Source organism: Marmota flaviventris, chromosome 15 (assembly GCF_047511675.1).
Source record: "Marmota flaviventris isolate mMarFla1 chromosome 15, mMarFla1.hap1, whole genome shotgun sequence".
NCBI classification, from domain to species: Eukaryota; Metazoa; Chordata; class Mammalia; order Rodentia; family Sciuridae; genus Marmota; species Marmota flaviventris.
The window spans coordinates 14429417-14501505 of record NC_092512.1 but is presented as its reverse complement, the minus strand read 5'-3'; positions in this window follow the sequence as shown (position 1 = coordinate 14501505).

The window sequence follows — 72089 nt, the reverse complement described above, 5'->3', positions numbered from 1 at the left end:
AAATTATAGCAATCTATAATTATATCTTATGATTAGAGTCAAGGCAGCAACATGTTGTCAGATACAAAGTAGGTTCTCATTAAATATTAATTGCATTATTTTTCCTTGTTAGAAATGACTCAAGTAGGCAAAGAGGAGTTTGTTACAAGTTTTGCCTTAAAAGGGAGGTTATTCTAGGGGCAGTATAATGGATTGAGGGGAAAGAGATTTGCATCCCATGTATAAATTGGCACACAGTTTTTAATTGGTGTGTGCACTGTGGTTTAGTTTTTGATGTTGAAATGCAGCCTTTTTATGTAGTTACAGCTTTGCTAATTATTAAAATGCCTTATATCTGTGACATACTTTGTTCCCTTCAAAGGTTTTCTGCGTTCACTCTGGCAATAGCCTTGGTCTGGGAAGGATACAGTATATCTTCTAAATTTCACAGATGTAAAGAGTGTGATTGATGACCAGCAAGACCCCTGATTACCCCTGGGCTACGAGGGCTTCATCTTCTGAACGGACCCCTGAATGAGCTAGCCCTAGGGCCCAGGCTGTGGACTGTGCTCAGCTCTCTTCTGCCCACTGGGCAAATCCCAGTGGTGCAGAGCAAGGAGGCAGCGGCCCACCTGGAAAGCTCATGTTCACCAGCTGGTGACCTGAAGGTCCTTGTGCTGAAACAGAGATGCACTCAAGCAGCCAGGAGGCGAAACATCCAAGTCCCAGCCGTGCACTTACTAAGGCTATGACATTCAAGGGAGTCACCAAACTTGCTGTGCCTCAGTTGCCTCATTTGTAGGTCTGGGAGGTGACAACACATAAAGAGTTGTTATAAAGAATGATGTGGGTCTGTCTATGTGTGTCAGCATTGAGAAGAGCACTCAGCACAGTCCACACCAGTCCATACACACACACACACACATGTATCTTCCTCCTAGAGGTGGAAGTGATCAATTCTTCAGAGTCTACTGGGAAACAGGGAAGGATTCAGAGAGGAAGCGGGTGTCTTCTATGATTTAATTGAAAAAAAAATGAGCAAAATATTCCTTGAAAGAAGAGACTAGATCCCACACCTGCTCAGGAGTTCTGAAGTAGGCAATCCCCACACCACGATGATGAGAAGCCCAGGTTATTGGCAAACCTCTTTTGGAAATGCCAATTTTAAGGATGGTTTTCAAAAACACAGAACACACTTCTCTGTGATTTTAAACAAAGAGTACAGAACGCAATATGTCCTTTTCTTCATGACTCAGGGTCAGACTTTTGCTTTTAGTTATCTCTTCTCAAGATAGCTGGGAGCTACGCCAAATAGACTGTCCAAGGTCACACTGAATAGTCAGGTGCAGTCTGAAAGGGACATCGACTGACTACTGAAATGAACAGGTGGTAATACAGGGCTCTACTTCTTGATGGCTTTTTCTACCAACTTCTCTTTCCCTATTTGTAATCAGAAATGTGACCTCCAGAGGAGCGAGAGCAGGGCATGCTGCCTGCCTGTGCCCGCCAGAAGTAGCAAGTACACTTGGCAAGGCTGAGTCCTGGGCCTGCAGGACATAGGATTAATTATTACCACCAAAGGAAAATGCTGCCAAGTGCGCTGAGAGACAATGGCAGCTGTAAAGCAGATGTTAATTTCAGAGATACTGAAATGGGAAAAGGGCATCTTAGCTTCAATGAAACGTGGGACACTAAGTCAGAGATTGACTAAATTGCTGATAGATTGCATCGGATCTGCTTTTTATACTACATTTCTCTTCTCTTATTTAAGTCTACCAATTTGTCACTTGAGCATGCCAGTGCTGTAGGAGTCTTAATTTCTTATATAAATATAGGACACTTATACCACAAAGTCAGAAAACTTTAAACCCTTTGGTTTGGTTCCAGATTTCCTAGGACAGATGAGAAAACTACGACCTAGATAAGTAAAGTAACTTTTTCAAGGTCATACAGTTATATTTAATAATAATAATAATAATAACTCAGTGGTATGAAATCCTGAAACAAACAAACATAAAAAGACATCAATGAGAAAACTGATGAAATTTTCCTGAAGTCTTTAATTTAGTATTCTACTAATGTTAATTGCCCTGTTTTAACAAAATGTACCATGGTTACATATTCCCATGAGGGAAAGCTGAGTGGATATTATACATGAACTTTCTCTGCAAGTTTTGATAAATTCCAAAGTAAAACATTTTAAATATACAACTTTGAACGGTAGCTAACCTTCATGGATAACTTTCTATGTCCCAGGCCCTCTGCGTCACATAGTTTTTCTTATTTAATCTTTTACTCAAATAAGCCAGTGAAATAAGAGATATCCCCATTCACCTAGCCCCAGGTTTATAGAGATTAATGTTTGCAGAGATTAAACAGCAAAGCCCATTTGGCCTCAAAGTCTATTTTCTGGTTAAACACCTAGTTTAAGTGTGGGTTTAGTCTGCTTTATGTTGCTACAACACAATGCTAATTGATTAATAAGAATGGGTTACTTATAAGGAAAATAAATTATTCTTGACAGTTCTGGAGGCTGGGAAGTTCAATATCAAGGTGTGGCATCTGGTGAACTCCTTCTTGAAGCATCAAAACATGGTGGAAGAACAGCAGCTTGTAAGCTCAAGTCTCTTTTCCTGCTTATGAAGCCACTAGCCTGAAGCCCCCCCCCCCTCATTATTTCAGCTAGTTCTGACTAATTACCCAAAGCCCCACCTCCAAACACCATCGACATATGAATCTGGAGATTAAGTTCTTAACTCATGAATTTGAGATGACACGTTCAAACCACAGCAGAACCCCACGTTCTCAATTCTGGATCCTTCGTAATACCAAGTTATCTTCACATGTGGTTGTCTGATGGGAGCAAAGCAAATGAAACAAAATAGAACCAAGTCCTGAGCTGCTCCGCTTCACCAACCACATTGCCAGAAAAACTTTTGAAAAAGTGGAGCAACAGCCGGGTATGTTGTTGCACACCTATAATCCCAGCAATCTGGGAGGCGGAGGCAAGAGGATTGCAAGTTCAAGATCAGTCTCAGCAACTAAGTAACTGAGCAAAATCCTGTCTCTAAATAAAAAATAAATAAATAATAAATAAACAAATAAATAATTTAAAAAAGGTTGAGGATGTGTCTCTGTGATTAAGCACCCCTAGGTTCGATCTCAGTATTAAAAAATAAAATAATAATTTAAAAAAGTGGGACAACAAAACTACAATGCTGTTTATTGGCTGCCTGTGTGGCTGCCATCAATGGTGACAACAGGAACATTTTTTTGCTCCCATGCCCTGTCCTCCAGGAGGCAGGGGACAGATCAGCCTACACTATTTCTGGAAGGCACTGTGACTCCCCAGGATGTGGCAGAAAGAGAATGGTCCTGGTGTGGACATCCCCTTAGCAGAAGCCTTTGTGTTTCTGACTCCCTGCTCTGGCAGGGCGCAGTGTCTCCCTTTCTGGGAACAAGAAGCCGTGCTGTTGGAGTCCTCGTGCCACCCCTCTATGCCCCCGCCCTGGGTTCCCACCTCGTGCCTCTCCAGGTCCTGGTGGAGACAGTGAGGGGAATCTGGAATCTCTTACTCCACTCCAGAAAGCTACCACCTCACCCCTCTCTCCCTAAGAGCCTCCTCCTTCCCTTTCTTCATCTCCTTCTGTCCTTTCTCCTTCCAGTGGAAATTGTGGCTAATATTGTGTTTTGTCACTCTGGCCACGGTCCTGATTTGACTCTTCTCTCCTTGTTGATTTCAGTTTTTCAACAGTCTCCATTTCTGTCTCTTACTGGGTCTTAGCAGAAGGCCTTGGGCTTTCCAAAGCAACCCTCACAAACTCAAAAGGTGAGGATGCTCAGAAGGGAAAACCAATGTCTCTCTGAGAATGTCAGCAATAAATAAATAAATAAACAAACAAACAAACTTCTATCAAGAAGTTGGCCTACGCTCAGAGAACACTTCTGAGAATTATGGGAACTATAGGAAGGAAAGGCAAGAATTACCTTTGGTGCTTGAGAATTACAAACCTTTTCCCTTCCACTGCCTGTAAACGAGAGCCCTTTGAATACCAAGGGGTCTGCCAGGCTCAGAGAATGTTGGGTAGAAGAGCTGGAACCAACCATTCTGAGTAAGTTCTTTTTCTTTCTGGGATACGTATCACCTGTCCAAAACAAAGAATCTGTGGTCTACTCAGTGTTCATGATCCAGGTAGGTACAGAAGGTCTGTGCCCACAGAAGCCTCCATGACACAGCACACTGATAGGATGCTGAGGGAGGCTCTCCTGAACCCGCAGGAGCTCAGAGAAAGGGGTCCCTCCTGATCTGGACTGTCGGAGGCACCTTCCTAGAGGTGGCAGGCCTTTGAGGAAGGTTGAACTGTATCAGGGAAAGGTTGGAAATAAAAAGGAGCACCGTCTCTTTTTCTGGCTCTCCTTTTCTAAATGACTCCTCTTTTCCTTTCTTCCTCCCCCTCTGTCCTTCCCTCTGCTTCCTGTGGAAATTCTGACTGATGTTGTGTCTTTGTTCATTTGTCATTCTAAGAAGTAGGGAAAAGAGAAAAAAGCAGATCAGTGGAGGGAAAGGGACATACTGAGAACGAGCTGACTCTTCCCCCTTAGGTCCCAACTTGTCTTTAAGTAAATCATATGAAATTGACGGCACTCAATTGTAAAAAAAAAAAAAAAAAAAAAAAAATTACCTTTACATACATCAATTTTATATAATTCAACCCAGATATATGAGGAGGTTAATGAAAATATCTCTGTGGCTCAAAGCCCAGTATAATCTGGTTATAGGCTTTGTCAAATCAATCTGGGATCTGGGGCCACCTCCCAGACAGGGTCCAGATCAGGAGGGACCCTCGTGCTGTTGCCCCTCCAGGTGCCATTTTTGGGTCATGGCCCCTTCCCAGGCATCATTGTGGTGGAAGGCACAAATAGCCCAAGAGGTAGGACAGGCTTATCTCCCTTGACTGCAGAGAAATAACAGGTTCCAGTTTGAATCCGGAACTCCCCAGTTCTTGTCCATGTGAAATCTGACAAGTTAACTTACTGTGGAATGAGATTGGGGAGCTTATCCCTTCTCTTCACAGGGTAGCAAGGAGGATGATATAGGCAGTTTAGAGAGAGTCAGTAATTTGGGGGAAAGATGACTAGACCTTAGGAGAACAGAGGATCGCTTGTGACAAAGTTTATCTTAGGTGGTGTTCCGGTCTCTCCCGTGACATGATGAGTTAACCTTCCCTGGTTGATGAAGCTCCAAGGCAGGGCCTTGATGACAGTTCAGTTCCATTTGGAGGCTCTGTCTGCAGGCAGATAAGAGGAGCTCAGAGAAAGCATCTCCTTTGCCTTTGCTGTTTTTTTTTTTTTTTTTAAGTTTCTCAGTTCAAAGAAACATATGGAAGGAGCCTCCTTTGGAATGCATAACCTGAAGTTTTGCAATAGAAAGGACTGAATGCAAAGATTCAAAAACCGAGTTGTCATATGCTCACTGTGCCAGATCCAGGAGCAATAAAGATTCCAGAAGGGGGCTGCTGCATGTGTGTCCAGAGGCAAGTGGTTAAATAGCCATGAGGTGCTTCATTTGGTTGAGTCATGAAGAAGGGTGTCTGGCCCCTCTGCAGGTCAGGGCTGTTGGTCCATCAGGTGCACAGCCCATCTGCCTGCTAGAGAGAAGTGCAGGGAGGTGGAAATAGTAGGAGCAACCTGTTAAAGAGATGGAAGATCTGTAATATTTCTGCCAGTGAACTGGCTACCCTGGTTAACCACCTCCTTTGCACCTAGACAGTCCAGGTGAGACCACCTAGAGCTTTGCTCACAAGCATTCTGCAAGAGATGACTTCAGGTTCAAAAAAAAAAAAAAAAATCAACCTGGGAGGGAGCAGGTGGCTTCATCCTTAGATGTGGGAGGTTTCTTCTCAGGCATGAGGGAAGTAAGTCTAACTGAGCTCTGAAAATGCACAGGTAAGTCAGACACCCACATCCAAAAGCCCACATCTGAGCAGAGGAGAGAAAGCCAGTCAGTTGTAATACAAAGTAATAGGAACAGATCCAAGATGTGTGGTCCCTATAGCTTATACAGACTAGGAGGACCCTCTTGGAAACATCAAAATAAAATCACAAGATTAGGTATGAAACTAAATAAGTGAGTATTTTTTTTTTAAATGAGAAATAGCTCAAAACAGATTTCTGGGGGCTTTGAGATACAAGTTTTTTTCTTTCTGAGTTTTCTCTGGACAATCTACCGAAACATATACATAGACATTCTTTCTGATTGCTCTCTTTATCTTCTCCATTTGGAATAATCTGTGTCATTAATGCTGTCTAATATTCAAAGGGACCAGGTGGAGAGGAGCCCTGAGCCCCGGCTAAGACTAACTTAGCCCTGAGGCTGAGGCATTGCTTAGGCATCAAAGCCCCTTCACTTCTGAGAGTGAAGGAACACACACACACACACACACACACACACGATAGTGTCAAATGTGAATGCAGAAGGGGAGGATGAGTCCTCTAGCCTGAGGTTCAGGAACCCCTCCTGGAGGAGGAGAACATAGATTTGGAGGAATGTGAGCAGCTCTAGAGGGTGGGAGGGAAAGGGGCTTTCAGACAAGGAAGGCAGCAGCTGGGGCGGCCGGGTGGAGTGTGGATGGGGGTAGCTGTGCTACTGCGCACTGGTTGCTATGATAAAAAATGTGTTTGTAGGTGGCAAATAGACTAAATAGATTTTTGAAATTGGGGCCCTTGAGCTTAGAAAAGTGGGCAATAAATAGAGACAAACAGCCTGAGTCATTCACACCTTCCAGGTCTCAGGGTCAGTGCTTCTTCTCCTATTACTCTTCTCTAGGGATACCAAGCCCACTTCTTTCCCAGGTATGGAAATGAATGCAGAGAAGCCTCTTCATTAGGAGTCCTTGCCAATCTGTCCTTGCTCCCCTTCCTCACTGCTGCCTTTGACTTGGGTTTTTAACTTTTTAAAGGGAACCTGTCTCACCTTTCCACCTAGGTCCTGCTATTTCAAAAGAAGATATTTTAAAACATTTGTGCTCGACCCAGAGAACACTGCAAGGATTCATCCCGAGCACAGCAGATGCTAATGTGTGTTCAATGCCTCATCAGTTGCTCAGTCCCGAGTTCAAGTTCCTACTCTGACTAACGACTGGAAGGATTTGGGCAGGTGGCTTAGCTTCTCTTAGCCTTCATTTCATCACATCAGGAAGTTAAATGATCTGAGTATAAATATTTTATCCTAGTACCTGGCACAAAGTAGGCCTTCCATTAATGGAAGCTATAGAACATTCACTCCTTCCTGTGACTTGCTGAAATGGGTGACAGATGCAGGGATGAAGATGCCAGACGCTGCTCTGGAGGAGCTCCTGGTTCAACCTCAGAGACCAGTGTGTGAATGAAGATGACACTCTGGGGCAATGGGCTTTGATGGGGAGAGGCAGGGCCACACTCCTGGAAATCACTCCTCTCTGGACCTAGGAAGGCTGGGCCAGAGCTGAGCGTGGGAGGTGGAGGAGGCAGTTGCACACTTGCTGAAAAGCATGAGTAGATCCGCCAGGGCTGAGCAAACCCTGTATCTGGATGTTAGAAGCAGGAGGAAAAACATGAGAAAAACAAATGTTCTGTGAACTTCATGCAAAAGTTTTGTATGTGCGGTGTAGGATGTTGAAATTTGCCTCATTGGAAATAGAAAGACAGTGAGCAAATCATCTTTGTTAACATGGGATAGATGGTCTGGTGTGTGTGTGTGTGTGTGTGTGTGTGTGTGTGTGTGTTGAGGGAGGAGGACAATAACCCCCCAGACACACTCTTCCATTTACAAATAATTCATTGTGATTAGTATACACATTTTTCCACCCACTCTGGAGGTGAACATTTCAGCAGAAAATTTAGATGTCGAAAACTATGTGTTTCTTCCTTTATCGTCATTTTTGATGTACGCTCCCTCTGAACCTTAAATGATGCTCTGCCATCATGGCCACTAGCCTGGGGCTAGCACATAAAACTAACAGACAACAGCCCCAGCCCTGAGCAACTGTCCATCTGTTGACTCTCTCCTTTAATAATAACAGTCACCACTTAGTCATCCAGCAAATGTAAGCAGGCTGCCTGCCATATATCTGCCCCTGAATTACAACATGAAATGAAAAGGTGAATGATAAAACCAGAGTGCTTGCCTTTAAGGAATTTGGACACCAGGCGGAGAACATTTTGCAAGTTAAATGCATTTTCTGCCATGGGCTACGTCCAACAATGCTCTAAGATGCAAGTGTTGTTATTACCACTTTAGAGATTAGGAAAGAGGGCATTGGGAGGTCAGGGGACTTGTCCAAAGCACACGAATGGAATTGCTTTTAGATTAACTATTTCTCTTTTGTTCCTAACCATTAACTCAGTAGGCAGGGAATTCCTATCACAGGGATGAGCAAAACCCAATTGTCCCCTCTGCTCTGTCTGGACCAGGAGGAGTGACTTGAGGTAATGGGAATTTGGAAGGAGAAATTCTGCCTATCTTGTCCCATCCTCTCGCTTCCTGTTGGACTTGACTGAGTCCCAAAACGCCTTCTGCTGTCTTCCTCCTTGCCTCCAACATTACCACAAAATGTTGGCACCCAATGGTAAAATGACTGGCCCATGGTTCCAGGTACATTTTATGCAGGTGGCCCCACCCAGAGTCTGCATCCCTGGCCACTATCACCATCAGCTAGGGCTGCCATGTCAAGGTGCTATAGTTTGGATGACTTCAGCAATAAGAATTTATTTCCTGACATATCTGGAGGCTGGGAGTATGAGATCAAGCTGTTAGTTAGAAGGGCTGGTTTCTACAAAGGCCAGAAACTTCTCCCGGCCTTGTGTGTCAGCTCTAAAGAAAGATGAATGTCGGCAAAAGAACACCATGTTCCTGAGATGCCCCTTGGTTCCCCAGACCCAAGCCTCATCCAGGGAACAGGAGCAGCATGGGCTGGAAAGCATATGTGACTGTTACCTTGCAGGACTCTGCCTTTTCTCATGATGATGGAGACTAAGACAAGGTGATGTTATCTGTCCTTTGAAATGGCTTTCTGGCCTGTGCATGGGAAGAGCTACTCCTTGGAATGCTGGCCCTAAAAGGTCAAAGCAAACTTAGCAGGTTAACGATGTCATGGCTTCCACCAATTCACCTACAAAACCCTATTTCTTGTGGTAACTGGCACCAGAGTTGAGGATACTGTGGGGAGGCTACGTGTCACTTTTCCCATAAGCCACCAATTGACAAAGTGCTGTGAGTGACACAGGCAGTGTTCCTGGAGTGGTGTCATAAGGGATGGAGGCTCTGCTTGGAGAGGTACCTTGAGGGATGGAGTTGTCACTCTTTCAGCCTGTTGTCCCTAGACTCCTCTCGGAGCAATCCCTGATCTAAGCCTTGTCCAGTAAATCATGGGTCTCCCACACCATCTCCAGGCACTACCTTTGGCATTTCAGCCACCTACCACACCACCTGGCACAACTGGGTTGTGGACCTCACACCTTGCCTAATGGCCATCTTCCGTGGTTGTCTTGACGTGTGTGTGTGTGTGTGTGTGTGCACGCGCGTGTGCGCTTCCTAATCTCTTCTTCTCTGGAGGATACCAGTCATGTTGAGTTATGGTCTTATCCAATGATATCTTGGAACTTTAATTACCTCTTTAAAGAGTCTATTTCCCAAATCAGTCACATTCTCAGGTTCCGGGAATCAGGATTTCAAAATATGAATATAAAAGGCGGTGAACATGATTCATCCCATGACAACGACTGTGCTGTGTCTTGAGTGGTTGGAGCAGGTTAGAACCCAAGTGGCAGAATGTAATGGAGGAAGACGGACATGCTATGAGAAGTGGATAAATAACAGGAGCCAATAGAAGAAAGGACTTATCTCCCAGAATGCGGCAGGGCTGTGAGAAAGATAAAAAAATAAAAATAAAAAAAGTCTATCAGGGTTTTGGGGGCATAGGCAGGAGAACTGTGATTTCCATAGAAGATTTTTTAAAATGGGACTAAATAGAGACTCAAAATACAACAAAAGGACAAACAGAAGTCATCCCAAAGGGGTCAGGGTAGCAGGAACCAATAAAGAGCCTCGTTGGAATGCCTCTTCCAGAAGAAATTCATTCCGTTCACTTCTGCCACTTTGATACAGCCCTAGAGATTCAAATTCCCAAGGCATATTGTCCAGCAAGGCTATCTTCAGGCATGTGTCCACTCCATAGCTTAGGACCCCAGGACTCTTGGAACAAAGGCTGCATCCGATAGCGGTGTGTTGTCATCTGACTTGTGCTGCTGTAGCAGAACACCACAGACTGGGTAATTTATAAACAACAGAATTTCATTTGGCTCACAGTTGTACAGACTGAAAAGTCCAAGGTCAGGGATACATTTGGTAAGGGACCTCCTGCTGTGTCATAATAAGGCAGAAGACATCATGCAGGCAAGAGAAGGCCAAACCCACTTTTTTTTTTTATTGGTTGTTCAAAACATTACAAAGCTCATGACATATCATCTTTCATACATTTGATTCAAGTGGGTTATGAACTCCCATTTTTACCCCAAATACAAATTGCAGAATCACATCGGTTACACATTCACACTTTTACATAATGCCATATTAGTGACTGTTGTATTCTGCTACCTTTCCTATCCCCTACTATCCCCCCTCCTCTCCCCTCCCGTCTTCCCTCTCTACCTCATCAGGGAAATGGACAGCATTAGAGCAGATTATGCTAAGTGAAGCTAGCCAATCCTTAAAAAACAAATGCCAAATGTCTTCTTTGATATAAGGAGAGCAACTAAGAACAGAGCAGGGAGGAAGAGTATGAGGAAAAAATCAACATTAAACAGAGACAAGTGGTGGGAGGGAAAGGGAGAGAGAAGGGAAATTGTATGGAAATGGAAGGAGACCCTCAATGTTACACAAAATTACATATAAGAGGTTATGAGGGGAAAGGGGGGGAGGGAAACAAGGGAGAAAACTGAACAAACCCACTTTTACATCCAACCCATCATGGTGACAATGAACCACTCCTGAAATAACAGGAACCCATTTGTAAGAGCAGAGGGCCCCTGGACCTAATTGCCTCTCAAAAGTTCCCACGTCTGGACGTTGTTGCACTGGGGATCAGTTTCCCACAGATGAACTTCAAAACCACAGCAGGGCTGGCAGTGACGAGAAGAGAGCTCATGGAGCCATTTCCAAGGAAGAAGCAGCAAATACCGAGCAGGTGGAAATAGCACTAGAAGATCTGTCGCCCCCATGTGTAGGTTGGGGAGACCCAGCTTCAGCTTTAGGCAGATGCGGTAACTTAAGAGATCTAGGACTTAAAAGAAATCCTGCTAACTGCAAACGATGCCTTCCTCCTAGCTAGCCCACCAGTCTGCTCACTCCCAGCGTGAACATATTGATATCTGAGTAAATATATAAACAAATAAGCAGGCAAATATGTGTCTAGGGTAGGATTTCAGACTTTTAATCCACTACTTTATATATACTCTTCCTCACTACCGAGTTGAATTGAAAGCTGAGGGATGCTTAGTAAGAGGTCTTTCTTTGTTTGGTTATTATTAATATTCAATGAAAGGTTTGAATTCACATAATCCACCTTTTAGAAAAGAAGAGCAAGTTCTAGTTTTCCCTGCGGTCTAGGGGTTTGTCATCTGGGCCTTGACAAACTGGGGAATCAGCTCAGCCCTTGAGGTGACCTCTGCCTTCGTGCTATTTGGACTGTCAGGTTCACCAGGGAAGGGCCATGTCCAGTTATGTTTGCAAAAGTGCATGACATATCGGTGGAAATAAGAAAGAAATGCGCATTAACAGTAGCAATGTGAACAGGTTTCTAACGTCTGAGAGGGGAAAGGCTGCCTTTCATGTTTGGGGAAAGGCCGTTGGAATGGGGCGGGGGGGGGGGTAGAAAGGCCCCAACTATGATCGTGAGCCCCCAAATACATGCCTGGTGCTGTGCAGGTCACCAAAGAGAAAAAGGCAAAGGATTAATCCTGCAGCTGCTTCTCAGAAAAGCTTTGTCTCTATAGCTCAGTAAGCAAAACTTGAGCGCTGGTTTGAAAAATATAAACAAACTCAGGTAACCTTTAAGATACCTGCCCAGTACTCCCTAAGACTGCCAAGGTCATGAAGAACAAGGATACACTAAGAGACTGTAATAGACCAGAAGACAATGAGGAGGCATGGGTGCTAAATGCAATGTGGCCCTGGATTGGTTGCTGAAAGAGCAAGAGCACTGTAGTGGACTGGGTGGTACACCCTCCCCCAGATCAATGACAAGAACCTGTGAGTGTGGTCTCTTCTAGAATCATGGTCTTTGGAGACGTAATCAAGATGAGTTCACACTGGGTTAGGGTGGGCCATAAAATCAGTGAGACTGTGTTCTTATAAAAAGAAGGAAATGTATACACAGAGACACAGACACAGGGAATAATGCCAAGGGAGGACAAATATGGTAATTGGAGGCTGGGTCTACAAGCAAGGACCTGCAGGGATTGCTGGGGACAATCAGAAGCCAGAAAAAAATGCACGAGTTTTTCCTGAAGATCAGAGGGAACATGGCCCTCCAGGGAATATGATTTTAGATTTTCAGCTTCCAGAACTATGGATTAACAGATTGCTTTTATTCTTAGACACTCAGCCTATGGTATTTTTTAATGGTAGACCTAGAAAACTAGTTAGGGACATTAGTCGGGGGAAAAATGGTGAAATTCAGAAAAAAAAGATTTGAGTTTAGTAGATAATAATGCACTGATTTGGACTTCTTAATTTGACAAATCTGCCATGATAATGTAGGATGTTAGCAAGAGAGTGAACCAAGTGTTACACCAGAATGTTGTAGATTATCCTTGCAAGTTTTCTATAAATATGAAATTATTCCAACAAATCTAAGAAAAGTTTATTTTGGGGGGAAAAACAGTCAATTCACAGGCAGTGTCATCTCTAAATAGTCACCTCCTTAAGCTTATGTGGGTCTCCTTTTCTATAAAATGGGGACAATCATAGTCCTGCTCAGAGCTGTGGAGTTTAAGATGTGATAATATACATCAAGCACTGAGCAAGTAGCCCTTTCCCCCTTTTGGATTCCAACCCTTATCTAATTGCCAGCTTCCGCCACAGTCAGCTCAGAGTCAAACTGCCCTCTCCACACCCTCATCCGTGTTAAGTTACCGCTCACAGTGTTACCAAAGGGAACACCAGAACCCTTCAGACCACTGCTGGGTCCCATGGCAGAATCTCCTCTGAGCACGTGTCTCCTCTTCACTCACCGTCGATCCTACTCAGTGCTGCACTGTGAGTTGAAATCGGGACACTCTACAAATCTACATTCTCCATAGGTCCATTAGTTGATAAGCTTAAGTAAAAAGAATTGAGGTTACTCTAGGGCAGATGGGATGCTTTCTTGTCTTCTTTAGGTGGTCATGTAGGATAATGGTTAGGTGAAGAGAGATCAGAGGACTCAAATCCTAGCTAGAACACTTACTGGTGGTGTGCCATAGGGTAGTTCGGTTATCCTCTCTTAGCCTCACTTCTCCCATCTGGAAAATAAGGCGAAGAATATCATCCTCATGAGATACTATAATGATTACATTAAAATGAAGGCCAAATATATCCATTGGATTTAAAATCAGCTTATTACAGTGACGCAGTCATTCAATGTTTATAGCAGCTCAATTCATAATAGCTAAGCTATAGAACAAACCTAGGTACTCTTCAATGGAGGAATGGATAAAGAAAATGTATACACAATGGAGTATTACTCAGCCAAAAAGAATGAATATATGACATTTGCCAGTAAATAGATGGAATTTGAGACTATCAAGCTAAGTGAAATAAGCCAATCCCAAAAAAACAAAGGTCAAATATTTTCTCTGATATATGGAAGCTAACCCACAATAAGAGTGGTAATGGGTGGAGTAGACAAAGGGGAACGAAGAGAAGTGAGGGATGGGAAAAGGAAAGGCAGTGGAATGAATCTGACGCATCTTGCCTATGTACATATATGAATACACCACAATGGATCTCACCGGCATGTACATCCATAAGAAATTAATTTAAAATGATAACTATATACATCATGTCCTTATAATTCAGGAAAACAAAACACAAAAAGCCTATGGGTAAATGGCAGAAAGATCAATAGAGAGAAGGGCAGGGGGAGAGGAGAAGGAAGAGGAAGGAGAGGTAGTGGGGTCTGAATTAGAACAAGATGTATTCCATGCTCATATAATTATGTGAAAATAGATTCTGCTATTATTATTATTAAAAAGAACCATTTAATTAAAGAAGAAAGAAATAAAGAAATGCAGGCCTAGAGCTGAGGCTTAGGACTTTACCTACAATGAGTGTACAGTACTTGTGTGTATATGTGCATGTGTGTGCGCGCACGTGTGCAGGCTTGTGTGTGTGTGCGTGTGTGTGAGTGTGTGCACGTGTAAATCAGCATTGCCATTAACTGATACGGTGAATGAGCTCATAGGAGCACAAAAAGTGACCAATGAAATAACAATTGGGAACACTATGGATGGAAGAAGGGCTGAGAGTGGACCAAGATCATGGTCCAGAGCATATCAGGAGTACTGGAAAACCAGGGGACTCCGGACGAAGACCACTTCCCACAGAATCTTGGAAACAATCTAATTGCTTTCCTTTTGTAGATATGGAAATTGAATCCCAAGTCATCAGCAGGGCTTAGCAAGGAGACAGGATTTGCTAATGGACAGCCTGTGCCTCCATCCTATGTGTTCCGGCTCCTAGTCTGTGCTTCTCTATGCTTTTTCTGGGTTCTCAGTAGCACCTTATGGAATCAATGCAGGGGGCATCTAGTCTGCTCTTAAGGAGTTGACTGTTGATATCAGGACTCCACCTACAATGAGTACAGTGAGGATGAAGCAGTAACCAGGCAGCAGCGACTAAAACATAGTGCTTTCCTGAAAGACAGGTAGCTGGACCGGCAAGTACTGAAAAAAGCCCAGTAATCCCAGAGGCCATGACAGCTTCCATCGCAGCTAAGCAGAACTTTGGGTACTCAGGAGCACTGAGAATGTTCCACCCCAGCTCTGCCTCATTCTCACCGTGGAATTAGGGGCAGATCACTTCTTTCTGAGCTGCAGTTAATATTAGAAATGTGTCACAAAATGCTTTAGAGTTTTTGAAAAAGCATTTTGAGTCTTAACCCCTGACTCATTTGATCCTCAGAAAAGCCCTTCAGGTTATTATGGTTATCATTACGTTATGGCCACTATTTATAGAGAAGAAAACAGGCTCTATGAGGGAGTGTGTCGATATTTTTATTGACACATGTGCATCATCAACAATGATAATAAATAAAATAGTCATTAGAGTTTACTGAGCATGTGTCACTGTTCTAACCATTTAAAATTTATTTGCATTTAACTGTCATACAACTCTACAAGATGGTTGATAACAGTATTGGATAGACAGTGTCCCCCAAAAGCTCGAATATGAGACAAAGCAAAAATTTTCAGATGTGAAACAATTCGATTAAGAGAGCTGTAACTCAAGCAGTAGGTTAATCCACTGATATAGACTAATTGAGTGGTAACCTTAGGCAGGTCCAGCGTAGCTGGAGAAGGTAGGTTGTGGGGGTCATGCCTTTGGAGTTTACATTTTGCCCCTTGGAAGTGGAGCTCTCTCTGCTTCCTGACTGTTGAGTCCTGAGCCGCGTCTCTCCTCAACGCCCTTCCACCATGATGTTCTGCTTCACATGGACCCTGAGCAATGAAGTTGGCTAAACCTCTGAAACCATGAGCCAAAATAAAATTTTCCTTTTCTAACTGTTCTTGTCAGGTCTTTGGGTCACAGTGATGAAAAGCTGACTAAAACAGTCTTGTTCTGAGACATGGAAAAGTTAAACACTTAGCCTGAGATCACACAGCGAGGAAACGGAGGAGTCACGATACAATCCAAGGTAATCTAGTTCCAGAACCCATGCTCTTGCCCAGAAGCAAGAACAAAACAAGCCGTTGAGATAAACTCCTTTCTTTAAACACCTCGCAGTCTAGTTTGGGGGAATCAGACATATACATCATGTCCTTACAATTCAGTTAGACAAAACACATAAGACAATGGAACAGAGGGACTCCAGTCCAATATGGTGGAGCTCAGGTTGAAAGTCATGCTCCTGGCTGCATAATCAGTATGCATCTGTTTTTTCCTTCATTCAATAAACACTTGCTACAAAATACTAGGGACTGAAATCATGAAGATAAAAGGACCTGGTTCTTTTCTTGAAGAATCAATAATCACAGTCCAAAGAAAGCATTTCCCAACTATAATCCCAGCAGCTTGGGAGGCTAAGGCAGGAAGATCGCAAGTTCAAAGCCAGCCTCAGTAAGGCCCTGAGCAATTTAGTGTCAAAATAAAAAATAAAAAGGACTGGGGATGTGACCCAGTGGTTAAGAGCCCCTGGTCCATCCTCAGGACCAAAAAAAAAAAAAAAAAAAAAAAAAAGAAAGTATTTTCCAAACCACATCAAACCAGCTACAATCTTAGTTCCAACATGAACACATGAAAAGTCCATTGATCTTGAATTGCAGTGAGGACTGTTGGCTCTTCCCCTCTTCTCAAAGCCCTTCCCATCCCCCACTCCCTCAGCATCACCCCTAGCACTGCCATGAGGAAGCACAGAGAGAATTCCATTACACTCATTTAGCGGTGTTGGCCTGATTTAATATGACCTCAAGTTAAATCACTTCCACTAATGCAAATTTAATTGGGGTCCCTGTAATCCCCAGAAGTGATTTTCTTTTCAGGAGGCTGGATGGCAGGTCTGACAGAAGAACTGTGCTTGGAAAGAGGGTCTGCAGCTTAAGTCTCTTGGGGAATCCCAGGAATGTGCCAGTGGCCCCACATTCTTTAAATAACAGCTAGAGTTTTTGAACTAATCCCCACAAAAATGTCTTTGAAAGAAAAACATGGCTCAGGTCTCCATATCTGCTTCCTTTTGGGGTCAAAAATATCTCAAGGTACACTTTCCCTAATAAAAAAATATTTTGGGGATGGGGCAAGTGCGATTGTAACTAGAAAGGCAAGAGCCGGAGCTTCATTCTTAAAATAACTGTTCAATTTCAGCTATAAGTTTCACTTTCAAGCTCAGAGTATGTGAGGTGAAACTGAAAAATATGCCTGATTCCTTGTCTTTTCCAAATATGGTTAAAGTTCTTCATTTTTCTGAATAATCTCAAGAACAGCCCCTGAGCATAGGAGCAGAAAGACAAAGTCTTGAGACCGCCCCAGTCACTGCCGTGGGGTGTATTATCAGTCTTTACCATATAAAGTGAGGTCGACTCTTCTTCTCAAAAGCCAGGAGAGAGAGACCCACTGATGTCCAATCTGTGGGTCAACTACCATTTCTGCCTGCAATGACATTGTTCCACTGTTAGACGGGCCCTGCATAACTTGGCATCTGATGCAGGCCTGCAGCTGGCTGGCAAGACCTTGTTGATTGAGGTAATCAATAAGAGTACAAAGAACCAGCATGTTGGACATGCTTTGCCATCTTGGCTCCAAGTTGGAACCAGTGTGCCCTGCTTAGTCCAAACCAGCTCTCCCCGAAGTCCTCTCTACATGGAGTGCTTGTGGCAGCCTGGCCTGGCTACCTGATCTTCTCTAACTAAACTTCACCTGGGTCAACCTACTCCACCCTGACCCATCTTCAGAGCTTCATGTCTTCCAAGGCCTCTTTTGGATCTTGGGCTCTAAATACAAAACTGGTCTTCCTTTTCACTATTAGAAATCAGCTTTGCATGCCAAGCTTCTCAGGGATGGACACACAACCCTTGATGGATTCCTCTTCACTCTAAACCTGTGAAACTGAGGGAGTCACTCAATGGCTCTTCTCTGAACAGAGATCTCCTTCAGACTTTCAGTCCAAATATCGGCTGGCATTATTTATCAGGAGCAGCAATTTGAACCTCTCAGAGCAGCAATCCTGTCAGCAGCAATGTGCATCCCCAAAGCAATAACTGTAGGAGGGTATACAGATGGCGCGGGATCCTTTTGCTTTGAATTACAACAGTGTGACATGTTTCATCTTCAGAATAACTAGAGTGGCATGGACTTGAACTTGGACACTCCAGTCAAGGTGGGGTGGAAAAGCTGCAAGACTGGTGTGGTGGATGGCCTTGTCTAACTTCCTCTCTTCTGATCTGGAAGCCAAGTAATTATGCTTGCCAGCTGACCAGCAAAGGGTGACTCTGGGAGACATAAGCGGGAACAGAAAGGAGGCCCACGGGCTCAGTTTCCACCCCAACATTACTCCTGAACAGATTTAGCCAGCACCCCATGAATTTGAACTCCTGAGATACAGGCCTGGCCGGGCTGCTGCCTATCCTCAGTACAAATCTGTTCAACGACTTCCTGTTGTGCTGAAAGCCTGGGGCCCTTCCCTACGTGGTCCCGAGACTCAGACACCTGTTCGTCTTTTTCCAGTGTCTTCTGGTCAAAGAAATCAATTAAACATGTCCACTGCTGCAGGAGCAAGCACACAGCAGCAGGAGAGGCCCTGGAGGCCAAGCTCTGTTTCACTACTCTAGGTTCCAAGCACGTTCCAAAAATATAACCCCCACTGCCAAGGCAAACTTACTTTGATAAAACACAATGTGCAATCTCTAATGTTGACAGTGAACAGATGGGACTTTGATTTTTGTTTTTAAATCTGTTCTCGGTAAAAGAGAAATAGACATAGCACACTTTGATTTTTTTTTTTTTCCTGAAATGTGGGCTTTTGATCTCCCCCATCACGTGGATACCCAACATTGAGAATCCTTCAGTTCTCTCTCCTGGTTTCCATCGATTCCTGCAAGGAGGCCTTGGTTGACTGGCCTTGCTTTTCTCATTAACCAAATAAATGTTGCTCGCCCCATGTCCATTCCATCTGGCCCAAAAAAGTAGCAATGTGGAGGGCACACCAGAGTGTCCTCAGACCTACAGGCAGTGAAACAGTGGTTTCCAACAGTCACACGCAAAGTGATGGCTGAGTGGCAGAGGTGAGGGCAGGTACCCCCACCTGCCCCAGATATTGCTGTAAGTAACCTAAATGAAAACAGTGGGCATGTCATGAAAAACTGGCTGTAAGACAAGTCCCAAGGGATCACGGGCCATAAATCCCTCCTGAGCAGGTCTTCCAGAGCTGCGGACACCAGTCACAAAATGTCCTTTCCAAGTCCTCGTATGAGTAATTTCTGATAGCCATCTTAGAATGCCAGCTAGGCTCAGGATGTCCTTAAGGGAGGGAATGTTTAGCCACACATGTCTCTATTCCCTTGACCACGGTTGTATGGCAGCAGATTACAATGGACACTGAGAGCTTGGTCAGGCCCTAGGAATCAGAATTGTTTGTTTAGATGATAATGGGTGTGGCTGGGCCTTACAAGGGCTAAATTTCAAGTTTACTTCATGCTGACACTTTTTTTCCTTCTACCCTCCAAGAATCATTAAGAAAAAAATAAGAGAGAGATACTCACAGCAAGGGACCAGGGCTTGCAGTGGTCATGCTGACTCCAGGATAAGAGTGGCTTGGCCTCTGGTGGCAATCACAGGGGATCCTCAGGCAGTTGGGCTGGTTCAAAGAGATAAAAGGTAGATTTCTGTGGGAGGGTTTTGCTGACCTCCCCAAGTACTGTGCAGGGTCTCTCCATTCTGAAGGGCTTAGTGGAAAGGGAGGAGGTCTGAGGGAAGTTGACTGGTTAAGGAATTGGGTAGGATCACACGTAGGAATCTTATCTTATGCCCTCCCAGATTCCAATCTCTGCAGCACATTTCTCTAGAATATTCTACAAATATAAATAATTCCCCAAACAATGTTTTTTTTTCCACAGAGAAAATAACAAAAGACAAGATTATACAAATATCAAAAATTTACAGAGACAAAGAAAGGATTGTTGGATTATCTTATTTTGTGAGACAGCTACAAAAACAGAAGTCCATTTCTGACTTGCAGATATTCCACATCTTCTTGGTGAGTCTGTTTCCAAGACCCAATACCATGCTACACATCCAAGAGAAGACTGGTTATTTTGTGCACCCTGTCGTATCTATGGCCCATACTAGATGCTTGTGGAGAGCAGCTGTGTCCTGCTGAATTACTTCATGATGAATAGAACAGTAGCCTTCAGACTGGGCCTAAGACAGAGGTACTCCATTCTATATAGCAATAGTTTGGCCTGGTTACTCCACTTTGATGTAAGTGCTGAGGTAGAATGACTTATTTGTATAAGTAAACAATCACCATCTGTCTAGCACAACCCAAAGCACAAACCAATAAATAAATTAATCATGCTAATAAAACTGTCCCAACCTGTGAACTTACTTAAATAATCAGAAGCACATGGATGTATGGGTGTATCAATCCCATATTAAAAACCAACCAACCAACAAACAAACAAACAACAACAAAAACAGGGCTAGTCAGGCATTGTGACACACACCTGTAGTTCCAAAGCCTGGGGAGGCTGAGGCAGGAGAACCACAAGTTCAAAGCCAGCCTGAGAACATAGTAAGACTCCATGTCAAAGTTAAAAGAAATTAAAAGAACTGGAATGTAGTTTGGTGTTAAGCACCCCTGGTTTTAATCTCCAGTCCTGGAAACAAAACAAAACAAACAACAAGAAACAGGCACCTATGATCTTATTGAACACCCCAGAACACTGAATGGAAGAACCCCTTACCTGAGACTCATAAAGGAGAAGCACCTCAAACCTGCACACAGCAGTATACTGAGCCCTGGTCACTCCTTCAGAGCTTTGCCCAGGAATATTGCCACAGGCTTCAGCACAGTGCAGTTTCTTCTGCATGTGTTGACATGATGGCACAAGGACCACTCCAAGCTGTCACCTGGGCCTGGGACCCTGGCCTAGAATAAGTTCCATTTCTGGCATCTCTGTGCCCTGAACAAGGTCTTCAACTGGTTTGGAATCTTTCCTGACCATCTGCAGTGACCCTTTGCATTCCTATCTGCTCTGTGCTCCCTGTTTAGACTCCTGAAGCCACCTCTTTGGCCACCTTAACCCTTTCTTAGCCATTCTATAGTGTGTGAGTATGTGTGTGTATGTGCACGCACACACATATGAGCGCGCGCATGTAGATAGTCATTCTTAACATATATGCATGCATATATATATATATATATACACATGCACATATATATATATATATATATATGTATCATATATAGAGAGAGATGAAATTGTATTAAGTATGTGACTTAGTGTTACAGATTTAGTTGTTAAAATTGGAATAAAAGAACCTGTAATTGCCAGGCTTATGACTATCAAGTGATGCATGAATATTCGTGAATTGCATACAGCTGCTAAAAGTTGTATAGCCTGTGAATCCGTCGTTATTCAATAAATTCTGACATTGTAGAGCGACACCAGCGTGCTTGGTGTATGTTAACAGCGTAACTTGTTTGTGATATAGTGTTCAATAAATATTTTGAGTGTTTAAAAAATTTAACTGCCCTTATTTGGTTCATGAGCATTTGATAAACAAGCAGGAGGAGGAGAATTCCCCAAATACTTCCAACTAGAACGAAGGTAGGAGCAACGAAGAGAAAACAAGATAGAAAACTGCTCATGTGATGACCACCATGTCGTCATGTGTGCCTGGGTAGGTGAGACTGTGGGGCCTGAATTCAAACTCCACTCCTGTGACACACCAGCGTGTTAGGTGGCATATCCCATTCTCAGTTTCTTCATCTTTAGCTATAAGCAGATTCCTCACATAAGAACTATTTTATGCAAAATCACTTTGTAAGTGAGGTTGTACAAATAGAAGGTGCTAATTTTTATTATCAATTATAAAGAACCACATGGGTCTCTCAGCATCCTCTTAGGTTTTAAGTATCCGAACTACAAATTATCTATAAAAATGCAGAATAACCAAGGATGATGTTTTCATGCTGTTATTGCTGAGTAACAAATGATAATAAAACTAACACCCACTGGTAATCTCACAGCTCTGTAGAGGCAGGTCCTGGCAGACTCCATTGGACCCTTTGCTCAGGGATTTAGAAGGATGAGACCAAAGTGTCAAGGGGGCTGGCTTTTTGTGGTTCTTCTCCAGTGAGTTTGGGGCTTACTTTGGTAGTGGGCAGAGTTCAGTCCTCGGGGTTGTAGGACTGAGGTCACTGTTTTCTCGCTGGCTGACAGCTATGGACCCCTCTCAGCATCTGCAGGCGGCTCCTCAGCCCTTGCCCCGTGGACCCCTCCATCTCAGCAACAGAAAATCCCCCTTACATCCAAGTCTTCCCTCTGACTTCCTCTTCTGTTCTCAACTAGAGGACCACTCTCCTATGAAAGCAATTATATTGAGTCCACCAGTGTAATTGTGATAATAAACCCAAAGCCAATTAATTAGTGACCTAAACTACACCTGCAAAGTCCCTTTTGCCATGAAATGTAACATAATAGTGAGTGTGAGATCATATCTTACAGGTCTGGGAATTAGGGGTCAACATCTAAGGGAGGAGACAGATCAGTGACCATGAATCCATTAGAAGATGGCTTTGAATAGCTGCATGGGTTTATTTTGATATAAATCTCTAATATTTGGGGATCATATCTATATACCTTCCATGCCTAGTACAATTTCAAGCAAAATGTGGGTTGATGTGGGTTTCTTGAACAGATTTAAGACTTCTTTGGGGATCTCCGCTTTGAAGTCTCAGCTCTTATAAACAGAATAATAATGAAACTATTTTTATTTGGTTGATAATTGTATACATTCCTCATTCCTCTGCTGCTTAGCAAAGCACCCAGCACATAGTAGGTCCACAATAAATAATGTTGAATGAAGAAATCAATGAATGAATGAAATGGGAGGATTTTTCACATAGGGTTAACTAAATATCACCTCTAATATCTACATACCAAACAGTGTTTTTGGAAAAAATATCTAGGGAGTGTTCAATAGTGTTCAATCATATTTGAATGATTGAATATTCAAAATATGAATGTTCAATGAAACCAATAGATATTTTGATTTTGACTTTGCCTTGTTCAAAGTTTATTATTATTAACATTTTAAGTTCCTCAGTGCTTTGTTCCACTAGGGTCTCCCTACCCTGAATAAAGCTGGCCTTACTCAGCACAGAGGGGCCAGTACTTTCTGACTGCAGGGAAATTTGCAAAACTCAAAGCAGTATTTTGCCTGAGGTGCCTGAGGAAGGGCCAACTCCATGGCCTCACTTTGAAAGGGTTTCAGGACCTCTCCAGTCTGCCAAGGAATTCGACTTCACCGTACATCCTAGGCTGGATTCTAGCTCCTCAAAAATAAACGGTTCTTACCAAATAAAGCCCAGAAAATCACCTAGCACCCATCCATGGTAATGACAAGCTCTCCTCGCTGTTTCTGAAGCCTCCTGTTGAAAGCCAGATGGGCAGATATCAGATGGGAGCAAGGCGACTTCACATCAAAGGTGACAGCTGGCTGTGTGGAGGGAAGCCCAGCCCACCTTGCTGTGGGTACATCAGTGCTCTTGCTCTGGGCCCTTAGTGGCTGGTTATTAGTTAAAAGTTAAATCCTGCACCTTCATCGGATTATCTCTCCAGAGGATTCTTTCATGATTCTTCTGTTTTCCAAGTCGCACAAAAACCATTTCCCATGAAACAGACCCTAGCATATTCCTCCTATTAAACCAAAGCCATTTATAAAATTGGTAATCTCACACGCATACACACCTGCACTAGATATATATGTGTAAACAAATGTTGTTGCTGGGCATGGTGGAGCACACCTGTAATTCCAGTACCTTAGGAGACTAACGCAAGGGGATGGCAAATTCAAAGCCAGCCTCAGCAACTTAGTGAGGCCATAAGCAACCTGAGACCTTATTTCAAAATAAAAAAAATAAAAAGGATTGGGAATAAGACTCAGTGGTTAAGTGCCCCTGGGTTCAATTCATGGCAGCCCCCTGCAAAAAAAAAAAAAAAAAAATGTTGTTAAATTTCAGACACATTTGGAAAATGCAAAATACCTAGAATGTAGTAGGGGCAGATGCTGGGAATCAGATACTTGTGCATACCAAGTTAAAGAAATAATACACTATAGTACATACTATAAATACCATAATATATTAAAAATAATGTGATTTATTATAAGTTGATAAAATTAATAACACTATTTAATAGTAGATTATGGTTTTATATTAATAAAATATGTTAATGTGTTTGTATTATATTACTTAAAATGCAAATACATAATATGCATTTGCCACACTGTTCTAAGCACCATACATACATCATTGTACCAGTCCGGGTAACATTCACAGACATCCTCTGGCTAGTGGTACTGTTATCAGATCCCACCAAAAGAAGGGGAATGGTGATGCAGAGAAGTTAAGTACTCTGCCCAAGGTCAAACAGCAGAGCTGGGCGTTGATTCCAGGGAGGCAGATCCCAGAGTCCCTGTGCTGACCTGCTAGACTCTACTACTGCTCATAGAAGTGGTGGGCTCTCTGGATTCTCTCACTCCATAACCTAATATTATGTGACTAGGTTCTGCCTCCTGCTGCCACACAGCTCTGGAAATCTTGCTTCAATTCTACTGATCCTCATTTAGATTAAAAATAGAGTCAACAGGAACAAGTACAGTGAGGAACTCTAGGAACAATGGCCATGAGTAAGATTCCTTCCTTCCCCTGTTCAGAACCTATTCGTGGAGCGCTTACTGTATGCCCATCACTGACCTGAGCAGTAAACAGAAAACAGACAAACTGTTTGTTCAGGAAGCACACATTCCAGTGCAGGAGGCAGAAAGGAAAATCTTGGAAAAACAAGTCCACTGCAAGCTTACATACACTAGAGAAATGCAAAGGACAGAAGCAGCAGTGGGTCTGGTGGGCATCAGTATGGGATGTTCGCTTGTTTTAACTATGTCCTCCCAAGTCTCTCTGCCCTGGTTATCCAAACACTCATGGAGGGACTTCACACGTGCCATTAAAGTTGCCGACTAGTTGTCCCTAAAGTAGAGCTATCTCAGTAAGCTCAGTCTAATGTGCATGGAAAAGAGGACAAGGATCCAGTAAGCGTCAGACAGAGAGATTCAAGACAAGAGGGGCTCCACCCTCTGTTGCTGGAGGAAGTCTAGGAGGAGAGCTGGAGAAGGACCATAACCAGGCAGAAGAGCAGCCCCGGCTGCCCAGTAGCTGGAAACAGTGGCCTCCAATCTGAAAAGCCAATGAACTAAACTCAGACAGCAGTCTGACTGAGCTTGGGAATGGAATCTTCTCTAGATCCTTCAAAAGGGGCACATCTTTGCTAGGACCTTGGTTTTGGCTTTAAAAAACCGAGAACAGTTGAACTTTCCCAGATTTCCCACACAGAGCACTGTGGGGTAACAAACTGTGTTATTCTGAATCACTAAGTTTGTGGTAATTTGTTAGTACAGCCATAGGCAGTTAACACCCTGACCCTTCAGACACACTGTAAGTGGCTGTGTGTATGTGTGTGTGTGTGTGCAGCATGACGTCTACGTCACTGACGTTCTAGGACCAGTATTCTGTGGCAGAGGGCACCTGAATCAAGTAGCCTGAGAGTCTTCCTCTTCTTCCTCCTCATCTGCACCTATAGAAGCTCTCCTGGGAAGCAAGACCATGCAGCAGCATAAATGGTGGAGAATGGACACTTTTACTGTCTGATCAGGGACAAGGTCAACCTTCCATTTTCAGTCCTAACTGTGGGTCTCGTTCTTCTTCCCTGTCCTGGACTCCAACCCACCTCAGGGACAGCTACATAGAGTTTCTTTTTTGTTTGTTTGTTGCTATTCTTTTTTTTTTTTTGTATTATTCATAGCAAAATACATACAATTTATTGTTTTAGCCACTTACAAGTGTCTTGTTTGGTGGCATTAGTCATATTCACATTGTTATGCAAACATCACCCTCAGCCATCCCAGGACTTTTCATCAATCCAAGCTTAAACTCTGTAACTGCTAATTAACACCCCACCATACAAAAGGTTAATCGCTAGGTGAAAAAGCCATTAGGATGTTTGGGCATGTCACATAGATAAAACTCTCACGTGCATTATCTCTCTTGCTCATCACAGAATTTAAAAAAAAAAAAAAGGTTTTGGTCCCAGTATACTAGGTCTAGTGAGTGAAGGAGGCTGTGTTTTGACTGCAGTCTGTCCTAGAGACTCACAGACCACAGTCTTCCCAATGTGATGGAACACCTTCAAGTGAATGTTCACATAAATTGCTCAAATATTCAGGTTGGGCATGGTGGTGCACTCTTATAATGCGAGCAACTTGAAAGGCTAAGGCAGGGTGATAAAAATTTGAGGCTAAGCTCAGCAATTTAGTGAGATCCTGTCTCAAGTTAAAAAGTTAAAAGGGCTGGGGGGATGTGAATCAGTGGTTCAGGCCCCTGGGTTCAATCCCTTGTACACTCTCCTCAAAATCTAAATTAAGCATGATGATTCTAATTTCCTCTCCAAACTGTCACTCTAACTTCCTCCACTTCTGTAAATGCAATTTCTTTCTTCAAGTGGCCCATTCCAAAAACAAACAAGAAGCAAACTTTCTGTCATGACTCCCAAGCCTGCCATAGTCATCCACAGAATTCTGTCCCTTTGACCTTAAAAGATAGACCCGGAATCCCACCACTTCTCTTTTGGACTGTCAGAAACCTTGTTGAGGTCACCACTCCTCTCAATGGGTTGTCTCAGTGACCTTGTAATGTTCTCCTACTTCTACTTTGGACCTCAATTGTCTATTCTCAGTTCAGTGGTCAGTGGTCAGTGGGATACTGTACAAACCATAAATGCGCACGTGGCTTTCTTGACCCAAAGCCCTGCCATGGCCCCTCACCTGCTCACAGTAAACACATTCCCTTACATTTGTCTACAAATCCTACACAGTCTCTTCTCCTTCCAATCTTCCTCATCTGCCCCTCCCACACTCTCCCAGGTCATAATCCTCTCCTGGCTTTTCCTTGATAAAAAACTATGCATGCTTTTACCTGGGGCCTGTCCTGTGCTTTCCCCTCTGCCTAGAACTTACTTTCTCCGAGTCTCCACATATTTTTCCCTTTACCTCCTCTGGGTTTTCCTACAAAATCATCTCTTCCCTATGAACTACATGAATTTCAAATCCCAGCCCTGCACCCCGCCACACACCACACACACACACACACACACACACACACACACACTTCCTATCCTTCTTCCCAAGCTGTTGCTTTATTCTCCAGAGTGTAACGCCTGCATCACTTTTCTAATACAACTGTCAAATACTTTTTAAATGGTCTATTTCTCTCCACTAAAGTATAAGCTGCATAACGGCATAAAATTGTTCACTGGTTGTGTCTCTGTTGCCTAGTAGGGCATTTCAACCTTGGCACTATTGACATTTGGGGCTGGATAATTCTTTGTGGTAGGAATCTGTCTTGTGTGGTGTTTAACAGCATCCCTGGCCTCTACCCACCAGTGCCAGGAGCACCTTCCCAGTTACAGCCTGCAAAATGCCCCCCAGTTCTGCCAAATGTTCACTAGGACCCAAAATCTCTGCCACTGCATGGGTCTGAAATAATGCCAGAAAGTAGTTTTCATCTCCAAATGTTCAGTAGAAGCCTTGATTGAAGGAATAAGTGGATAGATATTAAACAAATTAATATACCTAAAGCACATAGAATCCTGCTTGGCACATGACAAATACTCAAGACATATAAATTACACTAATTATGATGAATGGGTTTTTATTATTATTACTATTGCTGTGTTGTCTATTCTAGAATAAACCATAGAAACAACCAAACTAGTGTGTGGAGCCTTAAGATTTGGTACAAACATCATTTTTTTTTTTCATCACAATTCATATTACACATATAGAGCACAGTTTTTCATATCTCTGGTTGTATACAAAGTATATTCACACCTTTCATGTCTTCATACATGGACTTTGGATGATGATGTCCATCTCATTCCACCATCATTTCTAACCCCATGCCCCTCCCTTCCCCTCCCACCCCTCTGCCCTATCTAGAGTTTGTCTATTCCTCCCATGCTCCCTCTCCCTACCCACTATGAAACAGTCTGATGCTGGTTGTTTTAATGAATCATAATAATGGCTATTATTTATCAGATGGTTAGTATGTGCCCAATACTGTGAAAACACTTCATAAACTAGATTTCTTTTTAAAGTCATGTTAGACCAACATCATTTTAAAAAAGCAACTATTTTAAAAACTGCAATACCCAATTCACACTAGGAAGCACTGACACCTTGAGGACCACCGATTCATGAGCTTGTGTTGCCACATCAACTTCTCTCTGTGCAGACCTCAGAATGCATCATCTTCTGCATCTCTGCCTACATTTCAACTTCTTATAAATGTGTCACTGATTAGGAAGGTTGTGGTTTGGCACTGGTATTTATTTTTATTCCTGTCTGTTCCTGTTGGCTCGTGTAAAACTGTTCAAGTGAGTACTCTATGGTAGAGTTGCATCAAACATACATTGATATAATCTGCCCAAATTTGACTGTATAAGCTTGGCCAAAAAATAGAGAAAAGCATAATTTTCATTCAACACGAGTCTCTAAATGCAAGCCAATTACTTCATCTGGTGCTCAATAAAGCAACAGCAATCTGTTCTACCCTGGAGGAACAACTGGCCGTAGTAGCCCTAGCGGAAAGATGGGATACTATACAGGAAGCCAAAACACTATATTTTATGGGAGATTTACGTTATTTTTCATGGGAAATTTTGACCACATACACTTATAATTCATTCTTGTCTATAATCTTGACATTCAATATGTCTTTGAAGAATAGCATTTTGGGGTAACTCATTTGGTAGCAAATTTTGTGAGGTTATTCATTGTGATTGTTTTCCACAAAACAATGAGATGCTATAAAATGTACCAACAGACCCTGCTGAGGTTTTTAACAAGAGGAAAATGCATATATCTTATTAACTTTATAAGATATAAAAGTTCTGAGTTTCAAAACATATCTGACCATGAAGTCAGAAGAGAAATCTTGGGCTAATAAGTGGTTGTCAACCCACTTGCTGGTTTTTGACCCTGACTGTGGATGTCACCTCATGTTGTGACAATGCCATCATTCAAAACCCTACTTAATAAACCTTTCCTGATTGTTTCACAGTGAGTTGAAAGAACATACCATGTAATAACATACAAAAATAGGTTTTATACATAATGTAAGTTAGTACTTATTGTCTCATTTCCATATTTATAATATCAAATGAAAGCACAATGATAGAACCTATTCGTGAACCACTAACCGTAAGTACTGCTTGTTGTAAGGTGTAAATTTCACCATTATAATGATTGTGATCATCATCATCGACAGGGCTGGTGATTTGTCTTTGAAAACAACATTCCTGCTGCCCTTCCTTACACCTCAGCAATAATTTGGTTGAAGAACATTCTGAGATTTCAAGGCAAGTGGCTTGAAACCATCAATGTGTTCTCACAAGCATTATTTTATTTGTGCATTACAGACTTTATCAATGTGATTGTTAAATCTTTAACCAGAGTGATCAAGTAAAAAAAGAGAGAGGATAAAAATGGCCAGGCATAAAAGAGGAAACCTCATCGCAGATCCAATACACATGAAAAGAATAATAAGGGAATATTTTAAACAACTTCATATGAATTAATTTGATGAGAAATTGGTAAATTCTTGAAACTATGCAAATAATCCAAGCTCACTAAGAAATTAGACTGAACAGTCTACTATCTATTAAAGGAGTTAAATTCTAAGCTACATCCTTACAATTGGCCAGAATTGTTTCACTTGCTAATGTTTTAGAAAGATTAATATCAATTGGACACAAAGTTTTCCCAAAAAGTAAAAAGGAAGAAACATTTCACAAGTCACCTGGTGTGGTGGCACATACCTGCAATCCCAGTGTCTCAGGAGACTGAGGTGGGAAGATTGTAAGGTCGAGTCCAGTCTCAGCAACTTAGCAAGATCCTATCTCAAAATGAAAAAAAAAATAAGGGGTGGGGAGGGACTGGTAAGATGGGGTATTGGCACAATGGTAGAAATAAAAATTAACACAACAGAATAGAAAATGTAGAAATAGACCATAAATGCAAGCTCAATTTATTGGTGACAAAAATCATAAGGCCATTTATAGAAAGAGGACATTCTTTTCAAGACATTGATGCAGGAAAAGTTGGACCTCCCTATGCAAAAATCAACCTCCATGGATACCTCACATATACCATATACACATGTCAATCTGAAATAGATCATAGAATATACATAAAACCCAGAGTTATAAAATCTCCAGATATAATGCCTGATGGATTCGCTACTGACAAGTACAAATGAGTAGACTCACCTGACAAAGCAGAACCTCAGCCCATGGGAGGGAAAGAAGGGAACCATCTTTTTTATGTTTGGTTTACCCTGTGAAAAGTATCAAGACATTGTTAAATTGTTGCCAGCTCAAAGCAACAGATAACTCCACAGGCCACAGTGCATTTGCAAGGCTGGGCCTTCTGGGTTGTCTCTGTGCTGAAGGACCTCACTGGATAAGAATAGAAGAAGCCAAAGGATTTGGAAGCTAGAGAAGTCTTAATGGTCACCGAATGGGCCTGTTTTCAGGTCCTAGGGAACATGCATACCCAGCTTTTGCAATAAATAGACATATCCTTAAGTTTACAGAGCTGATGAAGCATGCCTTCCTTCTTGAAATCACAGTCTCTGAACTGGAGATGAAGGTTTTGCTGCTAATGTATATTTGGAATGAATGTATTTCATTCAAATTTGTGTTTGTCTGGAAAAGATTAAAATAATTCAAAGAAAAATGCATGGAAGAAAATTCTTCATGATCTGGTCAAGCAAAGATGTCTTAGGGAAGGCACATAAGCCATAAAATGTAATAAATTGAACTTCAAATTTTGAAATTTCTGCTCTCTAAAAGACATAAAGCATAAAAAATAATAAAAAAAACAGATTAGAAGAACCATTTACAACCTATTTACTGCATAACTTATCTCCAGAATACATAAAGAATACTTAAAATTCAATAATAAGAACACAACAATCTTATTTTTTAAATAGTGAGATGTGAACAGTCACTTCACTGAGAGAGGTGCAGATAGTAAATAAGCTCCTGAAAAGTCACTCAACATGTTTATTCACCAGGGAAATGCAAATTAAAACTACCATGAGTCATTAGTGCACATTTATCAGAATGACTCAAATTAAAACAAACAAACAAAGAAACAACAACAACAATAACACACACACAAAAAAAAAAAAACCCAAAAAAAACCCAGCAGAAAATATACAGAGGGACTGGGGCTCCCATGTAGAGTTCCAGTTATTTTCTCCTTTGAGTCCTAGTCCAGTCTCACACAGAGTTCAGGTAGTAGGAAAATAGCATGGTGCAGTCAGTTAGGGTAAGTGAGGCATTTTCTTGTGGACGAGCACACCATTGCCTCAGAACCCAGGATCTCCTTCACAGCCGGCAGCATCCCTCAGACATCCTGTCATGGGCCCATAACAGACTTAGGGCCCAGGGGCTGCCTCTCTGCATACACCAGTGCGGTCCTGCCAGGGTAGATGCACCTGTGGGCGGCTCGGCTCCCAGCTCCTACTCAGAGCCCAGTGAGCACACTAATCAGGACCATTCCGTGGATAGAGCACTCCTCTGGAGATGACTTTAGCTCACACCCCACTCCCATTCCTGCTCCATGGTTCTTAGGTAAGGCACATAAGCCATAAACTGTGATAAATTGAACTTCAATTTTTGAAATTTCTGCTCTCTAAGAATCTGTCTTAGAACCACTCCAATCTGTGATTTTTCCTTCTCACTTCCTTTCCTTTCTTCTTCCCCAGAAGTATCAGACCTGCATGGTGATCTGAAGTCTCTCCCTACCTTCTCCCTATTCTCTCTACAATTCATTTTATGGGCATTTTCCTAAATCTCTTACATATTAATCTAGTCTTTACATCTACTTCAAATTAATTCACAAGCACTTATCTCCAAAATAAAAACATGAGTTCAAAAAGTCTGCATTGCAAGACTATGGAACATAATATTGAAAGGATAGAAGCAACCCAATACCCCTGAATTTATAACTGAACAAACAAGCTGGAAACCCATATTATGGAATACTACCCAATAATAAAAGGGGAACAAATTACTGATCCTTGCAATAAATGGATGAATCACAAAACATTGGGAAATTCATTTATATGATGCCTTCTATTATTCCACTTATATGACATTATGGAAAAGACAAAATGACAGGTACAGAAATAAGATCAATGGTTGTCAGGGACTGAGAATGGAGGGTAGTAGCAACTATGATCGAGATGGGGAGATCTTTGTGGGTTAATTGGGAGGATCTGTATCTTGATTGGGGCGTTAGTTACATCATTGTATGCATTTCTCAAGCTACTTGGGCCAGGCATAGTGTTGCGCACCTGTCATCCCAGCTACTCAAGAGATTAAAACAGGAGGAGCACAAGTTCAAAGTCAGCCAGGGTACTTTAGCAAGACCCTGCCTCAGAATAAAAATTTTAAAATTTTCTGGGGATGTAGGTCAGTGGTAGACCACCCTGGGTTTAATCCCCAAGCATAGAGAAAAAAAAAACCTACACCTAAAACAAGGGGTACATTTTACTTTAGAGTAATTATACCTCAATAAAACTGGGTTAAAAAAAAAAGAAAGAAAGAAAAAAGGATAACTCTCTGGGAGCTAAAAATCCAGGAAAATTCCAAAATGGCAAGATCCAGTATAAAGAGTGGTCTGATAATAAGTCCAAAAGCATCTCAGGCAAGGAAGTTTAGATAGAATGTTGGGGACTACATTGGCTTGGGTACAGGACCTACTCAGATGCATGAGCCCCACCCAAAGCTACCACAAGGGCCTGTTCTCTGTCCTGCCACCTCACTGAATCCAGCACCCAAAATAAATATGGCTTCTGTTACTTTTCCCAATTGTGGAGAAATACTCCGCTCCCCTCCCTCCCCTCCATGGTGCCTGTAAGACATGCAGGTCTTTGCAGAGAGAATAAGTGGTTCTCCAAGAATGCAGAAAGCACCTTGGTGTCAGCAAATCATCTCTTCTTTAGTTCCCAAATGTGAGGTGTGTGCTTGTTTTTCGTTTAATAACAGAAGCATAAAAAGGAATTAAAATAAGTTTTGTCTGAAACTTAAAAATCCACAGACGTAATGAGCTTTGCATCTGCCCAAGATTATATGAAAGATGGAATGTCACTTGTGGATCCCATCATCATCAATTTATTTGATTCCAGTCTATGACTATTGTGGGCTGAACTGTGTCCTCACTCAAACCCATATATTGAAGTCCTAACTCTCAGTACCTCAGAATGTGAGTCCCCTTGGAGAGAGGGTCCTTAAAGAGGTAATTAAGTTTAAATGAGGCTACTAGGGTAGTCCCCAATCCCATGTGACCAGGGTCTTCAGAAGAAGAGGAAATTAGGACTGAGACACACAGAGTGAAGATAGATGTCAAGACATGGAAATAGTCATCTACAAGCCAGAGACAGGCCCTCAGAGACACCAACCCTACAGATACCTTGATCTGGTCCTGAATCCTGAAATATAAATTTCTCATGTTGAAGCCACCTAGGCTCCACCCAGTGACTTTCCCTGGAGCATATGCAACAGAAACACAGGCTCTCTGGATTAGGAATGTGTCTTGCTAGGACCAGGCCAAAGCCTCCTCAGATAATATGTCAGACACTCCCAATGTGTCAGACATGACCCAGCCAGGCAGGACACCAATCCCAGCCTCCAGTTTCATCTTAGCAGGAATGGGACAATGGTAGTACAAGACTGTGTAATTTCTTGGTGGCATGTGTGGCATTAAGTGCCCATATTTGAAAATGGACGGTGTAGGCATTGGTTAGTTTTATATATTTTTAGCCAGAACAACTTTTATTTCTGAACAAATTTTATTCCTGAATATAGCACAGATTTGTGTGCCTATCGCTGCTCCAAATGCTACAGGGAGCTAACCTATGTGCCAGAGTAATTTTAATAATAATAAAAAGATCAAAACAATTTAAGAATCCCCAGAAGAAAGCAAAAGAGAAAGACAAATGAGACAACATGCAAAGAACACAGATTTGAGTGTGTTCTCTGGGCCAGACAGGGTGAATACAGAGAGCAGCGACAATCCCGGTCCCCTAGAGCAGCCAGCATTGAGAGTGGACTGTCTGCACAGCAGCGTGGCACACAACAAGGACTTTCAAACCAGAATGGCCTGGGTTTGAATCCAGCCTTCATTGTTTAATGCTCTACTTCTTTGGTCAATTTAAAAAAAAAAAAAATTTCCATTGGTCAATTTTCTATCTGCCTGGGGACTGTTTCCTTATGGGTAGTTTTATTATTGCTTAGAAAGCATTTATCAATTATCATTATTCATGTTCATTGTAAGCTATTAAATTGTTTGAAGTCATTGATTAATTGTCATTATTCACATTCAGTGTAAATTGTTATCATTTGTGTGAGAGTTTTGGCTACTGAGAAGCAATTTTGACATACTTTTTTGTTTTTATATCCCCAGGATGTCTCTGTGAGGTCAAGGGAGGGTGTCTTTACATCTGGTTCACTAAAGAAACTGACAGATGAAATTACTTGACCACGATCACACAGGAAAGTTTTAGACTCAGTTCCATGTCTCCTCATAATTCTAAGCTCTTTCCCACCAGTGCCTGGCCTTCTGCCTCACTAGAGGTGATGAGGAGGGCTTCTGGTTGCTCTGGGCATAGATATCTTCCAAAAATCCATTTTAGTTCCTGAAAATTAATATCAACAACCCATAAGCCAAGCAGACTCTGGCCATGCCAGACACATGCAAGTCTGCTACACTCCCTTTGCTAGGATGATGAAATCAGCAATGATGATCTTCACAAGAAATTCACGCACATTCCCTGGGGCTCCCTGCCTGGAATCCAGGTCATTTTAAAAACTCATTTAATGCAACTCTGCTTTGAAAGGCAACACTATTGGCATGCTCAGAAGCACATCTCAGAAAGCACCCTGCTCCTTAAGCATGGGAGGCTGAAGGCAAGGGCCATTAACTGGCCTCCCGATTCTTCATCACAGAATTCTCCCAGTGTGGGATCTGAGTGATCGCAGGGTCAAGGGCCATTTGCCTAGAATGTGCTCTCTGATGTCGAAATGTCTGGGTCTGGACCTCAGGCTGTAGACAAGTATTACTCAGATTACCAAAAAAAAAAAAAAAAAATGTAGCCCTCAGTAAAAAAAGATATTTACATCATGACCCAGTTATAGTTATGTCTGAAAACAGTGGGTAGAGAAATCAGTTTAGTGAGAGCAATCAGCGCTCTTAAAAACTGAATGAAATGGAACGGAACAAAATAGAAAGGAATGGAATAGAAAGGAATACAGAGTGCATGTAGTAGTATAAGGATTAAGAACCTATATATGTTTTCCTACTGTGTCTATTTATCATCTATCAACCTATCTATGAACAGGATACCACGCTTAATGTATTTCTTGCTGTGAGTCATGGTCAAAAAAAGTTTGAGAGACCCCAATCTAGGTAAAAAGACAAGTTGCTAAGAATATGTGGTTTGTATGCAAAATAAGGTTTGAGAAAATGAGAAGAGAATCCCCTGCCCACCAATGGGATTCACCCAATGGCTCCTAACTCTCACCGTGAGCAACCTCTACCTTGGCTGCCATACATAGCTGTGGAATTGGCCCTGCTGACTTCTCCAACCTCATGGTCACCCACTCCCACCTCTGTCTCACACCAAGCTTCAGCTGTGCCAAACTGTTTGCAGTTTGAGGGACACTCCCAGCTCTGTCATCCCTGTGGGCCTTTGTCACATGCTCACTCTGCCTGGCACTCCCCTCCTTGCTGTGCCTTTTCTGATCACTCCCACCTGTGCTTTTGATTGTCCAGCTACATTGCTACCTCCCCCAAGAAGCCTCACATATGTATTACTCAGCCTTCTTTCATCCACTCATCCATTCATTCATCCAACAAGTAACCAATACTTACAAAATACAGACCAAGGTACTTAAGATACTGTGGTCCACATATAGAAGTTCTGCCCTCCTGGAATTTAACATCCAATGAGCAGAAAGATGAGAAATAAACAAATAAATATGTCATACAATGTCACTGAAGAAAATTGGGCCCAGTAAGTGAGAGGCGGGGTAGTAGAGGAAAGCTTCACCCCAGGGGGGTCTTTGAGCAGAAACCTGAGCTAAGCTGCAGAGAAAACCATGTCTGTGTTTGGAAAAGAGGATCTCAGGCCAAAGGGGCAGCAGGTGCCAAGGCTCTGAGGCAGGACCATGCCTGACGTCCCCAGGTGGATTAGTTACTCCCCTCATGGACTTCCGAGCACCTTGTGTGTACTTTCATCACACTGAATTATACATTTTTTTTTCTACTTAAGTTTGAGCTTCTAATAACTAATCCAATGTAGTTTTCTTTACAGATTGGAGTGTGTGAAGGGAGAAATCAATGAATGATTAAGAAAGTGATTGTCAGAATGAATAGCTGAGAGAAGCTCTTCTCCTTCCTTGGCAGAGAGGAGCAGGGCAGTCCTGGCTGTCTGTGGGCAATGTTTAGGCATCAGGAGGACCCTGAACAACGTATGCTAGAGGGAACCTCTGCAAATGAAGAAGGAAACACATTTTTCTTAGGACTCACCAGCCAATATGAGTCAAACCAAAAGAGGAGATGGGTAGAACAGATCATCTGTGAAAAATACATGCCCCAGAGGCTGATCCATCCAAACTCATTAGTTTGAAAAGTAAATTGCCTTTCAAAATGTAATTGTGTTAAATCAGTGTTTAGAATTTCCTCTTGGCTCTGCAAATATTCTGTCTGTTGAAGAGATGCCATGCCCCAGACATGTTATCAACTGTTTAGAAAATGAGTCGTAGAATATCAGAACTGGAAGGAGAAAATTAATGATTCCAAGAGTGTCCTTTCAGGATAGAGAACAAGAGGCAGAACATGGCTTGCCCAGCTGTGTCCATAAACCAGGCCTGCTCCTTCTCACAGCACGTTCCTTGAATTTCTTTTCCTTGCTTTGAGTTTGGTCATTGTGGATTATCATTCTTCAGTTTTGCAAGAGAACATTTCCCCCAATTATTGGATCGAATTTATGAGGGCGACTGAAAATGGCTAGACTTGACTGGCCTTTTCCCTGCATCCAAGTTATCAGAGGAAAGATTCCAACACTATCACATGAAATTAGGTGTCAGATGAAGAGAGCTCCCAAGAATCTTAAGTCCAAGGAGCCCCTCCTACCTAGCTGCTTCTCTTTGAACTCCCGCACTTCACATAAGCCTTAATGTGAGCCCATCTCAGATACATTCATATTTCTCAGCACAGCTTGTATTGGAAGGAGACTGGAAATCCCTCCCAAATAGTGACTAACGTGTAAAACGGGGAGTTCTTTGCCAATGTATTTATATTTCTTAACCAATAGCTAAAGAGAATATTGCATTTTCTAAATAAGCATTTTATTTTAGAACAACTTTATGTGTTCTTTGTGTTGCAAATATAATACAGAAAGTTCCCTCATTCACCTTCCCTTGTTGGTAACATTTTATATTCTTATGGTACATTTGCTACAACTAAGGAACCAAGATTGGTAATTATTATTCATTGAACTCCTTTATTGGAATCTCACTGATTTTTCCCTAATGCCATTTTCTTGTTCCAGGATCCCATGCAGGAAACCACACAGCACTTAGCCATCCGGTCTCATTAGCTTTCTCTGAGCTGTGATAACTTCCTAAGGCTGTCTTCATTTTTGATGACCTTGACTATTTTGAGAGCTACTGGTCAGAGGTTTCAGACACTGTCCTCCAATTTGTGTTCATTTTATATCTCTCCCACAGTTAGATAGATTGTGGGATTCCTGGAGGAAGCCCATGGAATGTCATCCTTTTTATCACATATAACCCAGGTATATGTCACCTACACAAGTTGCCACTGATGTTAGCCTTGGTCACTCAGCAAAAGTAGCTTGAGAAAGGCTACTCTACTGTAATTCCATGTGTTCACTGAGCACAGCCCGCACTGAGGTGGGTCTCTGTGTCTATACACACAAGTGCACATATGCTTGTTTACAAGGGCATGCATGCACATATATACACACATACATACATTTACATACATACACACGTACCTAGAAACACATGCACCATTCCTTGAATATGAACTGCACTTAGCAATTCACTTCCAAACAATAGAGTATGATCACATATAAACCAATGAATTGAAACTGAACTTCAGAGAGCTGAGCTAAATTAAAATGGCATGATGTTTCAACTATGCATCAGAAATTATTTTTCAATGTTCCTTATTATGGTTTGGATAAGGTGTCCCCTCAAATATCCTATGTTAATGCAGGAGATGAAATGATTAGCTATGAAAGCTGTGAACTAATCAGTGGATTTATCAATCTAATGGATTAAAAATGTGGATAGACTAACTGGATAGTAACCATAGCGAGGTGGGTTATGGCTGGAGAATGTGGATCACTGGGGGCATACATTGGGGATCCTATATTTTGTCCCTGGCTCCTCATGTTCTTTCTCTCTCTCTCTCTGCTTCCTGCATGTCATGAGCAGAGCTGCTGTCCCCCTCCATGCCCTTCTGCCATGATGTTCCATCTCACCTCAGGCTCAGAGCAATGGAGTCAGCTGACCATGAACTGAACTCCGAAACTGTGAGTCCAAAATAAACTTTTCCTCCTCTAAGTTGCTTTTGTCAGGTATTTTGGACACAAGAACAAAACCTGATCAATACACTCTTCTAATTTTATTTTCTAGCAGTGCAAAGAACATGAAGTTTTCCAGGATTACCACATTCTTCTTCTCTATTCCTGTGTGTATGCTATGGCCTCTGCCTAGAGTAGACTTGCTTCATTTGTCTAATCTGCATTTACCCATCAGTACTCACTTCTGACTTGACTTACATCTTTATCCTGAGACTCATTGCCCTCTTAGATAGGGTGAGGTGCCCTGCTGCTCCACGTGTGTGTTCTACCAACCTCCTCTGGTCTTCAGGCTTCGTAAGGAACATGACCATGTATTACATCTTTTTATCCTTAGGATCCAGCACATAGAAGGAACTTAATTAATGCTCCCTGAATAGGTGATTCAATAAATGAATTTGGGCCTTGTAACACTTAAGTAGCCTCCCTAAGATCACCCAACGGAAGAACTCTAAGCCTTGCTGCATTCAAGGAGAGTGTGAAACTGGGCTTGATATTGTGAGACAAAATATGATTGTTTAGATTATTTGCACTATATGGTCCTAACACTTTTTCTATTTTAATTAAAAAAAGTGGTGGCACTGTGGATTGAACTGAAGGATACTCTACCACTGAGCCGTAGTCTTTTTTTTTTTTTTTTTTTTTTTAAATTTCAAGACAGAATCTCACTAAGTTGCCATGGCTGGCCTTGGACTTGTGATCCTCCTGCTTCAGCCTCCCAAGTAGCTGGGATTAGGGCACGCACTACCACTTCCAGCTAACGCTTTTTCTGAGAAGTGCTTGTTGTTTCTAATGGGTGTAACTGAGGGTCCCAGCCCACAAGGACTGGACCTCTTCTTGTGTTAGATGGAGTCAGCTGACCATGAACTGAATATTAGCCTTGGTCACTTAGCAAAGGTAGCTTTAGGAAGGCTAATCACCTACTGAAGGTCACCTGACTAGATGCTGATGATGTCACCCCAGCCCTCCTTTTAGTGTCCTTTCCATCTTTTGGCCTCTGCTAGGCTTGGCTGAAATCCAGAATACTGTGTAAATACATAAATTTGCCAAGGAAGATGATGAAACTTTACAGTTCCTTAAGAGAGGATGAAGGAAATGTGGGTCATACATATGGCTCTTCTCCCGCATCTTTTACGTCCTCCTTTTACTCTCTCCATCTTCTTCCTAGTCCCTCAAGCAAGTAGGTTACAGCAAGAGAGATAGGAGTGGGCAGAGTTCCAAACCAATTATAACATCTAATCTTAACCCACAGCTAAACAAACATATGCTGGATCTTCCCGACAAGTTCCAATTTCAAGTATTCTGTTCACTCTCCCTTAAGAATTTCTTGCAATGCTAAATTCAGAATGGATCCCTCCACTCCAGGCAAAATATACTCGATTATACTTCTCACTGGGGCAGAAAGGCTTCGTCTGAACAACATAACTGGAATTCTGGGGTTTCTGTGTCCTTTTCACCTTGCTATCTACAGTCACAGGTCTCCAGTTCCCCTGTTGGTCTGGCTAAGCCTCCACCAGTTCCCATCCCTATCTGTACCAGACATCCCAAGCACAGCAGCAGTCAGCAAGTACAGTTCTCTTCCCTCCACTTTTTTTTTTCATTGCTTTCAAGTTAAAGATGTTTCTGCATGTTCAAATGATGAAAATAAATTTTTAAAAAATAATGTTTCATGACACATGAAGATTGTGAAATTCAAATTTAAATGTCTATCAATTAAGTTTTGAATTTTTTGAGTAAAAAAAATGTACAGAATTTCATTTTCTCTCTTTATGAACAACTGTACTATGTCCTCATTTTTGTCTCTGGGCCCATGAATTCTAAAATGTTTTATTCTCTGGCTCCTTACAAAAAAAATCAATATATCTATCTGTATGTATCTACATACATATCTACATCTATTAGATTTTCACTAAACCCACTTTGTAGCCCAAGTTCAGGACTCCTACACATCTATATCCTATACATCTATATCTATATATCTACATCTATATCTATACCTACTTCTTTCTATTGTAAAGGAAATTCCAATGTCCTAGGTAAGAGTTCAAATCTTCCACTTGAGTGGAAATCCCAGCCGTGGCACTTGACTCTGGCCGTGTCAAGTGCCTACTCATCTCTTTTAGCCTACTCACCTTGTAGCTTAGTCAAGCGGGAGAGGAATGGCATCTGTACTGTAAGAATACTGTGTGGATTAAATGAGAGACACTTGCACTGAGCATGGCAGGCACTTGGCATGTGCCCAGTGATCAGAACATTCAGCAAGTGCTAGCTCTCAGCAGCATCTGCATTAACATCCCTGTTGTCTCTGTCATTATTAGTAGAGCGCTTCTTTTCAAGTTCAGTACTTGAACTCCCAAATCTCTCTAAAGCAAGTCCTCTACAGCAACAGTGGCTACCAAAGGAAGACTGATAATAGGAGAGAGGGCAAAACTCCCCCCAAGCTTCTCAGTCTGAGAAAGTTCTGATAACAGGAAGCTGCATGTGTAGACTCTCACTTAGATGTGGATCTAATTAAGTTTACATCCAGTATGGTGTCTACAAGGCTTAATCCTCATGCAGGAGGCACTTTAATATTCCAAGAGTCCCTTGTTGGGCTAAATAAACCTTCAATTGTGGGAATACATACTTAATGGAGGAGGAAAATTGGTCAGTGGTGGTAGAAAAAAGAATGTATATCTCATTTTTTTTGCACATAAAGCAGTCTTCCCTTAATCCTTGACATTTCTAGCTGTCATATGTCTTGCTGTTCTCATTTGGGATTATTCAGTAATCCTACCTCTGCCCACTTTGACTCGGTAAAAATTTTCATTACACACAACACATACTTTCATTTGTCATTGAGAAAGTTAAATACATCAATTGGAATTATGTTGTTTTGCTTTTAAATATTTATTTTCATTATAAATTCAATACAGTTATATTACTAAAAAATTTGGAAAGAAGGAAATAAGAAGAAAAGAGCCAATCTCTCAATCTGAATCTAGTAAGCATATTATTTTCTACTTTTTAAATTGCTATATAGTAACTCTCCATATTTATGAGATACAGTGTGATATTTCAAAACATGTATACAATGCATAGTAATCAAATCAGGATAACTGTTATATTTATCACCTTAAGCATTTATCATTTCTTTGTATTGGGAGCATTCAAAAATCCTCTCTAATAGCTATTTTTTAAATACTCTTTTTTTTTAGTTGTTGATAGACCCTTATTTTATTTATTTATACACAGTGCTGAGAATTGTACCCAGTGCCTCACACATGCCAGGCAAGTGTGCTACCGCTGAACCACAGCCCCAGCCCCATCTAATAGCCCTTTTGAAATAGACAGTTAAATGTTGTCAATCATAATTCTCCTACTGTGCTACAGAGCATTAGAAGCTATTGCTCCCATTCAACTGCATCCTTATACTCCTTCTCCATGTCTCGTCAGCCCCACCTGTCTTTCCTTTCCTCTAGTGGCCACCACCCCACTCTCTACTTTTGAGATCAGCTGTCTCAGCTTCCACTTGCAGGTGAAAACATCAGTGTTGATCTGACGTATTGCCACTAGGATTTTATTTCTTTTTTTAAAATTCTGGCTGAATAATATTCATCATGTATGCAGTCAACATTTTTTTTCCATCCATCTGTCCGTGAATACCTATGTTGAGCCCATGTCTTGGCTGTTTTCAAGAGTGAGACATAAATGCAAAGTACAGCCATCTCTCCTATATACTGTCTTAATTTCCTTTGGATTATACCCAGTAGTCAAATTGCTGGATCACTTGGTAGTTTCATTTCTAGTTTTTTTAAGGGCCTCCATGCTTTTTCAGAGCTATAACCATGATAGGACTATATTTGTATTGTTCAACAATTTTACATATTGTAATTTTCACTTAACTTGGCTAAACATTTCTCTGTATTATTAGATAGCTTCCATAACCATCATTTAGATGTATGCAGGACACAACCCAAATGGCAGCTTTGAGGAAACTAGAAGAAATCCCTTTTTCCCAAGCCAACAACGCCACCCCACATAAGGGAACACTGGCAAGCAGGGAATAAACTGGATTTCAGTCTCCATGGGCTGCTCGGATCCTGGGTTGGGTGTCATAGTGCAATGAACAACTTGAAACATTGGCACAGTAGCACTGGCTGTAACACATCTGTTTTTCCTGTCCCCATTCTGGAGCCTGGACTATAAACCTCAAGGTGTCATGTATGGGCCCTTGGGCCATTGTCTTCCATTGTATTTCCAGTGCTGAGTTTTGAATTTTCTTTGAAGATATGATAGTTGTAGTAATGTCAAAGAAGCAAGAGACAGAGGAGATAAAGTGGGGTCATAGAAGGGACTCAGGAATCAGAAACCTGGTTAAAATCCTTCTCTTCTACTGACCATGTACAATTACAACTATGGTATGATAAAACAAGTATTTAGATTTTTGTCCCCTGTTCCTCACACAAAGATGTTAATTACTCTTGGAATTTCTTGAGTAATAGGAGTGTTTTTTTTTTTTTTTGTTATTCATAATAAGACTCTTTCAATCAAATGGAGTTTATATTAAGAAGTTGATTCAGGATGGGACCCCAGGTAGCTTCATAATAAGGTACTTGTATGGATTTCTTGATACCATTTCTAGCCCTGTGGATCTTTTTTCCACACCAGTTCTCCAGTTCTCTAAAAGACCAAACACATGGTCACAGGGAGGGAATGTTTAGTCCCACCCCTTGCTCTTAGATAAGGAGATTCAGAGAGTTTTTAGGTTGGTGAACCCATTGTCACATTGGGAAGACGGCACACCCAGAGGGCATGGTATCTCTGAGCTACCCCCATCCCTTGCCCCATGTATCTCTTCTACTTAGTTGTTTTTGAGTTGTATCCTTTGTTATAAACAGGTAAATAGAAGTACAGTGCTTTTCTGAGTTCTGTGAGTCATTATTGCAAATAATCAAACCTGAATAAGCATTTTGGGAACCCCTGAATTTGCAGTTGGACAGACAGAAGTATGTACAGACTGGGAACCCCATTATATCTGTCATCTTCAGTAGGGGCAGTCTTCTGGGATTGAGCCCCTGACCAATAGTGTCTTTATTAACTCTGGGTAGTTAGTGTCAGAGCTCAATTAAATTGTTAGAGACCCAGTTACTGTTAGAGAACTAGAGAACTGGTGTGGAGAAAGGATACACAGTGCTAAAAATGGCATCAGGAAATGCCACACAAGTAACATCATGGATGCTACTGAAAATTCACAGTAAAGGGGAGGTTTCCCATACGATCCTAGTATTGTAAGGACTCCCAAATCCCATTCCTTCACAATTTCTCTCAAATGAGGATATGAACATGCATATCAGGCTAAACACTCCCAGCACGCAACTCCTCAGCACAAATCTGGGGAATGAATAGTCTAAACCACAGTAGGAAGAAACTAATTTGGGAAGTGCTTTACAATTTCAAACATTTGTTTCTACCCATAGTGTCTATACACCACATTATCCTGCAGAGTAGAGTTTAGTCCCTTTTTTTGACCTCCCATCCTTTCAAATTGGGCCTCTCGGAGCTTGCAAGGAAAAGAACAGAGCCCATGACGGGAGCTGCTTTCTTCATTGCTAGAAGAAAATCAGTGGGACTGCAGCCCTAGCAAAGATTCAATTAAACTCTTAGCCAAAGGCCCTTGTTCTCTGTGGTTTCTATCTAGGGAAAGGCTGGGAGAGAAAGTTCCTTGATCTCTCGGTGACTCCAGGTTTTACTCTTAGCTTTATCAACATTTATTCATATCTCGGTCCTGGCGCTTGGCATCTCAGGATTTATCTTCCACACTTACCTCCTCATACCCCAATGAACAACACGTCCCTCAAAGGCAGGGTTGCCCATGTGGTTCCGAAGAGCATAGCAGGTACTCAGTAAGTAAAGTGGACAAATTTGTGTGTCTATAAGTATTGGGGGTATTTTCCAAAATCAACAAATCTATTCACTGAATCTCAAGACTAGATAGATAGATAGATAGATAGATATAACAAAATGAAATTAATTTCTGATACAACGAACCAGAGTTAGCATCAGACCTCACAAATGAAGGGCTCAGTCCCACAAGACTGCCACTGCTTCATACGCCATTCACAGGTCCTTGGACAATTTGGACTTTCAATTGACCATAATTTCTGAGGGTTTCCACAGCCCCCTACTCCCCATGTTTGATAATTTGCTGTACCCACTCCTAGAACTCAGAGAAACACTTAACATTGATCATGGAGAATACAGATCAGGAGCAGCCCAATGGAAGACATGCAGATGCATAGGGCAGGGCGAGGTATGGGTGGGAGATGGGGAGGGGAGGGAGGTGGTACCAGGAGCTCCCAGGCTCTCTGGGAGATGGCTGGGCACCTTCCCAGAACCTTGATGTATTACCAGCCTAGAAACTCATCAAATCTCATCAAATCTTTTTTTTTTTTTAATAGAGTTTTAGTCTCTTTAATCTCAAGCTTCCCCTTCTGCTTTGCCAAGGTCAGTGGGAGACATGCAAGTTTCAACTTTGTAATCACTTGGTCTTTCTGGTGACCAGCCCCATCCTGAGGCTATGTGAGGGACACCACCCTAAGCCACCATATGACTCAACAGCCATCCAACTCTTGTTATGAATAATAACAGACTTGGGAAAATCTAAGGATTTTAGGAGTTCTGTACAGAAACCAAATATGACAAACGTGCTCCTATTACCTACTACTCAGGAAACTGCAATCATTTCAGGAGTTCCCTACAGGGACCAGGGACAAAGGCCAAATATTTCTTATTTCACCACAGACTATGAATAAGGAATGAATCAATAATTGAATGTCGACCTAATTGGGATAATAAGGCCTACCTTGCAGTATTCTTTTGAGGCACAAATAGAAAAATATAGGAAGACAGGGAGTTCAATTCCTGGCCTTCTATCTGCTCACTAAATGTTAAAATTGTCTTCCCTTCATTTTCTAATTGAAAAAGGTCTAACTTAGCTTCTGAGGCTTATGACATCATTATCATCTAGATGTTAATTTACTGTTGTAATTGGGCACATCTAAGAAGCTGCAAAGAACACTTTTGCCAAGGATGGCTGAGTGCTAAACGAAGCTCCCATTTGAGAAAATGAGCACTGGGTCTCTTGAAAAGATACGGAAAAGATAGTCTTTAACCTAAAAGGGGAAAGAAAGAAATATAGGAACATATTGCAAGAATTTAAGGAGAAAGTAGCTAAGAATATCTTCCTTTAAAACAATAAGTGAAAACCACCCATCCATCGAAGAAAGAGTTTTTAACTTCCATTGGGAGAAAAGGATATATGAAAATATTGCAATAATTTAGAGAAAAGATGCTAAGAATATCTTGATTTAAAAGCAGATACTAAAACTATTCAGCTATACCAACATGTAAACCCAAAGCCTTTCTGCATATCATATCTGATCATTAAAGAGAAGGCATTTTCAAGAATTGATTCTCTATTTTATTGTTTACTTACATGTGCTTGGTGCTTTCTTTGATCTTTACTTAATGAGAAGAAGCAGAAGAAAATGAAGTAGGAAACCAAGTTCTGTTTGCTTAAGCCACTAGGGCATATTGTAGAGAACCAGGTGACATGAGAGTGTCTGAAATAAGTTGAAGGGAGATTGTGAGTTTTTAAATAGTTTCCAACCACCTCAAAAAAAAAAAAAAAAAAGAAAAAGAAAAACGAAAAAAAGAAAGAAAAAATAAAACCAAATTGCTATGCCCACTCAGCTATATGAGACAAGAATTCGGTCCCCATAATGTAAGGCACAGTTTTTTTAAAGACTTAGGAGTCACAACAAAGCTTTCTCGTGGTTAGCAGCACAAGTCACCCAAGTATCTTAGCATTTAATTTGTCTTCTTCAGGACAAGGAACTTGTGAGCTTCAATTAAGGAAAGAAGGAAGAAGAACAGATCCTCTCTGGATCTAAGCAGAATTCAAAGGGGCCCCTGGCATGGGTCTTCGAAGCAGGAAATAAGCCAGATTAATTTATGTAGCTTAATTTATTTCCATTACAACCACAATATGGTGTCTCTGGTGCTGGTAATGATTACTTGGCAGCCAGCCAAGGCTCTCCCTCTCTTTCTGGCTTTGGTCTGTTGTCATTTTCAGGGCCCTCCCTGCCCAGCTTCCTTCCTATTGTCCAAAAGGCTCTCCAATTCATGTTAAAGCAAGCCCAACTCAGAACCCGTAGCCAAAGAAGAAAAGAAACAGCACATAAATATATCTGACAAAGTCATCAGGGATTAGAAAACAGAATCTGGCAATAAATATGGTAATTAGGCCATTGAAACTTCCTGCAGAGGGTTCTTTAAAAATGCAATCTCAGAGCTGGCGTCCTGCACTGATTTTTGCCCCATTAAGAAGAATGATGACAGCATCAAAACTTTTTAATGACATTTAAGCATTTTTTTCATTGACAAGTTAATATTTTTTTTTTGTCTACACAAGGGAAATCTTAATGATGCCGTTAGGCAGATGACCGACCCCCCTCACCCTACCCCAGGCATCCCGGTAATGGAACCTGCAATTCCAGGGCAAAGTCCCAGGCCTCTGGAAGCCAAAACTGAGTTTGGTTTGAGCACACAATGAGCACTTGGTCTATGCTTAAGAGTTTGATTCAACTGCTCTTCTGGGGGAAAGAAACAGGTATTTTTTCTCCCTCTAATTTAATAGCGTTGAAGTTTAATTATACTTCTTCATTGCGTACAGAGGAGTTTTCAAGGTTTATCAGTCTGTAGATGACACTTCAGGGTTCATCTTAGTGTGTTGGCTGCTATGATACCTTGACACTTTCAGGGCGTCCCCATTGTTTTTGGCAAAGGTAAAGAGATGATGACTTCTCCCGGGAGATCACCACCACCCCTAAAAACGCATGGGCTCTATCACTAAGCTATATCCAGCCCTTTTCATATACCTTTAAGACAGGGTCTTGCTAAACTGCCCAGGCTGACCTTGAAATGTCTCTCCTTCTACCTCAGCCTCCCAAGTGATGAATTATAGGAGTGTGTCCCTATACCTGGCCAGGTCACTGACTTTCTTGTCTCTCTTCCATCCCGACTTCTGAGTTCCTCCAAGGAAAGACCTGTGTGCTGTTCCCTGGTTCTTCCACAGTTCCATGCATGATGGGCTTGAAGAAGACATTTACTGAGTAAGTGAGATGGTAAGGCCCACAGAAATGAGTGGTATGCTCATGATATAAAAACCCAGAACGTGGAAAGTCTCCACGTTCTGTTTTTCTACTGAAGCTGTTTGCACAGTTCCTTGTGCTCTTTTAACCTTTGTGAGATGGAGATAATAGGACCTAGAGCAATAGTTTTCAACCTGATTAATGATCAAACTCACAGTAAGAAGTTAAAATAGAATTTCCTTGTGAAATATTAGGGTGGAGATCTGAAATACTGTTACTTTACATCATCACCATCATGGATGATGATGATGACGATGATGACGATGATGATGATGAAACTTTGAAACCACTGCTTTTAAAATTAGATAATCCATCCACACTTGGAAGGGACCAGGCACTAATTCTAGAAAGGACAGAAACATACCCAAGTTTCAGAAAGCAAGTTAGTGGCAGACTCAGGGCTTAGACGTAGGTTTTCTTACTCTGAGGTTTCTTATCTTATTCTTGCATTTCAAATCCTTCAGGATTTACAGACAACTACTATGTACCAGCCTTTTGCTGAGTGTTGGAAATAAGAGACAAATAATAATAAATCTCTTCTTGGTTGACCATTTACTATGCATGCCACTCAGAGTGAAAGGCATGCTTACTATAGTTGAAATGAAGAATTTTAATGTGGAATTAAAAAAAATTAAAAAGGTAGATTGGCTACCTTTAAATCACACAACAGAAAAAAAAAAAAAAAAGAGTGCTTGCTTTTAAATAGTAGGGACTCTCCTGTTGAAGGATTCAGTCCCAAAAGACAAATAAAGTAAGCACCATAGAGAGGATTCCATGTTGTTGGATGGGTTTTTCTCCCTCACTCCCTGTCTTTCTTGGAGCTGGGGTGATTTTGACAATGTAACTCAAACTGGAGAAGAGGACAGGCCTGGGTTAGCATAATGAGGTGCAGAATAGGTGTCTGAAGCAATTTATGTGAAATAAAGTTGATTTTTTTTTTTTTTTTTTTTTTTTGGATACTGGGAATTGAACCTAGGGACTTTTCCAACTGAACCACATCTCCAGTTTTTTTTTTTTTTTTTTTTTTACTTTTTTATTTTGAGACTAAGTGGAAGAGACTGACTTTAAACTTGCAATCCTCCTGCCTCGGCCTCCTGATAAAGATTATTACTATTATTTTTAACATAACCTGCCTAGAGACCAGAGCACTGTGAAGGACAAGGCTTCTCTTCCCTCAGCTATATTTTCAAAATTTGAAGGTCCTGCAAACCCCCGACCAGCTGCAGTGGCAAACTGATAAGAGAAACTAACTATGAAGAAGGAAGGTGGGACAGGGACATAAAAGGGCATAAAAGGGCAAAATGGCTGAGGGTATTGATTTGAGAGGAAAGAAGATAAGTAGAAAAGAGCCCAAGGACCACATTCTGCAGATAAAGATGGCTGAGGAATGTGCTTGGAGAGCCTAGGATGATAACTCCAAACTCCTGAAATGGAGCTCTAGATGAGACAGATTAACTAAAATAGCCACACCAAAGTAGAACCTATTTTGAGGATTCCTAATGGGTTGGGTTTCACCAATAGGAATGTGAAATATGCTTTCCAGGACTTCACATGCTCTTTGGGCTTTTCCTGCCTTTACTGTTTGATAGCACATTTCCCTGTTCTCTTCCATGATGGGGTGGAGTGAAGGGCAGGACTGGGGTTATGGCTTATAAAGAGATGTGAGTACATCAAGATCAACTAAATCTGCCTGAGGATAGGAAATAGGGAAGGCTTTGAAGATGTGATTAGCTAAAGAGTGTCCGCCAGTGTTCAAGGACATTCCAAGTCAGGGGCAAGAATCAGAAAAAAAAAAAAAAAAAAAAAAAACATTAAAAAGGTAGATTGGCTAACTTTGGTCACTGCAGCATTAAAGAAGAGGGGATTTCTTTATTTCCATAACTCAGAGTGGGCTCTTTTTGACTGGTTGCTGTTAGTCTCATATTTACAGAAAAAAAAAATTTCTGTTTGGGAATTTACCTACTTATTCAAGTTTCATTTTGATTATGTGGCACTTAGCAGGAGTGACTGGTCTTTGGTTTGGTTTCCTCAGGGGCCTAGCGTAAGAGTGCTGTCTAAAGCAATGGCCTTCCATAAATTTTAACAGCGTACATAGTTAGAACTCAGGAAGTTCCTGAACTTATGTGGAATTCACTATCTAAACTCCAACTGAAGTTTAGCATCTCGAAAATAAGCAACAATCTTAATAGTAATATGTGTGATGTCACCAATAGAAACCACAAATATTTTGATGACATCATCATTCCTGTTGTAGATATTTCAGAATTATGTTCATGCAGAGATAATAGGTGTTATTAAACTTGATGCTAAATCTTAATATTCTGTGTGTCAATCAATAAACATACATATTACTATATGAGATAATACATATATAGTTATATAGGTAGAAAATGGTATAGTTAGTTTCCTTTGTTATGTATGTATTTAATTGTATGCATTTCAACACATTGCTATGAGAATAGACTCTAAAGACAAAAGCACAAAATATATTGTAAAAAATTACTTCTTATTGACCAAGATTCAGGAATCTCCATTTTTCATAAGAAAACTTGATATTTTATATACAAGTGATCAAAAGACCAAACTTTGGGAGACCAGGGGTAGCTTACATGTTTGTGAATGTGTTTTTGAGTGTAGGGAAATTGGGGGTGAAATGAAGTATTGGGGAGCATCAGTGCATAAATATGGGACTGAAAAGCCAGCCAGGGCTGCTTGCAAGGGCTCCCAGGAAGGTTGGTCCGATACAGCCCACAGCGTGTCATACCCCAGACTTAAATGTGGACTCATAAACAAGCAATGCATACCTCTTAGCCACCCAACCATGATATCCTCTCCGCTCATTACAGTTGCTCTTAAACCTCCAAAGTGAAGCTCCCAGGGTTTATGGCAAGAGTGAATTTATATGCATACCATGTCTCTTATTAACCTGAAACCCAGGCCAAGAATGAAACTAAAAACAAATGAACTATGAGACAAAACAATAATAAAAAAGGAAGAAAGTGGTGGGGGGAGAAAGGAAGGAAGGGAGAAGAAAAGAAGGGAAATAAAAAAGAAGAAAGAAATGTCAAAAAAGCAGAACCCTGTTGGTACACCAAAGATGGGGTGCTGTTAGAAAACTAGGTCTCTGCCATCTTTTGCTTTAGGTTCACCTGGAAGCCAATCTGACACAGCTGTATCCACAGAAAAAGACTACCAAGCCACAAAGAAAAATAATAAGCAAGCACATCCACAGTCTAATTTCAAATGTTTTATTTGACCTCGTTATGTTTTAATATAAAACACATCCATCTGTAGGTTCAAAGAGAACTAAGAACTAAATTTATAGCTATTTACTGCAAGTAAGGTAATTTATATATCTGATCTCATATAACTTGCAGAAAGCAACTCTGATCCGCATTTGACAATTACATGAGGCTCAGATGAATAAAGATCTTGTTAATCAGGTAAAAGAGCCACCCACTAGCTATAAACCCTTGCTGCTTTTACAATTCTTTGCTGTTTCTCTAATTTGTACCAAGGAATTTTTACAATCAGCTGGGGAGAAAAATTACAGACTGTGTCTCTTTAAAAACAACATCAAGTTTAAGATGGCAATATACATTCAATATATCTCTTCAAAGACCCAAACTCAGTAAAAAGAGAGGAAAGGGATTATTTTAAGTATAATCCCTCAAGGACAAAGAGAGCAGGGAAAGATAATAACTGCAGCTATATGCTAGAAATTGCAAAGTAGATGGATGATTGACAGGAGGTAGTAACCCCAAGGACGCTGATCCTAAGCATGTAGTGGGAAAGCCAGTCGGGAGTGCTGATTTATGACATGTCTCCAAAACATCAGAAATCAATGGCACTATTTATTTTTGGAAATGGGAAAATTGGGAGGTTAACAACAACAACAACAAATTAAGCAGGTTTAAGAAGCAGTTAAATTCCACCTTTATTTTTTTAGGAATCTCAGACTGGAGATCTATTCTTTGGGGTGGATAAATTAAAGGGTCTTTGATCTATGGAATATGAGACACAGATAAAGGTGGGATACCTGTACCACAAAAGAATTACAATGAGAAAATCTTTAAACTAATTAGAGACACCCCCCTGCCCATTTGACTCTGAGAACAAGCTCACATTCTGCAGAAAGTCAGGAGACTGACTCTCCTTCTTGGCGAGTTAGCCGGGTTGATGGTGGACAGATGCCCACTCAGGTCCTGGTGCATATCCAGTAATCGTAGGATCAGTCATAGGGTAGTCTTCAACCTAGCCAGGGGCCTAGAGGCATCCTTTCCAGCTCAGCATGGGACAATGATGGGAAATGCTTTCCTTAAATGTCTTTTCTAGGTGGCCCATGTCGCAGTTTGACTTCTTTGCTCAGTCCTGTCTACTCCTTCTCACCAGCACAGTGTCAGTCTCTAAGAATCACTTGCCCCCCAGTTTTGACTCAGTGTCTGCTTCCAGAGAAGCCAAGGCACAATAGGCCCCAAGCAATGAAGACCTAAATATCATAGTAGAGGCTTCCCAGCAACATAACCCAGCAGTGTTTCTTACAGTGAAGCCCAGAGTTCACAAGCCCGATGCATGCACGCAAGCTCCCAGTCAGCTTTGTAGAGTGACACGCTTAAATATGAGATAGTGCAAGATCATGTGACACCTCAGGGGAGACTTTAAAAAGAACAGTCAAGGGCAGAACAAAGAAGCTACCTGAGACATTTTTTTTATCATGATATTACACCCATAAATCAAAAGAATGAGCACAAACATTTTGAAACAAAACAAACAAATAAACCAAAACTCTTGAAAACTGAAAGGATATAACCAGCAACAGTTACTTTCAAGAATAACCAAAGAATTTGAAGGTAAAGTTGAGGTAATTTCCTAGTATAAGAAGAAAAAAAAAGAAAGAAAAAAATAGAAACAGGAGAGAAAGAGAAAATGAACCAAAATTCTTGAAATTGAATCCTCGAGATCCAATATCCCATTGGCAGTCACTCAAGAAAAAAAGAAGAGAAAAAAGAAAGGCAAAATATATAAGTAATTCTAGAAATGTTCTCAGACTGAAAGGCATGAGTTTCCAGAATAAAAAGCCTGCTTAATTAACATTTAATACCTAATTAATGTTTAGCAAATAGATTTTTTAAAAAGATTCATGCACCCAAATCAAGGGGGAAAAAAAGAGAAATTACCACAGATTTCCTAAGAAAGATGAGAGAAATTTCTCTGCAAAAGATCAAGAATTAAAATGGCTTTGAACCACACAGCTTTAATGAGAGGCTGGAAGAGATGCCTCAGAAATTCTGAGAAAATGAAATGCATATTTCCAACTGGGCTATAACAAAATACCATAAATGGTGGGGTATAGTATATAGACAACAGAAATTCATCTCTCACAGTTCCAAAGAGTGGAAGCCTAAGATCAAGGTGCCAGCAGATTCAGCATCCAGGGAAGGCCCTCCTTTCTGGCTCAGAGACGGTACCTTCTAGTTACATCCTTACACATGATAGGGACAAGACAGTTCTATGAAACCTCTTAATAAGGGCCTCATGACTTAGGTAGCACCAGTGGCTCCACCCACTGGAGATTAGGTTCCAACATACGAATTTGGCTGAGAAACAAGCATTCAGACAAAAGCAATGATCAATGAAGACGTGTGCAGGCAAACCACATCAACAAATGTCAACTCTCGTGCATCTATTCCCTGGAATTTCCTTGAGGATGAATTTCATGAAAGAAGAAACTATACCCAGAAAGAGATTCAGGGGTTACAGGAGCCCAAGGGATGTAACAGCAGAGGGTGTGAGGCTCTGGGATGATGGTACAGGGAAGGAGCAGGATGGCTGTGTCCCAGAGTACAGAAGGCTCCGAGAAGGACTTCTTCAAGATAAGACTGAGGGGCCCTTCATGTATCAGAATCAGATCAGAGAATATCTGGGCAAGTAAGGAGACTGGGATTACTTGGTGAGGTGCACAGCAAAGAAAACAAACAAGGAAAGGCAATCATTATCTTTAGTAAGAGTAAGAGTCTATGTAAAAAAGAAAATGGGTTACTAACACACTATTATTAGAGACTATATAGTTGATATAGTCATCCATGTGCCACAGGATGACTTATTACTCTACAGCAGACCACATAGAGAGGAGTGGTCCCAAAGGATTTTAATGAGGAAGCAACTTCTTATCACCCAGATATGTATAGAAACATAAATTACATTACAACTGCCTACCATATTCAGTACAGTTCCGTGTTGCACAGGTTTGAACCTTGGAGTGACAGGCTGTATACCATGCAGCCCAGTAATGCAGCACCATCTAGGCTCACCCATGCACTCTCCATCATGCTTCCACATCAGCACCGCCCGAGGATGCAATTCTCAGAATGCATCCGCACCAAGAGACACGTGGCTACCTATTTACAAGCAAATATTTAAATATGTGAATACATTTAAAAATCACATTAATTAAACACTGAATATTTTACCATCATTGGAAAATATCTTTTAGGAGAACAGAATTACTAGTGTCTTTCATGAGGATTTGAGAAAGGGAGTAAAAGAAACCCAAATCCTCATTTTCTACAGTGGGTAGCAAATTAAAACCTTGAACTGACAAATGAAAAAGTACTATTTAGAGAAATGTATGAATATACCAAGAAAAAAGAAAGCTACAAAGTTTTAAATGATTGTTTGTGAGGGCTTAGAGAACAGGGAAGAGTGAGAGACAGGTTTTTGGATTTGTTTTAATGAACCGTGTAGGACTATATGACTCTTTAAGCCACATTCGTGGGTCACTTTAATAAAAATAAAAACTAGATTTTAGAACAAGTGGAGAAAAGCCATCTTCCCTCTCATGCCACTCGGGTTAAGGTGAATTAGGGTTGGCTGCCACATTTTCCCCCTCCTCGATAGAACACTTGGCCACTGGTCTCCCTAAAACATGCTGAATCTGGAAAATGGTGATGGATGAGCCAGATTCCTCCTGTAAAATGATGGTCTCAAAAAATGGAGAGGAAGCACTGGATAGATGGAAAGAGGCATAAAATACCCCCATAAGCTTCGCAGAAATGCTACACTAACAGCAGTGGGCAAGAGTTTTGCAATAAGCATCAGCCTGATGCCAGATATCCCGGACAGTCACAAAAAGTGTCCAAGTTTTCCCTGAAATACTCAGACAGAGCAGCTGGGCTCCATCCTTAGGAATGTACCAGTTGGGATCATGATTGGACAGAGCCTTAGCACCAGACCCAGCCAACTAACTCTGCATCACCCACATTTGCAGGCAGCGGGAGAGGAGTAATGAGACCCAGGGAAATCCAACATTTGCTGACTCGCGGAAGTCACCCTCCATGTGTTTTACCTGAAGTAGAAAAAGATAAAAGTGCTAAACTCCAGGGTCTCTAGGGTCTCTAGGGTCTGCTCCAGACAGAAGACAATACATTTTCCCACCATCTCCTTCTTCCTTCTACTAGCAGATGCTAATAAGCAGAGATATCTCTTTTAAGGATGGAGGATAAGAGAAGGAAATTTTTTCCGAAGTTTCTATTTTGCTGAAAATTCATATACGTGTCTGATGAGTGGCTTACAAACTTAACCCATTCTCAAGTCCTTTTTGGTTAGGAAGGCAAGCCTCAGTTGTGATCTAGGAGGAAGAAGTAAAATCAAAGAGAGGAGCAAGTGCTCTGTCAAGTCAAGTCCATTCACAGGCAATTCACAGCCCAGGTCCCAACCCCTGGGTTGAGTCCTTAGAATTAGGGAAAAGAAGAAATAGGAGAGAATGACTCAGGGAAGAAACAGCTCCTAGAAAATAACTATGAGACTCAGACCTACAGAGAAAGAGACTATAAAATCAATGGGAATGGCCAAAAAGAGATGTAGGACGCTTGGCATCTGGACTGTGCTCACTTTCATGGATGTGTTCTGTTCTTTGTGGTAATGGCTTGACATTCATTTTTAAAGAATAAGACATTAAAGACAAAAACAGCCTTATGATGGTGTACTTTGGAGAGTGGAGAAAGATAATGGGAAGCCAGGATTGAAAGCCAGAGAGTTACAGAAGACTGTACAGGCGGCCCTTGAAGTACCATCAGAATCTTGGACAGGATATTGGGCTCCCTCAGTTATTCACAGCATGGACTTGAGTTCATGCATTTAGATATTAAAGGAACATGTAATAAGGCAAGAGGCAGAATAACTCAGGAACATGAAAAGCATCATCTTTTTTAATCACCAAAAAAGTAGCATGTGATTATGATCTTTTTAAATTGGAATGTCCTTCTTTGCTAATTTTTTTTTGGTACTGGAGATTGAACCCAGAGATCCTTAATCACTCAGTAATATCCCCTTCCCTGCCCTTATTTTTACTTTTTTATTTTGAGACAAGGTCTCACTAAGTTGTTTAGGATCTTACTATTGCTGAGGCTGGCTTTGAACTTGGGATCCTCATTCCTCAGCCCTCAAATTGCTAGAATTACAGGTGTACACCACCGCTATTTGAGTCACAGAAAATGTCATCAAGTTATTTCTCAGTATATATGGTGGGACAAGAGGGAGTATAAATATCTGATCTCTACTTCCTGAGACACTAATTCTTTCCCATCACATGCCTGCAAGAATCCCCAGGTGCTAACATTGAGGGCAAGTGTGACTCAAAAGGGGCATTTGTATTATTGAAGGTTAGGAGGCTTTTGAGTTTAGATAACAGAAAACAATGAGTTGTTAGCAAATTCTAGAAAATGTCTGAAGGCCAATGAGACATTGTGAGAAACATACAAAATAGAAGCAAGAAAACTTTGCATCCTTCCTGTCACAAGCATGGAGTCGACCAAGAACACATAATCTGAGTAAGTAGAGCTGAAGTCTTCATGAAGACAGTGTAGAAACTTTTCCTGGTTACCTTGGTAACTCCTTCCTCAGGAAAACACTGTTTTAATGAGAAAAAGAAAATGCCCTTGTGACCTACATGATTCCCCTGGGGGGAATTTTTGGAGGGGAAAAGACGAGTTAGGTACTGAGGTCTGATGAGAGGAAGATCTTGGGCACTGCAGACTAAGTGTGTCCTCTGTTGACATGAACACTTCAGTGTGAACACTAAAATCAATGTGGACCCACAGAACTTCTGTCAAGCCAAGGGCCTCTCTGCCGGGAGGTGACATTATACTGAAAGGCAGGTGTCCTCCCTCTCCTGGTGGGCAGGGCACACAGGGACTGAAGATTTTAGAGATTTTCACAGAAATTCCTCATCTGCACAGCAGTTTGGGCCCCAGAACCCAGCCCCACATCCTTTGATCTTGGTCCCTTTAATTGAATAGTGGGAATGTCAATAGCACCTATCTCAAAGGGGTTTTGGAAGGGTCAACAGCAGAAAACACATAGACACATGAACACTTCTTGGCACACAGAGAGCTTCTTTGTGTGCTAGCACCAATCTTGTAGTCATTGCTATTGTTGTTTCTGCTGTCTAATGGAGGAAGTTGAAGAAGAACCCCAGCTACTAGGTCAGTCAGTGTCTATCTGGACATGATGAATGGGATGGGGAAGAGGGGGCGAGGGAGGATTGTTGGTTACTAAGTAAAGGAAGGTTTTGAGGTGGGTCAATTTCAAACTGCAGAGCTGAGTCAGAGCCCTCATTCTTGTCCCATAGACAAGATTCTTTTATGGTGATCAGAGCCACTCCCTAGGATTATACTTTGTGGCAAGGGCCCCTTGTCTCAATAAGCCCAGGTAACAATGCGTTGCTACCAGTTCTTTCATTATGCCCGGGCCAAAGACATTCCCAAGTGCAAACCAGACAGGAGGTACTGGTTCTAGTTTCCATGGTCCTGTAGACCCATAGCACCCACCGTTCCTCTCCTTATCTTCTGACTCTGTGTCGGGCCAGCCCACTAGCCCTGGATCCATGTACCCACTTGAAAACTGTCATGGGTGGTATTGTGCAGTCCAAAGAGAGATGTTCAAGTTCTGACCTTGAGTACCAGATTGAGAAATAGTGTCCCTGGGATGATTAGCATTCAAGTGGACTTCATGGATTCAAGTGGACCCTAAGCCAGGCACTGGCATCCTTTAAGGAAGAGAGAAATTTGGGCACAGATGCAGAGGAGAGACACAAAGGAGAGACTACGATGTGGCCAGGAGGGCAAGGCTGGAGGGAAGCGTTTACAAAGCCAGGAGTGCGAAGGATCCAGTCCTCCTTAGCAAGAAAGGATTCTCCCCTGGAGCCTTGAGGGGCAGCAGGACCCTACCAACACCTGGGGTTCATACGTGTAGCTTCTAGTACTGTGAGAAATGAACTTCTGTTGTTTTCAGTTTGGGGTGACTTGTTATAGCAGCTCCAGGAAAGCAATATGGTCTTTTTACATTAGTTGTCTTATTGCCTGAGCACAACTCAAAACGGATCACAGCTCCTGTGCCACCAAGAAGTATTTATAACTTGGAATCTTTGAATAAAAGAAGTATCAGTCCCTTCTAACTCAGAATATGCCCCTTGCACAGACTGGCCTGCCATCCTGCCAGAGTTCTGCACACTGCAACAGTCCACAAGGAGGGACTTAAGTGGAAATATGATTTTTTATTTACCTTTCTCTCTGGATGATATCATCTGACACTACCATATGCCTAAAAATCAGCCCAAAGATGACTTTCCACCCCAACATGGTTTGAGAGCACCAGGTCACATTTTTAGCCAGCTTCATTGGGAAGAGGGAAAATAAATCACTCTCCAGTTGAATCTTCCCAACTTATTTCCAATGTGCAGATGAAAAGAACTGAGGCTCAGAAAGGTAAACCAATGGATAATGGTAGAAAATACATTTTACTCCATGGGTATCTGATCCTAAACTTGGTTTCTTTCTGTAACAAGCTCACTATGTAAAATGAAAAAAAAGACATGAAGTGGACTCAAAAGTCTGGCTGATTTCTTTATTTTGCCTCCCAATTTCTGTTGTTTCTCTTTCTCTATTATAGAGAATGATGTGATCCATTTGGAACAAGGACAAGGATTAACAAAAGTTAAACTCACTAAATAGAAGAGGCAGAAAGGGAAGAACCATAGGGAGAGAGCAAAGAAAGAAGAGCAGTAAATTAAAGGAATGAAAGGACAAGAAAACAGAAATGACAAGGTCTCCTGAATACAGACTTCATCTCTGAGCTGAGGTACCAGTCGAGAACAGCAGGAAACAGCAAGTCCAAACTGAAAATCCTGGCAATATGTGGGACTAAGCCAAGTCCAATACTGTGTCTTACATTTCTGACTATAAGACATCATCACTTGTAAACACACACACACACACACACACACACACACACACACCCTTTGATTTAATAACAGATACTTCTGGAAGGAATGGAGAACAGAAACTAACCCTTCATCAAGGGTGTCCATACACATTGTGGTTTCTAGAGGTCATAATTATGGCCTTCTTGTCTTTATCTTCTTAGTGCAGAACCCATTGCCAACTAGGAAATAAATATTAGCTTCTCAACTTCCTCAGGGAGGAGACTGGATTAGAGAAATCCCACAGGGATCTGCTGCCAAAAAAGAAGGCCTTGTACCCCTTGACCCAGTCCAGACCTCCACACTACCACGGCTGGAGGCTACAGAGCAGCCAGGCCACCACAGAGCCCTCTGGAAACTTTGGATGCAACAGACAAAGACATCCTTTCTGAGAGAGGGCAGCCACATGGGGTGTGGCTTGGCACATCAAGCGAGCACTGCTGTTCAGCCATGGCTGGTTCCCACGACTGGCAGGGTGCTTTTGTTAGCACAGAAACCACTCCATTCTTTGCAGCCACCCTGCCAAGCAGGGCCTCACTCCTCTGTTCCCAGGGTGGAGAATCTCAACCTGGTCAACCTACTGACCCTAGCAAAGACCAAGGAGAGTGTGAGACTTGGCTCTGCCAGCCGAAGAGGCCCTGGACCCAGGCGTCCATATTACTCTACAGAGGCAACAAACAGAGGCAACACCACACCAATTAAACCATCAAGTGGCCTGAAAAAAAGACAAGACAGGCAGGCTACTGCAGGAGCAGTGGCCTGTGAAGGTCCATCCCAGTCAAGGGACAGCAAATGCAGAGGTCTTAAAAGTTTTGACCAAGACCCACAATAGATGTTTTATATTCAGAAGCTGAAACCCACTTATAGAACCTAAGTAAATTTTCAGGAAAAAAAAAATATGTATAGTGTTCTCTTTATTTAATTTTAGTTTATTTTAGATAGAGCTCAGTCTTTGTTGATTTCATGACCCCTAATTGGTCACAGTTAGAAAAACTATGAAAGTCAAACTCTTGCCTTCCTCAATCAAAGGAGTGTGTGAGGAGAGCAGAGGGAAAAGCAGATGCCCCCTTCCTGATACTTCCAAGAGGGAAGAAATTCACGTTTGGGGAGCCCAGAAGTGTTTGGAGAAAAAGACAAGACTCCCACCGTGCTCCCCCAACCCAGACACGATATTTAAAAGGACGGCTGACAATATCAAAATACCAAAATGGTTTTAAGTGCTCCGTTGAATTAAAGAAACAGGGCTTTTCCCCTGAACTGTGACTTGAATCAAAAGTATTTTGTTTCTGTTTTGATTTTTACAAATATGCCCTAGCGTCTGGCTTCAGAGTGTGACCAAATCAATGCATTATCTGAAGTGACTCAACTGGAACAAACCATAACAACAAAACATCCTTAGAGTTGAACCAATATTTTGTTCCCTTCAAGCCTCAGTGGAGTCTGAGACGACAGCAGAAGGCTCTGCCCCCTTGGCTAGTATCCTGATCTCAGCCATCCCCAGATGTCTCCATTCCCTGCAAAGCTCTCAAAAAGGCTTCCCAAGCCTCTGCTTGTTCAAACCATACTGCCTTCCGCCCTTTGCCTCCCTGTTTGCTTTCTGAGAACCTACTCAAATTTCAAAACTCACCTCATTCCTTTGCTTTTTCAACAAACTCCAATTGAAATTTCAGCCTAAGCCAGGTCCCATGCTGGCTCTTGGGGATCCCAATGATGAACAATACATAATCCCTGTTCTTAAAATGCCTACCGTCTAGTCCAGTGCAGCGGTTCTTATAATATGGTGAGCATAATCATTCAAACCAGCCTGTAGAATGTCCTCAGAGCATACAGAGGAGGCTTGGACTCCAGGGACTGGCTCCTTGAAGGTGCTGGTGTCTGATGTAGCTGAGAGGTAAAGGAGAGGGCAGAGGAGCTAGGGGACAGAAACCATTGACTTAAACCCCTTCTTAAACTGGAGATGAAGATGTGTTAAATACATCTCCCAAGGTGTAAAGTTATCAAGTAACAGAGCTGGCATTTTCGCATTAGTTTTATTGGTCCATTATAATGATTCAGAATGGGAGGGTTTACTGTGATACGCTCTCGTGTGCACATAGCTTAAATGGTTTGATTTCGTTCCCCGTCACTTCCCTTACTGTCCCCTTCTTCATCCCTCAGGCCCATTCCACTATTCTCCTATTCTCTCCTCTGTTCTCACAAGGTCCCTTGTCTTTCCTTTTTGTCTCTCTAGCTCCCATATATGAAAGAAAATATACAACTCTTGATTTTCTGAGTATGGCTTATCTCAATTAGCATGACTTTCTCCAGTTCCATCCACTTCCCTGCAAATGACATAACATTGTCCTTCTTTATGGCTAAGTAAACTCCATTGTGTGTGTGTAGACCACACTTTTTTCATCCATTCATCTGTTGAAGGATCGGTTCCATAACTTGGCTATTATGAATTGTGCTGCTATCAACACGGGTGTGCATATATCTGTGGTCTCTGATCCTGATAGATGCTAACCCTAAAGGAGGTCTCTTCATCATTGGCCTCCGCTGTCTTAATTTTCCATAGGAATCCAGACAAGGAGACAATTCCAGTGAAGACTTGATAAACCAAAGAAAGGGACTGAATGGGAGAGGTCTGGGCTGTTAGATTCAAGGTGAGGCCACGCACTAAGCACAGAGAAGTTTCCAGAGATAGGAGGAGTTGGGGGGTGGGGGTGGGGACAAACCCTGTGGTCAAGGTCTACTATCAACTGCCAGGAATTCATGAAGAGTATTTGTGTCACTGCTACATGCCACGGTCACCTATTGATTGAACACTAGTGATTTTAAAGTCAAACCAGTATGGATCCTGCCTCTGACAGTCACCAGGAGTGTGCCAGTGGACCATTCTCTTACCCTTTGTGGTCTACATTTCTTCCTCTAGATAATGGCATAGCAGTGTGCACTTTGTGGGGCTCATGCAATGAAGATTAATGAAGTGAGATAAATGTGGAAAGCACCAAGCAGATTCCTGGGACAAAAGCATGCTGGACTCCTACTACTTCTGCTTCAACCTGTGTCCTTTAAGCCCACCTCTTGCTAAGGACAGATGCCTTGGTCCATCCACTTCCTCTGCTACAAAGTGGACAGGAACCTGAAACCCGGGCCCGTTATGATATAAGGGAATTCCTGGCTATGGCGCTGCCTGGGTGTGACTGGGGACAGAGTCCTGGGTCAGGATACTGAGCAGAGCTTGTTAAAGTAGAACTGAGAAGAACAGGGCCCGTCTCTAAGAACTGCCAAGGGAGCCAGGAACTGCCCGTCCCCTGCAGGAAGGATCCGCTAATTGTGTCATTAATAATACTTAGCATTGTCCCAGGGCTTTTCCAAACTAATTAATTCTGCTCCAAATCCTGGAAAACAAATGACTGCGTGTGTTGGAGACAGACCTGTTTCTGAAATAGGAAGGTAGAGATGGGTGTCCTCCACATGATTGGGAAAGAGAAAAACTGCCTTGTCACTACAGCCAAGTTACCCAGGGCAGAGAGAGGCCATTGATCCCTGGTGTCACTTACCCACAACCCCGAGATCACCTTCAAACAGGAACAATTACCCAAGAAGGCAAAGACACAAGAAGGATCACCTTTGCATTTTTCACTCTTGTCAGATGCCCTGGGACTAGCTGCCCAGAGGTAGCAGGTTTGCTAAATGGGTACCACCACGGACTGGACCTGAAAGCTTATCTGTCACTTTCCCTGAAACACAGCATAATGCTCATGTGCCAGAACATGATCTGGAGTCAGCAGGTCAATTCTGCAGTCATTTTAACTCAGGCTGCTTTCAGGCCAGAATCAGAGACTAGCAAAAATCTACCCATTTTCTTTCTTCACAGCAGTACAGAGCCAAGTGTGAGATAGAAATGGCGGGTGAACAAAGAGCTATCGTGTAAGAAGAGGCACTCAGAGAAGGAGAGCACCGAGGACCTGTGGGACTTGAAGGGTGAGGAAAGGGCTCTCAGAAAAGAATATATTCAAGTTGTTTGAAAAGATGGTTTAGAGACAACGAAAAAAGGGATGGGGAGATGGTTCAAGTGCAGAGTAGATATGCAATGTTTAGAATCAAGAAAAAGCAAAGTGCATTCAGGAACTTGAACTCAATTCCTGGGGATGCTGGGGAATTTCGATTTGACTGTGCCTTATTATCACAAGAGAAAGAAAGGCTAGCTTCAGGGAAGAAAGTCTAGTGTAAAGACACACAAGGGTGCAGAATGTGCAATACACAAGAAGGATGCAGAGGATTAAAGGACAGGAGAGCCTGCTCTTCCCTTGCAGGGTAACAGCAGGGCGGTGGCTGGCGTACAGAGGAGGTGTTGCTTAGGGAAGGTCAAGGTAAACGTTTCTCAGGCATGTCCTCACTCGAGCCTCCTACCCCATGAAGTTCTGATTTGGTTAGAGCTCAAGAACCTACACTCTAGCACGCATCCCAGATGGCACAGGTGGACGTGGGACATCCGTGGATGTGGGACATCTGTGGACCTCATTTTGAGAAGTGCAATAGGAAGGTGCTGAGGCCTAGGCTGGCCTCATCTGCACAGACTGTTGTGGTTTTGATCTGGACTGTCCCTTACAAGGCCCACGTGCTGAAGGCTGGATCTCCAGTGCAGCAGCGTTCAGAGGTGGGGAATGTGAGGAGGTGACTGACCAGGAGGGCTCTCACCTCATCAGTGGATTGATAATTTGATGGTATTATGGGGAGGTGGTGGGAACGGTAGCAGGTGGGACCTGGTTGAAGGAGTGGGTCCTTGGGGATTGCCCTTGGCACTCCGTCTATTCTCTGGCCCCTTCCACTCTCTGTCTCTCTTCCTGGTAGCCATGAGTTGAACAGCTCTGCTCTGCCATGCCCTCTCCACCATGATGGTCTGCCTCACCACACGCCCATAGCAATGGAGTCAGAAAACCGAGCACTGAAACCATGAGCCAAAATAAATCCCTCCACTTGTAAGTCATTTTTGCAGACACCATGTCACAATAGCACAAACTCTGACTCCGGTATCTTCTGTCTGAAAAGAAATCCACTACTAGATGGGTGCAGCATTGCAGGGAAGGTCTTCTTTAACTATCCCACCTTCTCAAATCCAGAAAAGAAACAATTTTTTTGAAGATCTGCCCCTTAGAGCAGCAAGTTCCTAGAGGAAAGACACATCTTAAAAAGGCACATCCCAACTCCTAGCACCAACTAACTTCCTGTTTATGAAGGAAATTGACCTCCATTTCTTTACTGATGAGGTTCCTATGCAAATGTCAGCAACTGCCATAGATTTTGTATGGATACAATCTGCCTAAGAGCCTCCCTGCCCTAGATCCTCTCTTAAAATAGAAGAACCTGGTCTCTAGATATCCCAAGGTCAGAGCTGCATTGGACCAATGATTTTATGTGTTTGCGGTGTTATGTTGCCTGTGTGGGGTCCATGGGGTCACTGCAAAGTATAATGGACAGGAGGAAAACACATATGTGACTTTACTACTTGTTATAGAACCCTGGGAATGTGACCATTCCACTCCCTACTTCAACAACTTCTTTAACACAGTGGGATTATCAACTGTTTATTCATTGGCTCACTCAATAACTATTAATCAGGCACATAGAGTGTACCAAGCTCTATCCTCGTTGTGGGGAGTGATGGTCATTAAGACACACTCCATCCTCTCCCTGATGAGTAAATGATGAATAATGAGACCATCTACTATCTAGTCACCTGCATCCAAATTTGGGAAGCATCTTGGAACTGCTCTCTTCCTCCAATTCTATGAATCACTGAGTCTAGATAATTCTATTGCCTAAATAACTCTGTAATTAATTTCTTTTTCTCTACCCTGACTGCACAAATGGTGCATTCACCTCCTAAGTGGGCCCTGCCTCTCCTATGACCCATAAATGTTCTTATTCTCCCATCACCCCCTGCTGAAGTTTCTCAAATGTAAATCTGATTGTTATTAATGTTTATGCCCCTTTCCCTGAAGTCATTAGATATTAGTAATAATAGTTAACAGCGATTGTTTACAATGTACCAGGCATTGTTCTATGGCTTCACCAACTCGGCCTGTTTATTATCTCACAGCCACTACACAAGGTGGGTTTCATTGTTGTCTCCACTGAGGCTGGTTGTTTGTCTGTTAGCTGTCAGCTCCATTTCTGTCCTCCGTGTTCTCTCTTCCACTGCAGGGGTGTGGAAGCCAGCAAGCTACATTCCCCAGCTCCTGGGTCAGCTTCCGGTGAGGCTGTCCAAGGGGCAGGCGCTGGGAAGAGGCTGGAAAGCTGAAGGAAGGGAGAAGTTAGTTTCTGGATTGTTTTGCTTTTCCTGTGGAGCCTCCACCCAGGACAGCAGTCTGCGCCAGAGTGCAACTCCTGGCAGGCACAGGGCCTCCTGAGAGCAGTAGCAGCAAGACTTCTTCCTGGAGAGCAGACTATGCTTCTGCCAAAAGTGGGCAAGAGCTCCTTGGCCTCTGAGTGTCTCTCTTCTCCCCTTGACTTTAGTACCCAAAATTAACTGATTACCTGCGTTAATCCCTCTCTATTGGATATATCTGCAGTGCTCTCTACTTTCTTGACTGGGCCTTGATGGATTCACCATTTAATACATGAGGAAATCGAGGCCCAGAGAGGCTAAGTAATTTGCCCCAAGCTAAACTGCTAGGAAGTAGCATTAAGCACAAATAAAGATACTAAATCCAGTCAAGGCTACTTTAATATGTTGTACAAAGACCTTCGTAATCGTTTTCCAATCTCCGAATATCCCATAGATTAGTTGGAGGGTTACACCTTGCAGGGGATTGGGTTTGGTGGCTGATATTGTCAATGAATGAATGAATGAATACCAAATGCCCCACCCTGGAGTCAAACCCCCAAAGAATCTGTGGGTACAGCGGATGTTAGATGAATCTGTGAGAGAATAAATATTAAACAGACGAATAAGCTCCAAGGACAAAATAAATCCACCTGGGGAGCAATCCCCTATCTCTGAGCCCAGCTGCATGCAGGAAACGGACCATTCATATCCTTTGTATACAGCAAGCCAACAATAAGTGCATATTTGTTCAATGATTAAATCAAACAATAAAATGTGCAATCAGTCAGGTCACTGCCAATGATGTTGAAAATTCTAGACAATTGAAATATACAAAACTTTCCAGGAATAGGGCACAGAAGAAAATATTTCCTAAAAACAAAAGCATCCAATGTAACAGCCAGCAAATAATTAGGCATTAATGACTGTAACTTAAAAAAAAAAAAAAAAAAGTAACCCAGGTAATCTCAGGGGACGTCCTGTATGGAGAGGGGAAAAACAATGAGTCATGGATTCCAACCTCCTATTTATAACCCAGCCCGAAGATGATCTGTTGCCAAAGGAGAAAAAACCCATTAATCTCCCAACTCAGGGAGCAATTTTATATTTTGAATAAAAAACAAAATAAACAGCATCAAGGAGGGAAATAAATCAGATCTGCAGTAATTAGTCTGAGAGAGCCTGATTTGCCAGCGCAACCCTCACTTTGGAACTCGGGCCTCATCCTTCAAGGTAAAGCGTCTCTGATGACATGGAGATCTCACAATCTCTGCAGGTGGAATCCTCAGTTGATCTGAAGGGTGATTTGACAGGATGCGAAGGGAGAGCCCGGGGGACAGAATCATGATAAGACCAAACTACTGAACAGGGCTTGACCTCGCCCTGGTCTTGGTCGGGTACCCTCCTCCATACTGCGTAACCCTTCAGTTGTCCCTTCCTCTCCAGGAACTCCTAGAAGGCTCAAGATTTCTTTCAATAGAGTCTGAGAGGGACAATTTCATTTTCTAACCATCTTTATTTTACTGATGTAGAAAGCCCAGCACAGAGACAGTCATGGTCTTGCTGAAGTCTGTACAACAAAATCAGCTGCAGCTCCAAGACCAGATTTCTGGCCCCATGTGCCCAATCCTGTGCCACTAGACAGCGGTGACATCACAGACAGACACTGGAGGCACTTTCTGGGCAGGAGCCCTTTCCCCCACATTGTGGGGGAGGCTGTGCCATCCCTGTGCGGGCTCTGCTCTCTGCTGCTGCTCGGACACTTTCTCCTCCACTCAAAACACCCTCCCGACACCTGTTCACTTACTTGTATCTCGGGTTTTCTCTCCCAGTTCTTTAGAATGTCCTGCAAGGAGATGATTTCAGGAACAGTTCAGTAACTGATGCAATAGAGGCACAGGTGCAATAAATCTCTCCAGATATATTGACAAATTTTTTATTTGTTCTGATTAGTTATGCATGACTGTAGAGTGCACTTGGGCACATCATACATGAATGGAGTAAAATTTCTCATTCTTCTGGTTGTACGTGATGTAGAATTCCACCGGTCATATAGTTACGTATGTATGTAGGATAATAATGTCTGATTCATTCTAGTATATCTTTCTTACCCCCAACACCCCTCCCCTCTCTTCACTCCCTTATACCTAAAGTACCTTTATTCTTCCCTAGGACTGCCCCCACCATTGTGAATTAGCATCCACATAACAGAGAAACACTGACCTTTGGTTTGGGGGGATTGGCTTATTTCGCCTAGCATGATATTCTCCAGCTCCATCCATTTACCTGCAAATGACATAATTTCATTCTTCTTTAAGGCTGAGTAATATTCTATTATGTATATGTACCATATTTTCTTTATCCATTCATCTGTTGAATGGATAAACCTAAGTTGGTTCCATAGTTTAGCTATTGTGAGTTGAGTTGCTAGAAATTTGATGTGGCTGCATCACAGTAAGTTGATGATTTAAAGTTCTCTGTATATAAATTGAGGAGTGGGATAGCTGGGTCAAATGGTGGTTCCATTCCAAGTTTTCTGAGGAATCCCCATACTGCTTTTCATAATGATTTCACCAATTTGCAGTTCCCCTTTATTATTGCAAGTAAGTTGTAGGTGAACATAGGAAATATATTCCAAAATGGCACTTATTATATGATTCCACTTTTTTTTAAATGCCAATGGTAACAGGTTTTTACTTAAAAAAGTAAATAATGATATTTCCAAATATTGTATATTATTTTTTTATTGGTTGTTCAAAACATTACAAAGCTCTTGACATATCATATTTCATACATTAGATTCAAGTGGGTTATGAACTCCCATTTTTACCCCAAACCAAATATTGTATATTATGTGTGAGATATTATATAATTTTTATATTTTATTTTATAAACAATACATGTATTCCCTTATCAGAAAAGCAACATAAATGTCATTATTATTATATAAAGTAAAACTACACAAGGAGTCACCCTTCCTAATTGGAGAAAGAAAGTAAGAAATTATGAGAGGGGTCTATGTGAATATGTAAATATTGAGGGGGAGCCCACGGGTCACGTCTTTGTGTCATTGACCACTTTGCTTTCTTTATTGTACTCTTCGTGGCCACTTTGTTTTCACATGTGAGGTTGTGTTGATCAGAACTTTCCAAGGGCAGTGTGGGTATCCTTTGTGCTGTTCTCTTTTTTGATGACTGAGATCGGTCCCTGCCTGTGAATGTTCTTTTGTTGTGGACAAAAGGAGGAACCAATCATTATTGAGGGTCTTTGACATCTCCGATGTTGTCCTGGGACTTTTTCGGATACTGTCCTGTGTACCTGCCATCATAGCTTTGAAAAGTATCTGTGGCCCCTGCTTACTTCAGAGTCTCTCAGAGGTGGTGACCTGTCCCCAAGCTCATGCAGGTGGACAATGGTGGTCTGAGATCCACGAGAAACAAGCCCTGTCTTCGCCCCAGCTCGCTCTCCATGGGCTGCAAGCTTGGCTGGGGTTGCAGGTTGAACTCTGTTCTCACCCCGCATACAGTCCTAAGGCCCATCATCCCAGCATGGGACTTTATTTGGAAATCAAGTCCTTACAGTAGTGAGCAAGTAAAAATGAAGCCAATGAGTGGGCCCTGATCTAATCTAACTGGTATCCTTGAAGAATTGGAGACTTAGACACAAAGAGAGGGAAGATGAAGACACAGGAAGCAGGTGGTCATTACAAGCTGAGGAGAGAGTCTGAGGCAGATTCGGCCTTCATGGCCCTCAGAAGGAACCAACCCTGGACCTCGGGCTTGTAGCCTCCAGAACTGGCAGAAAACAAATTCCTGTGGTTAAAGCTCTTCTCCTGGTGAATATGTGAGATGTCAGTTTTGACGGTGGGAGGAGGTGCCTTAGGAGCAGAGGGAAATTGGGGCACTATGTAGAGGCTACGGCTGCAATGAGGGTGATGGAGAAGAAAGAAATGCCCAATAGAGAGAGAGACCCCACCAAGCTAATTGCCTTTCCATACCCCTGCTCTCAGGAATAGATCCACAGGGGCAAATCACTCAGAATCATGTGTGTTGAGGCTAAAACTGCATTATTTAATTTTTTTTTTTTTGCAGCAGCAGCAGCAGCAGCAGATGTACCTTTTAAATTCAGTCTTGTTTTAGGCTAAAATTACAATATTAAATTTTAATATTCAAACATAAGCATGGGTTTGCATTCCTTGAACACCCACCCACCTCTTTCCTTCAGTGTAGGCAGAATGGCAAGAAGGAAGGGGTGGAAAGAGGACCAGGGTGTGGCTGCTGCTCCTATCTCTGCACCCAAGTGGTCCTGTGACCTTGAACCCATGCCTCCCTCTGAGTCTAGTCTCTGTTTTTTCAAGGGTGAAGAGAACACAGCTGTTCTTTCAGTTTCCTCTGGCTCAATGTGGTCTCAAGTCTGTGTATCTTTCCATGTTGGAGGGAACCCAGGGGAGGTGAATGGATGGCTAAGCAGGAATTCACTTGGTGCCTTTGTCTCTATCAGACCTGGGAGGGGTCTGGGGAGCTTTGAAACTGAGCATCTCCAAGCACTGATAGGTATGCGGCCCGTGTTCTCTCTACATATTTAGGGATCCTAAGCTAAAAAGAGTTCATAGTTTCTGTCCCTTATCCTCTTTTGTAAATGATCAAGTGTAAAAAATTGCATGTATGCTAAAAGTAAAAGATTTTCTGACTGCAAAATCTTGGATTACTGGTTGAAGCCTCTGTGACTTGATTACTACCGGCATCTATGGAATATCTACTGTTTTCTTGGCACTGTCCTAAATATTTGTTTTGTCCAGTTCATAATGGCAGTCGAAGTGCTGGAGAGAATGTAGAGAAAAAGGAACACTTTTATATTATTGGTGGAAATGTAAATTAGTGTAACCACTTCGGAAATTAGTATGAAAGTTCCTCTGTGACTGCTTGTGTCTGATTCTATGGGTGTGCATGCCTGCGTGTGAAATTTGCACGTGTGCCTTGGTTTCCCCGGTGTCCCAAGCAAGTTCCAAGTCTTCTTTGGGATAGTGTTTAGGACTCCTTCTCTTCCCCACTCTAAGAACTGCCTCTTAATTTCTCTGTTGGTGAGAGTGCAGGTTGGTGTCACTTTGTAGGACTTGGATCTTCCCTACCACCCTGCAAATTGACAGTCTTTTTGCTGTGACTAATGTCCTCACTCTAGTCCACCCAAGAGGTGTTCTTTGCCAGAACTTGGAATGAAACTCATAGAGTTCACTTATTTCTCTCCTGGACCCCTTTTTGATCAGCCCCACTAATAAAATCCAGCAGTATACTGCAAAGACACTAAAACTCAGTTCTTTTTGAAGAGTCAGGTAATGCCCAAGGAGTGTTGTAGCACAGCAAGAGAGAAGGATGTCTTTTCAGCCACCTCTACAGTTCCCTGGAAAGCACTCCTGTTGTTAAGCTCTGGGGAGGGACAGCCTTTGCCAGCAAACACAGCCTAACCAAGAACGTGACCTTCCATGCCTTTTTGTATTCTAAAGTGAAAAGCATTCAGATTTCTTCACATCTAGATCTCCCTGAGGGCACAGCTATGACACCAGTCTTCCCAAAAAGACTGGAAGACTTTTGGTGCAGAGCTCAACCTTGCAATGATTTTGAGCCTTTTCCCCAGGTGGTTACCTCCCTGCTACCTCCTTCTACACCACAGAAGCTAAATACTGAGCTCCTGGCAGAGAAGAGGAAATGCATGAGCAGCGCCTGGCTTTCCACCTCCTAGTTCAACAGCCTCATGGAACCAGGACTTTCTGAAGCAAAGTGAGCAGCTAAAAGAATAATAGACCAGACCTTAAACCATACTACAGAGCTATAAAGGAACAAAAACAGCATGGTATTGGCATCAAAATAGACTTGCAGACCAATGGTACTGAATAGAGGACACAGAGACAAACCCACATAAATATAGTTATCTTATATTAGACAAAGGTGCCAAAAACATCTATTGGAGAAAAGATAGCCTCTTCAACAAATGGTCCAGGGAAAACTGGAAATCCATATGCAACAAAATGAAATTAAACCCCTATCTCTCACCATGCACAAAACTCAACTCAAAGTGGATCAAGGACCTAGGAATTAAACCAGAGACCCTGCATCTAATAGAAGAAAAAGTAGGCCCAAATCTCCTTCATGTCGGATTAGGCCCCAACTTCCTTAATAAAACTCGTATAGTGCAAGAATTAAAATCAAGAATCAATAAATGGGATGGATTCAAAATAAAAAGTTTCTTCTCAGCAAAAGAAACAATCAGTGAGGTGAATAGAGAGCCCACAGAATGGGAGCAAATTTTTACCCCTCACACATCAGATAGAGCAGTAATCTCTGGGATATATAAAGAACTCAAAAATCTTAATACCAAAAAAAAAAAAAAACCCAAATGATCCAATCAATAAATGGGCCAAGAAACTGAACAGACACTTCTCAGAAGATGATATGCAATCAAAGAACAAATATATGAAAAAATGTTCAACACCTCTAGTAATTAGAGAAGTGCAAATCAAAACTACTCTTAAGATTTCATCTCACTCCAGTCAGAATGGTAGCTATTAAGAATACAAACACCTAGGGCTGGGGATGTGGCTC